This window comes from Nicotiana tabacum, chromosome 17 (assembly GCF_000715075.1).
Source record: "Nicotiana tabacum cultivar K326 chromosome 17, ASM71507v2, whole genome shotgun sequence".
Lineage (NCBI taxonomy): Eukaryota > Viridiplantae > Streptophyta > Magnoliopsida > Solanales > Solanaceae > Nicotiana > Nicotiana tabacum.
The window spans coordinates 25732092-25804180 of record NC_134096.1 but is presented as its reverse complement, the minus strand read 5'-3'; the positions used below and the strand labels follow the sequence as shown (position 1 = coordinate 25804180).

The window sequence follows — 72089 nt, the reverse complement described above, 5'->3', positions numbered from 1 at the left end:
ACTTCTGAGGGGTTCGCATTTGCGAGCTACTCATCGCAAATACGAAGAGTAGTTGGGCCACCTTATGTTCGCATTTGCGATACAAAGTTCGCATTTGCGATGGAGACTGGGAGGGGAAATTCTTCGCATTTGCGATCATGGGGTCGCATTTGCGATCATGGGGTCGCATTTGCGATCATGGGGTCGCATTTGCGATCAGTCCAGTTCGCATTTGTGAACTATTCTTCGCATTTGCGAAGAAAGCAGAATGAGGAGACCTTCGCATTTGTGGGGCTCGCATTTGCGAACCCCATGTCACAAATGCGACACGTGCAACTGATCAAAACTTGACTTAGACGAGATTTTTGGTTCATTCTTCAAATTTTCAAACTCAAGACGCGATTTTCAAAAGAACTTTTCTTCCCCAAAACATTGGTAAGTGATTCTAAACTAGTTTCTTTCAATCTCTCACTACTTTTCCTAAGATTTGAACCTAAAATCTAGATTTTTCATGGTGGAATTTGGAGTTTTTTGGTAGAATTAGGGATTTAAAAAAAATAGGGATTTAGACCTCAAATTAAGGTCGGATTCCAAAACAAATTACATAACCGGGCTCGGGGGTGAATGGATAATCGGGTGTTGGTTCGAATTTTGGGTTTGGACCAAGCGGGCCCGGGTGTTAACTTTTGTTGACTTTTTCAATAATGACCTAAATTGAATCTTTTACAATTGTGGGTGATTCCTAAGGCTAATTTTGAATCGTTTGGTTGGTAATTTGCTAGATATTGTTGGTTCGGAGGCTTGTTTGAAAGGCAAAGCCGTGGTTGAGCTTTAAGTGGTCTTTGGAGCGAGGTAAGTGTTGTGTCTAACCTTGACTTGAGGGAATTAGGAACCCTCACACTATGTGCTATGTGATTCCCATGTGAGCGGCGTATATGCGAGGTGACGAGTTCTTATACGCCGTTGAATTATCTGTTTTTCCTTATTTACCGCTTTTGCTTAATCATTTCCTTTCATGTCTTAACTGTTATATGCTCTAAATGCTTTCCATGCTTAATTGCTACTTGTTATTCAATATCTTCTCCCGTTCATGACGTTAGTTCTTCCATAGTTTCATGATTCCCCAGCTATATGCTTAAATTGACTTACTTGTACCTTCTAATTGTCAATTACTAGATTGGTCTCGCTGTGTAGTACTACTCGTGTAGATTTTCTATATTGTACGAGGTTTCCATTTGGTTCAGTTTGGTATTTGTTGATCGTAAAGGTTATTGTGGTCTGAACTGTTGATTTGACTGCGCATTGAGTACATGGTATTGATATGGTGGGATCGGGATGCACGCCGCAACAAGTGTAATAAGGGTGTATAGATGTGGTGGAATAAGGATAAATTTGTACTATACGGTGGGATCGGGTTGCACGCCGCAACCGATGGAATAAGGGTGGATTGACATGGTGAAATAAAAGTGAATTATGATACTGATATTAACATATGGTGGGATCGGGTTGCGCGCCACAACATATATATATATTATTTACTATTGTTGATATCGTTACGGTGAAATAAGGGAGGACTTTGTGTTGTCTGGTGGGATCGGGTTGCGCGCCACAACAACCTATATGTTTCCTTTTCTTGAGTTGTGTTGGTTTTTTCGGTATTTGTATCTGAATTATTAAAGATTGGTAATTCTGGAGGACACTGGTTTATTCTTAAGGCTGTGGTTATTATTTTCAGTTGCTGTTTAATTATGTTTAGTATTCCCATTTTCTGTCATTATTATATACTGCGTTCAGGTTGTAGTGTAGGTAACCCGCCTTAGCCTCGTCACTACTTCGTCGAGGTTAGGCTCGGCACTTACCAGTATATGGGGTCGGTTGTACTGATACTACACTCTGCACACTGTGCAGAATTTGGAGTCGGTCCCAGCGATGGCTACTAGAGAGCTCGGATTGGACAGCCTGCGGAGACTTGAGGTACAGCTGCTCAGCTCCTGCAGCTCCTGAAGTCCCCGTCTTTATTTTTATTTAGCTGTGTATTTTCATTCAGAAAGCTTTGTATTTATTTCAGGCCCTTGTATGTATTACTCTAGAAGCTCATGCACTTGTGACACCGGGTTTAGGGATTTGTAGAAGATGTTTTTACGATTTTAGCTTCCACATTTATATTTGGATTATTGCAGCTAAATCAGTTCTTCTTCATTAATTAAATTTAAATTGTTAAAAAGGATAAATTGTTCTAACGTTGGCTTGCCTGGCAAGTGAAATGTTAGGCGCCATCACGGTCCCGACAGTTAAAATTTTGGGTCGTGACAGTGTGTGTGTATGTGTTTTTTTAAATTACTTTTATATGGACATTTAGTAGAGTTTGGAGGATCGGTACAGAGACGTCTATACTTACATTCCGGAGGCTATGAAGTTAGGAACAATTTCACTTCTATTATTCTATGTCGTGCGATTTTATTCTATCATTGCTGATTGGACCCTTCTATTCTTTTCTCTCGCAGATGGCAAGAACGCGTACCGCATCTTCAGTTGAGCAGCAGCCAGAGCCCCCAGTGGCAGCTCCTACGAGGGGCAGAGGTCAAGGTCGAGGTCGTGCCAGAGCCGAGGAAGGGGCAGAGCTCAGCCTAGAGCTCGAGCAGCAACACCAGCAGTGGAGCCTCAAGTAGAGTTTGATGAGGAGGTTCCAGCCGAGGCTGTGCCTGTCGGACCATCTCACGTCCCGAAGGGGTTCATCACCACCCCAGTGCTTCAAAATTCTTTGGTCTGTTTGGTGGGCCTTATGGAGAGTGTGGCCCAGGCCGGTACATTTCTTGCGGCACCAGCCGTCTCTCAGGCTGGGGGAGGAGCACAGACTCCCTCTACTCATACTCCGGAGCAGATGGCTCCCCAGTTTTAGACTCCAGCAGTCCAGCCAGTTGGGGTAGTTCAGTCGGGCGTTGCGGCACAGGCCAACGATGGGTCAGCTATGTCTTCTGAGGCGTTATGGAGATTGGACAGGTTTACCAAGCTCTTTTCAGTTCAATTTAGTGGTGCTTCTTCAGAGGATCCCCAAGAGTATCTTGACAGCTGTCATGAGGTGCTACGGAACATGGGTATAATGGAGACCAATGGGGTCGATTTTGCTGCATTTCTCATGACTGGTTCCGCCAAGAAATGGTGGAGAGATTATTTGTTGACCAAACCAGCTGGATCGCCTGCTCTTACTTGGGACCAGTTCTCTCAGCTCTTCCTAGAGAAGTTTGTCCCTATCAGATTGAGAGAGGAGTATCGTCGTCAGTTCGAACGTCTCCAACAGGGCAGCATAACTGTTACCCAGTATGAGACCCGTTTTGTGGATTTGGCCCGTCATGCTCTTCTTCTGCTTCCTACCGAGAGAGAGAGAAAGAGAGTGAGGAGGTTTATTGACGGACATGCTCAGCCTATTAGATTGCAGATGGCTAAGGAGACTGGGAGTGAGATTTCTTTTCAGGCGGCTGCCAATGTCGCCAGGCGAGTCGAGATGGTTCTTGCTCAGGGAGGTCAGGGGTCTGACAAGAGACCACGTCATTCCGGGGGGGTCAGCGGTGCCTCATCTGGAGGCAAGGGAACTTTTGGTAGAGGCCATCCTCCCAGTCCATTTCATTCAGCGCTTTAGGCATCCCACAGTGCTTCAGGGAGTCATGATCCTTATATGCCTAATTCTGGACAGCCAGCCTATAGTGCACCACCAGCTCCTATCAGTGCACCTCCTATTCAGAGTTTTTACCGTGGTCATTCGGCTCGTTCGGGTCAGTCTCAGTTTCCACAGCCACAGTACCAGGATGGATGTTTCAAGTGTGGTGGTTATGGGCATATCAGGAGGACCTGTTCGAGATTATTGGGCCTCCTTCCACAACATCAGGGTTATCGTGCCATGATTCCGGCACCAGTTACTACACCACCTGCTCAGCGAGCCAGATGCAGGGATCAGGCAGCCAGATGAAGAGGCCAAACTGTTAGAGGTGGAGGTCAGGCCGTTAGAGGTGGAGGCCAGCCAGCTAGAGGCTGTCCCAAGGACGTGGTTGAGAGTGGTGTGGCCCAGCCTCGATGATATGATTTTCTAGCTAGGCCTGAGGCTAAATTATCTGACGTTGTTATTATAGGTATTGTTTCAGTTTGCAGTAGAGATTCTTCAGTTCTATTTGATCCGGGTTCTACTTACTCCTATGTGTCATCCTATTTTGCTTCATATTTGGTTGTTCCTCGTGATTCTTTGAGTGCTCCTGTGTATGTGTCCACACCTATGGGAGATGCTATCGTGGTAGATCGTGTTTATCGTTCGTGTGTGGTTACCATTGGGAGTCTTGAGACTAGTGTAGATCTTCTACTTCTCGATATGGTTGATTTTGATGTCATTTTGAGTATAAATTGGCTGTCACCTTATCATGCTATATTGGATTGTCACCTTAGCCTTACCGGGGTTGCCTCGATTAGAGTGGAGAGGGACTCCTGGCCATTCTACCAGCAGGGTTATCTCTTATGTGAAGGCTCGACATATGGTCGAGAAGGGGTGTCTAGCTTATTTGGCTTATGTCCGTGATTCTAGTGCGGAGGTTCCTTCCATGGATTCAGTACCAGTTGTTCGTGAGTTTCTAGAGGTGTTTCCTGTAGATCTGCCGGGATGCCACCCGACAAAGATATTGACTTCTGCATTGATTTGGCCTCGGGCACTCAACCCATTTCTATTCCGCCATACCGTATGACCCCACTAGAGTTGAAAGAATTGAAGGAGCAATTGCAAGATTTGCTTGATAAGGGCTTCATTAGACCTACTATCTCACCCTGGGGTGTGCCTGTGTTGTTCGTGAAGAAGAAGGATGGATCGATGAGGATGTGCATAGATTATCGGCAATTGAACAAAGTCACCATCAAGAATAAGTATCCATTGCCAATGATTGATGACTTATTTGATCAGCTTTAGGGTGCCAAGGTGTTTTCAAAGATTAATTTGAGAACTGGATACCATCAGTTGAGGATTCGGGCATCTGATGTCCCTAAAACAGCCTTTCAGACTCGGTTTGGGCATTATGAGTTTCTAGTGATGTCATTTGGGTTGACAAATGCCCCAACAACATTTATGGATTTGATGAACCGGGTGTTCAAGCCTTATCTGGATTCCTTTGTGATTGTGTTTATTGATGATATCTTAATCTACTCCCACAGTCGAGAGGAGCACGAGCAACATCTTCGGATCATTCTTCAGACTCTAAGAGACAACCAGTTATATTCTAAGTTTTCAAAATGCGAGTTTTGATTGAGCTCAATCGCTTCTTGGGGCACGTTGTGTCGGCAGAGGGTATTCAGGTGGATCCTAAGAAGATTGAGGTAGTTCAGAACTGGCCTAGACCCACTTCAGCTACGGAGATAAGGAGTTTCTTGGGTTTGGCGGGCTATTACCGTCGATTTGTGGAGGGGTTTTCATCTATAGCAGCCCTGTTGACTAGGTTTACCTAGAAGGGTGCCCCGTTTAGATGGTCAGGCGAGTGTGAAGCAAGCTTTCAGAAGCTCAAGACTGCTTTGACTACAACGCCGGTGTTGGTGTTGCCCACATGTTCAGGATCTTATACGATATATTGTGATGCATCCCGTGTTGGGCTCGGTGCGGTATTGATGAAGGAGGCTAGGGTGATTGCATATGCGTCGCGACAGTTGAAGGTTCATGAGAAGAATTACCCTGTCCATGACTTAAAGTTGGCAGCCATTGTTCATGCGCTGAAGATTTGGAGGCACTATCTTTACGGTGTGTCGTGTGAGGTTTTTCACTGATCATCGGAGCCTTCAGTATTTGTTTAAGCAAAAGGATCTCAATTTGAGGCAGAGGAGGTGGTTGGAGCTATTGAAAGACTATGATATCACTATTTTGTACCACCCCGGGAAGGCCAATGTAGTGGCTGACGCCTTGAGTAGAAAGGCAGCCAGTATGGGCAGCCTTGCGCTCATTCCAGTCAGTGAGAGGCCGCTTGCATCAGATGTTCAGACTTTAGCCAACCAGTTTGTGAGGTTGGATATTTTAGAGCCCAGCCGTGTTCTAGCTTGTACAGTCGCTCGGTCTTCTTTGTTGGAGCGCATCAGAGATCGGCAGTATGACGACCCTCATTTGTTGGTCCTTAGGGACATAGTGTGGCACAGTGATGCCAAGCAAGTTATGGTTGGAGATGATGGAGTTTTGAGGATGTAGGGTCATGTTTATGTACCTAATGTGGATGGACTTCATGAGTTGATTCTAGAGGAGGCCCACAGTTCTCGGTATTCTATTCATCCGGGCACCGCCAAGATGTATCAGGACTTGCGGCAACATTATTGGTGGAGGAGGATGAAGAAGGATATAGTTGCATATGTAGCTCGGTGTCTAAATTGTCAGCAAGTAAAGTATGAGCATCAAAGACCTAGTGGTTTGCTTCAGAAGATAGAGATTTCTAAGTGGAAGTGGGAGCGTATCACTATGGATTTCATTGTTGGACTCCTAGAGACTCAGAGGAAGTTTGATGCAATTTGGGTCATTGTGGAAAGGCTGACCAAGTCAGCGCATTTCATTCATGTGGCAGTTACCTATTCTTCAGAGCGGTTGGCAGAGATTTACAACCGCGAGATTGTTCGTCTTCACAGTGTGCCCGTGTCTATCATTTCTGATCGAGGTACGCAGTTCACCTCGCACTTCTGGAGGGCAGTACATCATGAGTTAGACACGAAGGTTAAGTTGAGCACATCATTTCATCCTCAGACGGACGGACAATTCTAGCGCACTATTAAGGTATTGGAGGATATACTCCACGCTTGTGTTATAGACTTCGGAGGTTTGTGGGATCAGTTCATGCCGCTTGCAGAGTTTGCCTACAACAACAGCTATCAGTCGAGCATCCAGATGGCTCCCTATGAGGCATTATATGGTAGACGGTGTCAATCGCCGATTGGATGGTTTGAGCCGGGGGAGGCTCGGTTATTGGGTACAGATTTGGTGCAGAATGCCTTGGATAAGGTCAAGATTATTCAGGATAGACTTCGCACAGCTCAGTCCAGGCAGAAAAGTTATGCCGACCGTAGAGTTCGTGATGTTGCATTCATGGTCGGAGAGCGGGTGTTGCCCCGGGTATCACCCATGAAGGGTGTGATGAGGTTTGGAAAGAAGGGCAAGTTGAGCCCTAGGTACATTGGACCTTTTGAGATTCTTCAGAGAGTGGGTGGGGTGGCTTACAAGCTTGAATTTCCACCCAGTCTATCATCAGTTCATCTGGTATTCCATGTGTCCATGCTCCGGAAGTATCACGATGATCCGTCCCACGTGTTAGATTTCAGCTATATCTAGTTGGAAAAGGATTTGACCTATGAGGAGGAGCCGGTGGCTATTCTAGCCCGGCAGGTTTGTCAGTTGAGATCGAAGAGTTATCCTTCAGCTCGAGTGCAGTGGAGAGGTCAGCCCATCAAGGAAGCTACTTGGGAGTCCGAGTCGGACATATGGAGTAGATATCCCCACCTTTTCACCAGCCTAGGTACTTTTCTATATCCGTTCGAGGACGAACGAGTATTTTAGAAGTGGAGAATGTGATGACCCCATAGGTCATATCATGTTTTAGAACCCAATTATGCGCTTTTAGGCCTTTAAAATCTCATTTTTACCCTCCTCGATTTGCGTGCGCAGTCCCGACATGTTTCAGAAAAGCTTTTATGTTAAAAACTGTGAAAATTATGAAATTTTGCTTTGAAAACCATTTGAGTTGACTTTGATCAACGTTTTGAGCAAACAAACCCGGTTTCATGTTTTGACGGTCCCGGTGGGTCCGTATCGTAATTTGGGACTTGGGCGTATGCCCGAAATCAAATTCGGAAGTCCCTAGCATGAGATATCGGACTTCGTTGAAATTTGAAAGCTAAAGCTTAATTAATTTGAAATGTTTGATCCATAGTTAATTTTTTGGATATTGGGTCCGTATTTTGGTTCTGGAATCCGGTATAGGTCCAATACCATATTTATGACTTGTCTGTCAAATTTTGTGAGAAACAGAGTTGGTTTGACGTGATTCGAATGTCCGGTTGTGAAAATAGAAGTTCAAAGTTTTCTTGAAAATTTCATTTGATTTGATGTTCAATTCGTAGTTCTAAGTGTTATTTTGGCGATTTGATTGCGCGAGCAAGTTCGTATAATATTTTTAGACTTGTGTGCACTTTTGGTTTACAGCCCCGAGGGCTCGGGTGAGTTTCGGATAGGCTACAGTGTGAAAATAGGACTTAGAACATTGCTGGTATTTCCAGTTCCAGTGCAGGCCTTTGGTATCGCATTTGCAATACCAGGCATCGCATTTGCGACCTCTGAGGGTTTCGCATTTGCGAGCTACTCATCGCAAATGCGAAGAGTAGCTGGGCCACCTTATGTTCGCATTTGCGATACAAAGTTTGCATTTGCGATGGAGACTGGGAGGGGGAATTCTTCGCATTTGCGATTAGTCCAGTTCGCATTTGCGAAGAAAGCAGGAATGAGGAGACCTTCGCATTTGCGATAGGTTCTTCGTATTTGCGGGGATCGCATTTGCGAATCCCAGCTCACAAATGCGACACCTGCAACTGATCAAAACTTGACTTAGACGGGATTTTTGGTTCATTCTTCAAATTTTCAAACACAAGAGCCCTAGAGGCGATTTTCCAAAGACATTTTCTTCCCCAAAATATTGGTAAGTGATTCTAAACTAGTTTCTTTCAATCTTTCACTACTTTTCCTAAGATTTCAACCTAAAATCTAGAGTTGTCATGGTGGAATTTGGGAGGGGTTTTTGGTAGAATTAGGGATTTTTGAAAAATAGGGATTTAGACCTCAAATTGAGGTCGGATTCTAAAACAAATTACATAATCGGGCTCGGGGGTGAATGGGTAATCAGGTGTTGGTCCGAATTTTGAGTTTGGACCAAGCGGGCCCGGGTGTTGACTTTTGTTGACTTTTTCAATAATGACCTAAATTGAATCTTTTGCAATCGTGGGTGATTCCTAAGGCTTATTTTGAATTTTTTGGTTGGTAATTTGCTAGATATTGTTGGTTCGGAGGCTTGTTTGAAATGAAAAGTTGTGGTTGAGATTTGAGTGGTCTTTGAAGCGAGGTAAGTGTTGTGTCTAACCTTGACTTGAGGGAATTAGGAACCCTCACATTATGTGCTATGTGATTCCCATGTGAGCGGCGTATATGCGAGGTGACGAGTGCTTATACGCCGCCGAATTATTTGTTTTCCCTGATTTACCGCTTTTCCTTAATCATTTCCTTTCCTGTCTTAACTGTTATATGCTCTAAATACTTTCCATGCTTAATTGCTACTTGTTATTCAATATCTTCTCCTGTTCACGACGTTAGTTTTTCCATAGTTTCATGATTCCCTACTATTTGCTTAAATTGACTTACTTGCACCTTCTAATTGTCAATTACTGGATTGGTCTCACTGTGTAGTACTACTCGTGTAGATTTTCTATACTGTACGAGGTTTTCATTTGGTTCAGTTTGATATTTGTTGATCGTAAAGGTTATTGTGGTCTGGACTGTTAATTTGACTGTGCATTCAGTACATGGTACTGATATAGTGGGATCGGGTTGCACGCCGCAACATGTGTAATAAGGGTGGATGGATGTGGTGGAATAAGGGTGAATTTTTACTATACGATGGGATCGGGTTGTGTCACGCCCCAATTTTCCCTCCGTTGGGTATCGTGATGGCACATAGTCTTAGGGACTAGGTAAGCCTAACATTTATTAAATAACATCATTAATTAAATAAACATCTAACAATCTTTGAAATGGAAACCCACAAAATAAAATTACAATTCCACAAAACCGGTAGTATAAGTCATAAGCTCTACAGAGTGTTTGCTAGAAAACTTCTAAATACAATTGTCCAGAAATAAGAATAAACAGTGCAATATGAAAGCTTGAAGGTGACTCTAAAGTCTGCGAACGCAGCAACAGGTTTACCTTGAGTCTCCACAGCAATGACCCGCATAGCAACTATCGAATAAATACCTGGATCTGCACAAAAATGTGCAGAAGTGTAGAATGAGCACACCACAGCGGTGCCCAGTAAGTATCAAGACTAACCTCGGTGGAGTAGTGCCGAGAAGCAGTCAAGACACCCACTGGTCTAAAAAACAACTGAGCAAGTATGAGTATGGGAACAACAGAAATATGATATCTACATAAAGACTATGCAATATGGCTCATAATACCCTAATGGCAATAAGAAAGGAAACAACAAGTATCAGCGGAATACCATGAAAATGACACAGAAAAGTGAATGGAACACAACCTAAATCTGGAATCACAAATACATCAAGGACAAGTAATAACTCAACAACTACAACCGCTTTTACATCAAGTTTTAGTCAACAACTCCACGAAGTACCGAACCTCGGACAAATCACAACTCACGGGTCTCAATACCTGAACCCTAACACTTGGCATCCTGTGCCCTCATAACATCTCATAACTGCACTGACGACTCATGTTCCAATAGAGCCGTTCTCACATAGAAGGCAAGTAAACAAGGGTGAGCATCTATGCTCAACAATATCAAGAACACCTCTTATCTGATAAGAGTGCTTAACTACGTGTATGCTTGTGCAAGTGTCGTAACATAGTCCACCCCAGCAAATAAGCATAAGGAAGAAGAAGAACGGATAACACGTAGAATATTTTCTCACAACTTTCACAAGATAAAGATCACACAGGTACGTATACCACTACACAAATATCAACAACAAGAATGCCCACAGTCCATAAATCATCACAAATCAATCCCTGACACAACCTACCTTTTCTCGCCACGTGCGTAATAGTAAACACACACACACACACACACACACACACACACACACACACACACACACACACACACACACACACACACACACACACACACACACACACACACACACACACACACACATATATATATATATATATATATATATATATATATATATATATATATATATATATATATATATATATATATATATCACGCCGCATGTGCAAATATCAATAACAATAACCGCACGACAGAAACCTCGTGCAACTCCATAACAACAACCGCATGGTAGAAACCTCGTGCATCACAATAACAACAACCGCACGGCAGAAACCTCGTGCATCACCACAATAAGTACAACATCAACAATGACATTAATACAAAGTACGAAAATCACAAAGAAACGGTAGAACCAATTCACAAGGAATAACCACAGTAAATGATGTTAGGCATAAAGAGAACATCTCAACAAGGGAAAAACTAATATGTAACAAAAATCCCACAATATACATTTCAATAACACGGAAGCTAACACGAGTCAAATAATTCCAAATAAAATAAGTCGACTAAGATGTAAGATATCTAACTTCTTTTAAGGTTGAGAAATTACGAAGGATATTCAATAATTTAATTAAGGATAAGCAGCGAAAAGATAATCATAACCTCAATTAAGGCTAAACAATTATAGGATGAGATAGAAGAGGTAAAATCTTCAGTTAAGTCAAATAAGAGTCAAATAGGCAATAAGAGGAATCCTGAAGCAATTAATTCAAGTTAAAGCATGTAGAGGTGAAACTAGTAAATAGGAACTTAATCATATCAAGAACTACTTCATACTCAGTGAATATAAGGACCTAAGAGCCCTAAAAGGCCAACTTTCCACAAATAGTCCGTGTACGCACTTGTCACCTCGCGCACATGGACTACAATCAACATAGAAGACTCAAATCATAAGGGGTAGTTCCCCCACACGAAGTTAGGCAAGATACTTACCTCAAAGAAGACAGACCGATACTCAAAAATGAACTTCTCGGGTGAAATGACCTCTGGACGGCTCAAATCTAATCAAAATAACTTCAAAGCACAAATAAAACTCATAAGAGACTATTCTGGATCATAAAGTCTCAATCTTTATCAAAATCTAAAAATCGGTCCAAAAGTCGACCCACGGGCCCGTACCTCGGAACCCGAAAATTTTTACAAAACCCGAACACCCATTCCGATATGAGTCCAACCATACAAAAATTATCAAATTCCGATACCATTTCGTCCCTCAAATCATGAATTTTCATTTTGGAAATTTTCTTCAAAAATTACTATTTTTCTCAACTCAAAACATAAAATAAATGATAAAAATAAAGATAAAATAATGCAATATATAAAATTCTAGATGAGGAACACTTACCCAATCGAATTGCTTGAAAAACCCACCAAGAATCGCTCAAAACCGAGCTCTACAAGTCAAAATATGGTGAAAATGGCCTAACTCTCGATTTGGAAAACTTATATTCTGCCCAGATAACTATGCATCGCGATCGCGGAGAAGAGAATTGAAGCTTCCAAGAAAGACCCTTCGCGATCGCGGGGCACTTGATGCGAACGCGAAGAAGAAATAGCCAACAGCCCCCAACTCCTAATTTCTACTACGCGGATGCGAGGCAACATATGCGAACGCAAAGTAGAAGAAAGCATACCTGCGCGATCGCGTGAGGTACTATGCGAACGCAATGAAGAAAAAATGGGGCTGATCAACAGAACACTATGCTGTCGCGACTGGAGCTACGCGATTGCGAAAGAGAGTACCAGACACCAGAAACCAACAATCCAAAAATAGAAGAAATTGACCCGAGGCCCATCCGAAACACACCCGAGGCCACCGGGACCCCGTCTAAACACACAAACAAGTTCCATAACCTAACACGGACTCGCTCGAGGTCTCAAATCACATCGAACAATGCCAAAAATACGAATCGCACCATGAATCGAACTTAAGAACTTTTAAATTTTCCAACTTCGAAAACTCGACCCGGAACCTATCAAACCAACCCGGAATGATGTCAAATTGTACAGGAAAGTCCCAAATAATATAATGGAGCTGTTCCAACTCTCGGAATCGCATTCCTACCCCGATATCAAAAAGTCCACTTCCGGTCCAAATTTCAAAAAAATTGACTTTCGCCATTTCAAGCCTAAATGAGCTACAAACCTCCAAAACACAATCCGGACATGCCCCTAAGTCTAAGATCACCCTACAGAACTAACGGTACCGACAAAACTCCATTCCAGAGTCGTATTCACACAGTTCCGACTACGATCAAAATTCTAAGACTTAAGCTTCCGTTTTGGGGACTAAGTGTCTCAAATCACTCTGAATCATCCAGTAACTGAATTCAACCATGCACACAAGTCAATACACATAATAAGAAGCTTCTCATGGTCTTATGCCGCCGATCGGTACATAAATTCTCAAAATGACCGGCCGGGTCGTTACAATAAGGGTGAATTATGATACTTCGTTGTGTAGGTGACCCGCCTTAGCCTCGTCACTACTTCGTTGAGGTTAGGCACGTCACTTACCAGTACATGGGGTCGGTTGTACTAATACTAGGCTCTGCACATTGTGCAGATTTTGGAGTCGGTCCCAATGGCGGCTACTAGAGAGCTCGGATTGGACAGCCTGCGGAGACTTGAGGTACAACTGCTCAGTGCCCGCAGCTCCTGAAGTCCTCATCTTTATTTTTATTTAGCTGTGTATTTTCAGTCATGCAGTTTTGTATTTATTCCAGACCCTTGTATGTATTACTCTAGAAGCTCGTGTACTTGTGACACCGAATTCAGGGATTTGTACCGAGTATGTAAGGCATGACAGTAGTATATAAAAGACATGAAAGAAACATGGAGTAAAGAACTCAAGTTGTAATTCTGAATAGCTCTGTGAATCATGAAAACTTTATAATGTCATGCATGCGCGTACAAATGTCATACAATGCATAGGTATATGCGTACATAACATCATCAAGCCTCTGAGGGCATCCCATCATATCATCTCAGCCACTTTGGGCGAAATCATCAACGTATATCAGCTGATCAGGTAGTGGTGCGTATAAAATGCCATAACCTTTTCCTACATCCCATATACATATAATATATGCGTATAGAATGTCATCTAGTCATGGGTCAATATATATGTATAAATGAATGCAATGCATAATGAAGTAAGTCAGTAAGATTTCTCGGAATGTCATAAGATCAATATGCCTTTGGATAAACTTTAGCAACTTATGTATTTTTCTGATACCCATGAACATAAGATATAATAATAGGACACATGGGGAATCAAGAATATAGGCACCCCTAGTACTTCTGTGAATAGAGTCATTTATGAAAGTTCTACGTTTGCACGTTTCGTTTTTATCATATGGATCATATCAAAAGGAAAGAATGGAGAGCCTTAACATACCTTAACTCCATTGAGTACTTAATACCTTCCAATCAATTCTTCAAACAACTCAACTCAATCTACCATAGCATAAGGAGATTTAAAATCAGTGTTGAGTAAAGGCTAAGTCCGCAACTTAAACTAGTAGCTCGTTTATGTAAATTTGGGCAGCATCTCCCCTGTAACAAGAGCCTCCTCTAATACCATATACCAAAAACAATAACCATAGAAATCCAGAAATACATAATTATCAATAACAAGACACCATATAACAACAACAAGTCACAACTACTTCACGACGAGCTACAAGCCCAATTAGAATCTGTATACCCCACATCACCCCTTATAGACTTCTTACTTTAACTTACTAGTATCATTAACAAGATAATGAAGTCATTAATTAATGATTCCAGCCTTATAACATATATTTATAACAAAGAAAACAATCCACGACTCCAGTTATCCTTAATTAACAACTTTATTCACTAGTTCATGTCTAGTCCATCCATTTAACTTAATCAGCATCAAGATAACCTAAAGTACATGAAAGAACACAATATAATTAACTCCTGTAGTGGATTCAAGTAGATATCCATGTTATATATAGCTTACGATAGCCCAACACACCCCAATCACTTCATATCCAAAACGACAACTATAGTAACGTCAAACACCCCGAAAATGTTACAAAGAACGACTAATCCACCATTTCGCCATTATGTGGTATTTCTACAAATAATGTATCCTCCAAAACTCCATTAAATAGTAGAAAAATAGATAGCCCAAAGGCCACACGAAACAACCCACAAAACAGTCCACTACAAGTCAAATAACTTGAACTCACGGCTTCCGATCACCATCCCGTGAGTTCTAACTATTAGAAAATGAATTTATCAACCTTTTTTGATATTTAATAGCTTAAATACAGAAAGTAGGAATATTATTAACTATTAAATACATTCCAAAACTCAAACTGCAAAGAAAAAGAGAGTCGATATAGCGATACTTACGTCGTGGGGATTGTTTTAATGTTATCGCTACTTGATTTCATGCCCGGGATGATAACCTTGTTTGAAGACCTTGTAGAGAGATTAAGGGTAAAGTTAGGGGTGTTATTTGGTCTTGATATCTGGAGAAATGGATAAAGAGACGAGATAAGGGATGTAAATAACCCATTTTTTTAAAAGTCAAAAAGGTGCTACTTGGCTCCCTCGCATTGGCCCTTTTTCAGATGCTTATATATTTTTATTCGGACGTCGTATGAACAAACGGTTAAGAGATTTGGAAACTACATTCAAAAACCTTCAATTTTGTATATAATATGTCCCAAAAGACCCCATATAGCACACGAAAGTTATTGCTCAAAAGGCTCCATTACAAGGCAAATCCTTAGTCGGTTTTTCCGCAACTTTAATCCGACTTTTCCCAAAATTTATATTTCATATCCAAAAATCATATATATGTTATATCATGACTTTAAACTCATTTAAATCATGATTAACAAGTCTCATATTCATCTCAACTTACTTAAGACTTCGATAAACCTTTCTTATCCTAGTAGAAGGATTTTCTCCTTTTTGAGCATATATTAGATAATCCTATAATGACAGTGACGTCTGAAGTACGGGGTGTAACAACATGTCCCCTTAGAAAAATTTGTCCCCGAATGATAACTCTTAAAGGCTTGGGTAAATGGGATGTAACATCATTAAATTACTTTATATACTTTCAATGAGGATCTCATTTTCAAGCTTACATCAATTGACTTACGACGTACTTTCACGTACAAAGACATGGGGTGTAACATAATTCCCCTCCTTTGGAACATTCGTCCTCGAATGTTGACTGATGCGCTAATCATTCTCCTAACATATTTCTCTTATGAATAATTTGATATTGTCCTTTGCCATCTAGGCAACTGTTCTATGAATAAATCTAAAGGCCAGGGCATTCCCCCTTTTAGGCCTCTTTCTCATGCCACGACTCATGGTCAGAGTTCTTCCAATCTCGTAACTATTGCTACCTTCTATCATGCTGTTTGTACGACTTTGGCCTTGTATGTGCGTCTATGCGACTCTTCTCTCATTTTTCTCTAGCTTTTAGCCAATCTCTAGGCCTCACTTTGTGAACATATATAGGACTACGACAAGTTGTCCCTCTAGGCATCTATAGGTATACTGAAGTTCTTCACTTGGTACTTTGTTGAATGTACTACTATTGCTATATTTTATTTCCTAGCCTTGGTTATCTGTCCTTATGGCTTTAGTGCATATAGGTAGGTCATACTATGCCATAACACTTACTTCGGTTTATTATTATCGAGGTCTACTACCCAACTCCAGGTTACTCTCTCACTGCTTATCTCATATGTAATAATCTAAATCCTTTAATGCTTCCTCATTACTATTCATCTTAAGAATGACATTACAACCTCCTCTTATACTTTGCAATTTTTATCCATCCATTGTTGATTCACCTTAATGTTGATCTATATCTACCACTGATAACTTGAGACCTCTTACGTAATACATTGTCACTAGGTCTCACGTCTCATCGGGGAACATCAGAAGTGATTTTCCTGATCCACCTAGGGGTGACATTATACTTCAATAACCATATTTCATAGCATCCCGGTGTAATTCATCTTATATGGGTATTCTAATCCCATGAAATTCATGAAATCTTTTTTCTTAAAATCATTACTCATTCAAAAGCCTAAACGTCATCCTCTTATCTATCACCATTACACCCTTATTCTACTACTAGGGCAGTATTTCATCTCCTCTAATTGCTCATATTCTTAGACTCCTCTGAGTTCTTTTAGACTGTACCGAGCTTTCTATAATTTATGGAAACCATCAGCTCTCTTGTTTTGATAGGCTTAATCTCAATGCCTTACCTATTCTCATCACCTTCTCACTCACCTTTTCATAACCTTACTATTGTATACCTAAAACCTTGTCGCTCTATCATACTTTAGTTTGCGACCTACGCATATCTATTTATACTACTCGCAATCTTCCTTTAAATTGCTAGCACCATAGATTTCCTTTCGTGCCTTCTCAGTTATCTTTAAATGTAAGCAATTACTTTTCCTGGTCGTTCTGCCACTTGTTGCATGAATACTTGGCTTATCTTGTTGCCCACGAATACTGGAATTTCCTCTAACTCATATGATCTCAAATATCACCTTTGATTTTTTCTTCCCGTTCATTAGCCACGATGGTGCCACTTTCTTATGAAGTGTATACAATATTGTAGTGACACTATTGTTACGAGACCATTTCTTCTTTATGTCACTATGCTTAGGTTGAAGCCTTCTTCCTTATTTTCTCAGCTAGTCTTTCGGGGTAGTACATAGTGGAGACCCTCTGACTCCTGTAAAGCTACGAGCTTATTACATCGCATACCCGAAGGAATCTTTGATGTTCTTACTCACCTATAATTATCCTTAGTTACATACCTCCACGCCATTGTGCTCGTAGGGTTGATTCTGAACTGAAATTTTGAATGTCTCCCCAGTGGAACTCTCTTTTATTTCTGGAACACTTATACAGTACCTTTAACTACACCAACTCCTATATGAAAATGTTTCAACAATTGCGATCTCGTATCTGCGAGACTGGATTCCCTATGTTAGGGTTCACTATGTTTATCTTGCATGATCTGTTGATTTATTTGTATCCTATTGTCTAGCCATAACTAGACTCTTCCTAAATCTACTACAGACTACTCGTTGGTCCATTCTCATATCTATATTATGCGTAACCCCTTTTGGGTTATGTCCTTTATATTAACTTACCTCTCGTACTGGCTCCTTATGTATCGAGTGTTCATTCCCACTTATTTATCAATATCATCTGGTGCGGAACCCTTACTACCTCTCCCCGACCTCATGTTTGCATAATGTTCTTGAGTCATATCATATCTGTAGGATCTGAATAAATGCAATCTCATTCCTTTCACCTTTTTACCGCATTCTTTCTTTACTATTTTATAGTTACCTCTTCTTCTTTGGTCTCCCTACCTTTTCAAGCCTAGATAAGCGATCCGCGACTTGATTTTCCATTCCTTTCTAATCTTTGACTTCAAAGTCAAATTCTTGTAACCAAAGGAACCACCTAATCAATCTCGGTTTAGCATCCTTCTTCATCATAAGGTAGTGGAGAGCAGCATAATCGGTAAAAACTATCACCTTGGATCCCAACAAATAGGCCCGAAATGTTTCAAAAGCATAGACAATGGCAAACAGTCCTTGCTCAGTCACGGTGTGATTCATCTATGTACCATTGAGTGTCTTGCTTTCATAGTAGACAGTGTGAAGAATCTTGTTATGCCTTTGACCAAATATTGCCCCAATAGCCACACCACTGGCGTCACACATAGGTTCAAATGAAAGAGACCAATCGTGTGTGACAAACATTGGTGTCATGGTGAGACTTTCTTTTAATTACTCGAAAGCTTAGAGGAACTTCTCATAAAACACAAATTTAGCATCGTTTTCAAGGAGCTTGCATATGGGGCAATCTTTGAGAAGTCTTTGATAAATCGCCGATAGAATTCGGCATGCCCCAAAAATCTCTGAACTCCTTTGACCGAAGTGGGAGGAGGAAGCTTGAAAATTACTTCAATTTTTGCTCGATCAACCTCAATTCCTTGCTTGGAGATTTTCTGGCCAAGAATAATACTTCATCCACCATGAAGTGACGTTTTCCCCAATTGAGCATAAGGTTGTTCTCCACACATCTTTTGAGTATTTACCTAAGATTATCAAGGTAATGTACGAAGGAATCACCAACTACAGAGAAGTCATCCATAAATACCTCCAAGAAATCCTCCACCATGTCCGAGAAAATTGACATCATGCACCGTCAAAAGGCAGTTGGGCATTGCATAGCCCAAATGTCAAATGGCTAAAAGTAAAAGTCCCATAAGGAAATGTGAATTTTGTCCTATTTTGGTCCTCCAAGGCTATGTTAATTTGGTTATAGCCGGAGTAAACATCCAAGAATAAATAAAACAACTTTCCCGCTAGTCGATCAAGCATTTGATCAATAAAAAGGCATAGGAAAATATTCTTTACAAGTAGCACTATTGAGCTTCCGGTAGTCCTTGCAAACTCTCCACCAGGTTACCATCCTTGTTGGAATGAGTTTTTTTTTGTCATTTTGAATCATGTTTATGTCTCCCTTATTTAGCACATATTACACCGTACTCACCAAGGACTATTCGCAATGGGGTAAACAACCCTGGTGTCTAACCAATTTATAATTTCCTTCTTCACTACTTCTTGCATGGAGGGTTTCAACCTCCTTTGATGCTCCACACTAGGTTTGCTATCTTCCTCGAGTTGGATTTTATGCTCATAATTACCGACAGGAATCCCTTGGGATATCCGCTATTGTCTAACCAATAGCCCGTCTATGCTCCCTCAAGGTCTCCAATAATTGTTCAACCTATACATCATTTAACAAATAGGAAACAATTGCGGGTAGAGTTTCATTAGAGCCAAGAAATTTATACCTTAGGTGTGGTGGTAGTAGCTTGAGTTCAAGTTGTGGTGGTTCAACATTTGAATGCTTGGCGGAAGGAGTGAATCTATTCTCCAAGTCAAGAGAAAGCTTCTTCGGTGCATAAGTGTAGGAACCCAACCCTTCCAATGCGTTCACCGTATCCACATATCCTTCTATGTACTCACCATCAAAATTATTGCCAATGCCTCACCAAGGCATTCCTCTTCCATCTTTACCTCAATGGCATCTTCTATCACATCAACAAATCAATTACCAAGATACTCTCATATGCATTTGGCAATTTCATGCACGTACTTCTTTGAAAGGTAACTTTGTCGTCATTAACCCGGAATTTAATCTCATTTCTTTCTGAGTCCATAAGTGCTCTCCCAGTTATAAGGAATGGTCACCTAAGATGATAGGGATCTATTTAACGACTGCACAATCAAGAATAATGAAGTCGGTAGGGAGGAGAAACTTCTCCACTTTCATAAACACATCATCCAATATCCCTACCACTCTTCACCGAACTGTCATCCATTTGCAACATCATACTCGTAGGCCTAGGAATTCCCAATCCCACTTGCTTGTAGATAGAAATAGGCATTAAGTTGATGCTAGCCCTATTATCACAAAGTGCTCATGCAAAGTCATGCAATCCAAAAGTATATGGAATAGTGAAAGCCCCTGGATTCTCTTTTTTTTGGATGGCGGTTGTTGAAATGATGGAGCTAATCTAATGGGTGACACTCACTGTTTCATTTTTTATGGTCTTTCTTTTCGAGATCAAATCCTTCAAGTACTTAGCAAAACCGGGCATCTCTTGGAATGCTTCCACAAACGGAATGTTCACCGATAATTGCTTTAAGATGTCATAGAACTTCTCGAATTTATCAACCATTTTGGCTAGTCTTTGAGAAAATGGAGGGGGAGGTCTAGGAATCGGTGCTAGAAGTTTTGGTGCCTCTATTAGTTTTTGCTCAACCTTTTCATGGCTCATATCTTGAACCTTCACCTTCTTCAGAATTATCTCAACCTCAATAACATTTGGGACCTCAACTTGCGCCTCATCTTCTTGTTCAACATCTTCCACTTCGACCATATGTTCACTCTCGCTTTGAAGTAGTTTCCCACTTCGAGTTGTGATGGCCATATAATGAGAGGTTGAACCACTCCTACTACCCTTCAGGTTCGCAATTGTATTACTTGGGAGTGTGCTTTTTTGTTTTGGGGTTTGTTCTCTTGAGAGATCCCTCATTTGCATCTCCAACTTTTGAATAGATACGGTGTGAGAACCCACAAGCTCGATCATATTCTTCATTGGAAGTGTCGGACCTCTCTTTATTTTGCAATACTCTTTCAAGCATGTTCTCCAATTTGGAATCTCTTGAAGAACTCTCCCTCTAATGTTGAGAGTTATAATATTGCCCCTTTGGTGGAACATAGGAGTTTGAACTCCGATTTGCAAAATTGTTGTTGTTGCTCCAATTTTCTTAATTAGAACTATCTTGGTCATTTCGCCATTGTTGGTTACCTTGCCCTTGCGGGTTAGGTATCCATTGGGGTTGTTGTCCCGACCCTTGGTAATTTTGTCTTTGATATCCTCCTTGTGAATTATTCATATAGTTTGCTTCTTCGTATTACTCTGGAGGATAGTTTCGTTGTTGTCTTTCTTGATGTTGATAGTTAGCATTTGACATAGGTTGTACTTCTTACACAATATTCACTTTCTTTGTTTGTCTTTCCGTGAATATTTTTGTCAAAACATTGACATTGGTAGCAAAACCGACAATCAATTGATCTCTTTCTTGATTTTTCTTAACCATGTTGGTCAAAGAAAGGGTACCATATGAGATTCCACTCGTAGTGTCGCCCGAATGTCAAGCTTGGTTATGTTCGGACACCTTGTCAAGGATTTGAGCGACTCTTGCAATTATTTTGTCCATGAACGATCCATTAGCCGCATTGTTGGCTACAGATTGATTCATAGGATCCAACCCGTGTAAAACTTCCCCAACAAAATATTTTCTGGAAACCCATAATTTGGTGGTCTCACCAAATACATCTTGAATCTAGCCCATTCTTCATGTTGTTGTTCCCCCTGTAATTGCTTGAAGAAGAAAATTTTGTCTCGAAGCTTGAATTTCTTTCTTTGTGCGAAAACTTGCACAAGTTTGGCCTAAGTGTGGATAGAGTTAGGAGGTAGATTGTGAATCAATTGCCTTACCTCTCAAGCTAAAGAGTATTTGAACACCCTCAACCTTAGGGCATCATCCGAAACATGATTCTTCTTATGCATTGCATACACACCCAAAATGTTTTTCGGTTGTAGTTGAATCATCGTCAGTAGAATTACGGAAGAATCCCTTCGCCTTTAGCATTTGGATTAGATTATGTTCCACTTTTAAGGTAGTCACGTCAACTCTAGGAGGGACAGTGGCATTTGTATCATCAACATACTCACTCATTTCCGCAAACAAATTCTCCGGCTCACCCATGTTTGCCTAATGACACCAAACAAAATAATCAAAGTGTGATGGAATAGAAAATGACGTAAAATAAAGCACAAACTAGTTAGTAATTTCAAAATCGTATTCCCCGGCAATGGCACCAAAATTTGATACGCTCAAATTACACCTATATAAATGGTTTAAGATGATAGATGTCAAATATAATAACTCAACTAGGTTGGGGTCGAATCCCATAGGGAATAGGTATGAAAAGGTTACTTGAATAGTATAACACTTGACTAAAGCTGTAATTCTACTCCGTTAGTTTGGAAGGAGTTTAATAATTGTGAATTGTTAAGAGAAGCTATTTTGTTAAGATAATTGATTAATTGGATTAAGAAACTAATGTTGTGTCCCCTTTTATGGAATGTAATGCTATCGGTATTAGTATGATATATTTCTAATGGGAGGCCCTTTGATATGAAAATGGTTTCTAAATGACTACCCAATATTTCCCAATAGTTAGGTAGTATTTCCTCTTTATGATTTTCCCAAATATAAAAGAGTTACCATTAAGAGCAACCAATTTATGCCAAGTAAAACTCACTTATTCCTAAGCGATTCTATTAAACAAGATATAAAACCTTGAGTTTTTACTATTCAATTCTACCAAATCCTAACCCACTTTTCCAAGTGAAAGATAAGTAAATTCGCACTAGTTAATGTTTGCAACCATCGACCATAAATGAAGCATTAGAAATGAATACAAATCAACCATCCATTATATATATATATTCAATGGTAAATGCTCATTAACATTACACCCACTTAGGGTCTACAACCTTAGTATTTAAAGTTAGCTACTCATACTAAAATACAAGAATAAAGCTTTAAAGAAAGTCATAAAAGCTTACAATGAAGACAAAGTCTTGGAATCTTTCCAAAAAGCTCCAAAATAAGTGTTGTATTCAATGCTCTCAATGTAGGACCTTTTTCAGACAAGATGTCCTGCAAAACCCCTTGTTATTCTATTTATAATGGCCCAAAAGTCACGGACAAAATGTGACAAAAATAGCTTTTTCATGTTCTTGTCTCTTCAGGTCTTATTTCTTGCAAAACACCAAAACTACATAAAAATGACTTACAATGCTTAAAAAGAAGATCTAAAGTATATGCAATTAGGATCGAAAGTGCCTCGTTTCTAAGCACTCCTAGTCTTACCCCAAAATTATGGGTTATAACGTTCCCGACTTTTCTATTTTCAACAAAACTTATTTTCTTCGATTCATTTAACTTCTAAACTGTCCAACATGTGCTATACATGGTTTAAAACACTTATGAAATCAAGGATGGTCTTTCTCTCCAAGATTACAACAACACACTTCAACGTATGAAAGTACGGAATGTAACATCCTCCTCTCCTTAAGAACATTCGTCCTCAAATATTGGACTTATACGCGTACTATCCTCATGACTTGTTAGACAAATCACTTAGCGCTACTCCAAGAACCTTGCAAGACTATGACATGCTATATTTTTTGAGACATAATTCTTGTACTAGGGTTGATCACTCGGTAACTTATCAAACTTATGGCTATCACTACCTTCTGTCACGTAGTCTATATAGTTCTACCCTTAAGGTTTCCTTATATCTAAATGATTTGCACCTATTTGTGGTATCACTAAGGTCTCTAATTCAACCCAAAACTATTTCTGTATTCATTATCTTACATATACTAGCCTATTCCTTCCAATGCTATCGTATTACAATCCCTCTTGAGGTGAAACGTTCTAGTCTCATTGGGTATTTTGGAACTAAGTTCTGCATAACTAATCCTCAATATACATACAAGTCTTCTCTTAGGTATCTGTTAACAATGGAACGCTTCTAATCCCTTCATGTTACTCGACTAATTTGCAACCAACACTTATATTTACATGAAAGTATAAGCATTATGTTAGCTCTATTCCTCCATTCAAACTTACCATATGATCTTGAAATAGTAATATCTTCATGATTCCATGAAAATGTATACCTTTACTCAACTTCACCAATTAGCTATAGTCTCTTGCTACCACATGTGATTCACCTTAAACAAAGCATTCTATCTTCAACGGTACTTAAAAACCTTACACGTTGAATCCTTACCCATTGAGCCAATGTTTTAATCTCTAAACTATAAACTTAGTAAGTCAAACTATAACACATCCTACCTTCGACGTTATCCTCTTATCGCTTGTTGTTGTTGTGTTGTCCCTACTATCGTTACAATGCTCCACTATCTCCAAGTTCTTCTAGCCTCTAACTTTTCGGGCTTATCCTAAGTTATACCAATCTATCCATTTATTTTGTGCACTTACCCATTCACCTCCCTTCACCCTATTTCTATCCATTTAAAATATTAATCGCATTGACACGCTTTGGCTTAGGGCCTCCAGTTATCGATTCTCCATCTAACTTGATAACATCATAGACCTCATTATGCAGTTCTAAGGGCTCACTGTAGAAATACTAAGTCTTCCGGTCATAATTTAACTTATGCTCACCACGTGAGGCTAATAGGATGACCCAACTCTTAACTATTCGCATAGGGATGGAAATACTTATGATTTACCTTCCTTACTTAACTGACTCATAATATATGGGCGTTATATCTTTTCTATTTCCTCAAGCTAAGGTCTTAGTGCATACTCACGATATGAATTGGCAACTTAGTCATTTCCAGCACACTAATCTACACTTAACTTAGCCAATCACCTATAATCTCATGATTAACCACTAATGATTCACCTTAAGTTAACACTAGTCGCGTAGGGTTCTCAAAATTCCTATTCCCTAACCCGAGATCTCGTTTGTAAACTATATATAACAATATGTATTTTGCTATCGTACATTACTTAGTAAAGAAAATAATAACATACCTACATCCTCATCATGTAGTGACTCTAATCTCTGTTGATCCTCAGTAGGAGGAAATGATGTTGATGATGATGATGTCATAGCACTCCTCTTTACCCTATAATAACAATCTCGCATTCTGTTACCAAGAATCCCGCACCAGTAACATACATTGGTACCTTGACGACACACTCCTGAGTGTGCCTTCCCACACTGCCTATAGTAAGGTCTGGGTGGCCCTGCCATGCTCTGGTCTCTCTGTGGCTGGAGACCTAACACTCATGAATTCTGACTGGATCGCATTGGCAACCTCTGATCATATGCTGGCCCCTGGGCTAGGCTGGCTAATCGTCTGGAGATTTGTAGTACCCTATCACTATAGGATTCGTTGTAATCATTATCTGACCTCGCCCTCTTGATCCGCCCAGTGTCTCTATCCTGGTCAAGCTGACGTTGCTACTCATGCAGCAAAGGCCTAAATTCTAGAGATATCCATCTCTGGGTTCAAGGATGTTACTGTATATTCTCCCACTAAGTATGGCTCTAAACCGTGCACAAATATGTGGATTATATCTCGCATCAAAGCAACTATAGTCGGGGCATATTTAGCTAGCTAGTTGAACCTGAGGCTATATTCTCTTATACTCATATTCCACTACGTAAGGCTAAAAATTGCTCAACTCTAGACTGTTGGATCTCTACTTGCAAGTTATTATCTAAACAGTCCTTAGAAACTCCTCCCATACCGTTGCGAGTGCACTCCGACCTCGGGATTGCTCCCAAGCATCGTACCAGAACACAAATACGTCCCTCAACCTATATGCTGCTAACTCTATTGCCTCGGTCTCCATAACATGTATAATCCTAAAGGTCTTCTGAAGCTCATCTATAAAATTTTGTGGGTCCTCATATGGATCTGATCCTATGAACTCTGGGGGGTTTAGACTAAGCAGCTCTCGTACCCTTGAACTAGTCGATCTATCTGAAGGTCCAGTACCCGAATATGCTCCCATATGCCGTTGTGCCTATACTGCTACTATCTGGGTCTATAGTTGTATTGCCTCCCACAATATCTGCTCCGCTGTACCTAATGGGGTGTTGAGGGTACTGGAGCTCCTCGGGGCTCCTCCGGAATTGGGGATTCGAGAAAACCTGGGATGTCGACGCGTGTTGGGTCTTAGTCTGACTCCCATATACTGGTGGTCTACTACTAGGGCCCTCATCTGTAACCTAATGACCCTTTGTCGTTTTCTTACCTATTGACATTTCTGTAAACACATAATAAAACATAGGTTAGATTCAAACTTCTATGACTTAGCCATCTCTGTACAGTATATATCAATGCAAGTCAGGCTCAACTTCCTATGAATCAGTTGTGTGGTACAATTTGGGAATGAATAAAAGAAAACCAATCCTAAATTCCTTGTAGCTTCCTATTTATAAAATGTGGTGCACAACATATAAACAAGACTCTACTAGACACGACTTTGTAGACTCCGTGGGACACAGACCTTCTCTGATACAATTTTGTCATACCCCAACCTAGGTGAGGTGGACAAGCATCTAATGTCTTATGTATGAGAGTGACTATTTCGTAAAAAACCCGATAAAATTACCACATTTGAAGCACCTACAATCAGAAAATCCCGAACACACATACATATATAAGGACATATCACTTCTACTAAGGTCATCAAATCATATGACAAGCAATAACTATCAACAAAAGGCAATCTTATCATTTCTATAATCTTCTACAACCAATAACTTGCATAGTGCCAAATTGTTTTGTCATGATACAGAATCCTCATAAGGAAGTCACTGTAGCTCATAGACACCTTCTAATAGGATAAAAAGTTACTAACAAACATTTGACACTAGACCTACCAAGGTGCTACCAGTTAAGGCATGTACGAGCTACTAAAGGCATGAGTAGAGAAACCCTTAATGGTGGTCGTTTTGATATATGTATACTTACGAGGGAGCCGTCGTGGTTTATATGCACTTTCGGGCAGAAATAAAGGATTACTACTAAACATATGGAACTCTTGCATCGAGGCAATCTCAAGCAAGGAACATATGCAGCTAGCTAATACGCGGGTAGAACAATTCGCATTAAAGGTTGTTATACTAAGGAGGCCTTTACGAGGGAAATATTATAGATCAATTATACTCTCTGGAAAAAAACATGGGTTGTGAAGATCGATATGAAACACATTCTATCAGGGTGAAATCAATTAAGAACATAGGGATATGTTGAAAACACGAGTATAACATTTCTAAGCATTTCATTTTGGAACCCACTTTTTTGGAGGGGGAACTTACTATAGATTCATGCCAAGGAAGGGATCACAAATAGATTTACATATAGCTAAGTTGATCTTTTCATGGCATTGACTGAACTAGCCTTATCCACAAATCAAGCTACATAAGAAAAATATTACTATTAATGAAGAGAAACATAACAACTAGCTGACTAGTGATACATGATTCTACTGCGTATATCTTCGCCTAACTCCTATCTAATCCTCATAACACCATAAATAACACATAATTACACATACATGAATATATCCAGTGCAAAACCAGTCCCAACACGACACATAACAAAGAAAACAAAACTAACATCAACAATAGAAACATGCTGACTAACTAATGAGCAACGAGCTTGCTTAACTGTCGTTTCTACGGTGATCAGTCAAGCCTATATCCATTCTAACCCTTGAAACATAATTAAAAATACATCAATTCAAATATACCACATCTTCAGCAACTCAACGCAACAAGAACAACCCCAATAACATAGCACAATAATATTCAACAACTAGTTTATGACTTCTAACCGACATCTCGGATGTTCTCAACAATTAAACAAAACTAGAACCTCAACTAACTCATACACGTAAAGAAGATAGAGATTCATACCTTTAATTTCGATAACCAACCTCTAACAAGTATCTTCACAAATCGAAACAAGCCATAACTTGACCATGAAGTGTAGAAATCGAGCTTTTGCTAGATCTACGATCTTTCCGAGGAGAGAATTGGGTTAGAACCCTTTGGATCTTACATAGGAAGGTTTGGAGACTCTTAGAGAGCTCTTAGGGATGTTGGGAATTTATTTTTGTCGAAAAATTAATTAAGAGAAGGTGCCACCGTTTTAAATAGAAAGGTGGAATGTGGGTCCTAAAGGGGCTACCTGTATAATCTCGCGAAAATGCAAATATCTATCTACTTCGATATCATATCGATGAACGATTTAATGTGTTAGAAACTAGAATCATAGACCTTAAATTTGGTCGGTGGATGAACCTGTAACTCCAAGTATATTGGGATAAAATCTCAGTGACATTAGACCCAAATTTCAATAAGCTTACGAACATAAATTACGATAACTTTTGCCGATTTTTATTTTACAACTTGCTTGACTTCAAAACTTAAGGGAAAGGCTATTTAGAGGGTTGTTTTGGGCTTTGAGGTAAGTATCTTGCCTAATCTATTGTGAGGAATAACCCTTAGGATTGAACCTTATTTGTCTAATTGTAATGTATATAAATCAATGTATATGCGAGATGACGAGTGTATATGCGGGTGCTATGTATGAAAAATGATCGGATTAAACTTTATGCTTCTACTATATCTTAATTTAATTGTGTGATGTCTATGATACATGTGTAATCCTTTGTAAGTGTACGTAAGCTTATCACCTAATTAGGCAAGATGGGCATTTGTGAAATCATTGCTAAATTGATATAGCCCTAGTTATGTCTTATATCTTGAGCACACATTCGCACTTTATTATTTTCATGTCCTTATGCACCTGATTGATGAATTGTGAAAATATGTGTCTTGATTTTAATCTTGAATTTGTTGATTATGGCACATATGGATATGTTGAGCGAATTGATTGGGTGTTGGCACGAGGTCTCTTCCGTGTGGATACAATTATTGTGATGATGTTGTGGCATGAGCTCATTTCCATGCGATTATGATGATATTGTTGATGTTGTGGCACGAGGTTTTTGTCGTGCAATTATGATGATAGGTTATTGATATGGAATTGATACCTTGTTGTGCGCTTATTATTATGGAACGAGCCTTTTGTCATGTAGTGTGTGGATATACATCCATTTCCGTAGGGTCGCCCTCTTATGTTTCTCTCTTGATGACATACATGTGGATTACGGTACCTTGATTGATATTGTTGAATCTAATGTGGAGACAAATGATGGGAGTTGAGTGTAAGGGTGCAATCTTGGCCATGCAAGTGAATCTTTTATGCCTTGCTGTGCATTTTTATATGCTTTTCTGTGATTTTAACATGCTATTTCATGCCTATGTTATTGACTAATAATTTAACTGTCGAGATTGATTTACCTATGTTGAGCTGATATATCCTATTTTGTTGAGTTGATGATATTGTATTTGGTTATATTCTATATATATATTGCACAAGTTCTCGATTAGTGAGTATTATATGACTTGAACCTCATCACTACTTCACCGAGGTTAGTTTTGATACTTACTGAGTACATGTTGTCCCGTACTCATACTATGTTTTTGCATATTTTTGTGCAGTTTCAGGTGATGGCAGCAACGGACCTAGGGAGTGATTTCATTTTTGCTGATAGATAGGATTTAGGTAGTGCTGAACGAACGTCGCAGACCCTTGGAGTCCCCTTCATTTACTTTGATGTTGTTGTTTTTACATTCAGACAAAATTGTACTTTTGAGACATCTTTATGTATTCGGTTTAGATTTCATGACTCTATACTACCTGGTTTTGGGAGATTGATTTATGTATCTCTATATGTGTTATTGTGAAGTTTTATTCAACTATTGAAGTTATTCAGACTTATTGTAATTTGTTTCGTCGTTTACATTATATTATGTGATTGCCTTACCTAGTATTGGAGGTTATGTGCCATCACGACCTTTGGTGGGATTTTGAGTCGACAGTTGGTATTAGAGCCCTAGGTTAATAGGTTCAACGAGTCATGAGAAAGTTTAGTAGAGTCTTGTGGATCGGTACAAAGACGTCTGTGCTTATCTTCGAGAGGCTACCAGACTATTAGGAAAAATTATCTTTCTTACATTCTTTATCGTGCGGATTTATTTATCCAGAAGTTTGAACCTTTACTCTTCTATTATCTCAAAGATGGTGAGGACACGTTCAACCTGATCAGTTGAGCAGGCACTAGTGCCCCATGTCAAAGCTGGAGAGGTCGGGGCTGGGGTGGGGCATGCACTGCCGCTAGAGGTTGGGCATGTGCCGTCGCTAGAGGTTCTGCTAGAATAGCAGTTGTGGAGCCACCTATAGCTCCAACTGAGGAGCAGGTGCCCGGTCATATTAAGTAGGTGGGACCAACTCAAGCACTTGAGGCACCTATTACTACACAGGGACTTCATGAGTATGTTTGAGAGCTTGACTCAAGAAGGGTTGATTCCGGTTGCACCAACTACTTCTCATGTTGGGGAGGAGCCTAAATGCCCGTTGCACATATACTAGAGCAAATGGCTCGGGTTTATCAGACTCCGGGTGTCATGTCGGTACAGCCAGTCATTGCAGTTCAGCCCAAGATATGGCTAGTCTTGTCTTCGGAGAAGCAAAAGAGGATGGAGAGGTTTCAGAGACTTCATCCTCCCCATTTCACTGGAGGTCCTACTGAGGATGCATAGGGCTTTTTCGACCAATGTCATCTCATTTTGCGCACTTTGAGTTTGGTGGAGTCTAGCAGAGTCAACTTTACTACTTTTTAGTTATTAGGGTCGGCTTACAGACGGTGGAAGAATTATGAGTCGAGTAGGCTAGTTGGCACAACACCACTCACATGGCCTTAATTTTCAGTTCTTTTCCTGCATCCTCACAGACTCGTAGGGACTAGTTACACAGTGAGTTTTAGAATTTGCGCCACGAGGTATGACTGTTACCTAGTATTCTATGAGGTTTACAGAGTTATCATGCTATGCATCTCTTCTGGTTTCTACTAAGAGGGAGAAGTTCCATAGATTGGTTGAGGGACTTACCTACAACATTAGGTTTGGGATGGCACGAGAGATAAATACTAAGACTACCTTTCATTAGGTTGTGGAGATTGCTAGGAGGCTACATCGTATCTGCAGGATGGAGAGAGAGGATAGGAAGGCTAAGAAGCCTCGTAGTTTTGGAGGATTTAGTGGTTCATACTCTGGGGCCAAGGGTCGACATGGTAGAGGTCATTTCATTCGACCAGTTCAGTCAGCACTGCATGTTTCTCGTGGTGCTCCAGCTCGCCATAGATTTTAGAGCACTCGTACCAGATAGTCATCCTTCAGTGCACCTCTTGCATGGAGTTCTTACAGTGGTTCCAGTGGTTTGGTGCGGACTTAGTCCCAGCAGCCACGTCCATAGAGATCTTGTTAAGAGCATGGTGATATGAGGCATATAATAAGATATTGTCCTAGGCTTCGAATGAGTGTACCTCATAAGGGTACCCAATCTCTCTAGATGTTACACCACCTGCACAACCAACTAGAAGTGGGGGACATGTAGGTACAGGTCGTCCTAGAGGGAGAGGGAATACATGTTGTTATGCTTTCCCTCGTAGTACTGAGGCAACCGCATTGGATGTAGTCATTACAGGTATTATTCAGATCTTTTATAGAGATGCTTCAGTATTATTCGATCCGATTTTTACTTATTCATATATGTCATCCTATTTTGCATCATATTTGGATATGTCTCGTGATTATTCTGATAATTATTTTTATGTATCTAGACCTATTAGGGATTCTATTAAGGTGGATCGTGTCTATCATTCTTGTGTGGTCACTATTGTGGGCTACGAGACGAGGGTTGATCTTTTGTTGCTTAATATGGTGGACTTTGATGTGATTTTGGGTATGGATTGGTTGTCTCTATACCATGCTATCCTTGATTGTCTCACTAAGACCGTGATGTTGGCTATGCCAGGGTTTCCTAGGTTGTAATGGAGGGGTTCCTTGAGTTATAAACCTAGTAGAGTGGTTTCTTTTCTGAAGGCTCAACAAATGGTTGAGAAGTGATGCTTGGCGTACTTAGCTTTTGTTAGAGATTGCTTCCCCAGTTGATTCAGTCCCTGTAGTGAGTAACCCTATCGGACATGCCACATGATAAGGATATTTATATGGCACTAAGCAGTCAGTTTATCTCTATTCCACCGTAAAACATAGCTCTAGCAGAGTTGAAGTAATTAAAGAAATAGTTGCAGGAACTGTTGGATAAAGGTTTGATTAGGTCTAGTGTTTCACCTAGGGGTACGATGATACTATTTGTGAAGAAGAAAGATTGTTCCATGAGGATGTGCATTGACTACAGGCAATTAAAAAAAGTAACCATCAAGAATAAATATCCACTATAGCGCATTGATGATTTATTTTACTAGCTTGAGGGTGCTAGAGTGTTCTCTAAGATTGACTTGAGATAGAGACTCTATCAGTTGAATATCAGGGCTTCGGACATTCCTAAGATGACTTTCAGGACCCATTATGGGCATTATGAGTTCTTGGTAATGTCTCTTAGCTTGACTAATGCCCCAGTAGCATTCATGCATTTGATGAATATTGTGTTCCAACCTTACTTGGATTCATTTATCATTGTATTCATTGATGATATCTTGGTATATTCCCGCAGTAGGGAGGACCACAGGCAGCATTTGAGGACGGTGATTTAGGTTCTAATGGAGAAGAAGTTGTATGCTAAGTTCTCCAAGTGTGAGTTCTGGTTGAATTCAATGGCATTCTTGGGCCACAAGGTGTCTCGTAAAGGGATCAAGGTAGATCCAAAGAAGATTAAAGTTGTTCAAAGTTGGCCCAGACCATCTACGACCACAAAGATCAGGAGTTTCCTGGGTTTGGATGGTTATTTTGTGGAGGTATTATTGTCTATTGCAGCTCCATTGACCAAGTTGACTCAGAAGGGCGCTCCATTCAGATAGTCTGACGAGTGGGTGGAGAGTTTTCACAAGCTCAAGACTGCTTTAACTACAACCCTAGTTTTAGTATTGCCCTTAGGATTAGGGTCGTATACGGTCTATTGTGATTCTTCGCGTGTTGGTCTTGTGTGTGTGTTGATGTAGGACAACAAGGTAATTTCCTATGCATCACGCCAGTTGAATCCATATGAGATGAAGTACCCGGTGCATGATTTGGAATTAACAACCATCGTACACGTGCTCAGGATTTGGAGGTATTACTTATATGGCATGTCTTGTGAGGTGTATACGGATCATCAGAGTCTCCAACATTGTTTAAATAGAAAGACTTGAATTTGAGGTAGCGGAGATGGTTGGATATGTTGAAGGATTATGATATCACTATTATTTATTATCCGAGGGAAGCTAACATAGTAGTCAACGCCTTGAGGAGAAAGGAGGAGAGTATGGGGAATGTAGCAGCCATTCCCCCTATGGAGAGGCCTTTAGCTATAGATGTTCGAGCATTGTCCAATATATTGGTGATTTTGGATATTTCGAAGCCAAGCAGAGTCCTTGCTTATGTTGTTTCACGGTCGTCCTTATTTGAGCGCATTAAGGAGCGCCAGTGTGACGATCCCTATTTGATTGTCCTTAAGGACATAGTGCAACATAGTGATGCTATGGAGGTGACTATTAGTGATGATAGTGTATTGTGGCTTCATGAAGCGCGACCAGCGCTCGACCGAGATATCCTAGTCAAGCAAGCCTACTTGATACCTTCTACCTAACCATACCCATGAATAATGCGAGGATCAATAACAAGAGTTAAACATGATAGGATAAAGTGTGCAACATCAATTTTCATCACTTTTAGAAACCTCATTTCCGATTTCCAAAATGTAACATTTTCATAGTTAAAAGTTGAAACATGTCTGATATTTACAACATTTTTAGTCTGCTGCCCCAATCAAAATACAACCTACACCATGTCTACAGATCCTCTAATGGAAACAAAAGAGTAATATGAAAGTGCCGGTGACAAGGTCCCGGCTATACCTCAAAATATAATGTACAAGGAGCAAAAGACACAAGACCCCGATAGGAAGTGAGGCTCACCGAGTCAGCTGGGGGTGTACTGCTAGCAATGATCAATGCTGCCTGCTGTGGAGCCACCTGCATCCATTAAAGATGCAGTGACCCCGGCAAAAGAGGCATTAGTATATATGGAATAGTACTAGTATGTAAAGCTAAACCCACTCTCAATGAATAGAGCGACAACACAAAAGGAGAGAAACATGAGATCAATGAGAAAACCAAATAATAATAAAATACCAAGTCAAGAGTGAGGTAACTCTTCAAGTAAAAAATCAATGTTTTAGGTTGGGAGATCTTTGGCACCGATACACCATCGTGCTTATAACACAGAGTCCGATCTCTGACAGATCGGGCTAAGCCGTCTCACCCTAAAGTAAGAGGTTTGACATAGAAACGCAACACCACCATGTGCGCGATATGGCGTCCGATCTCTGTGTATCATGCTATTTTTGATTGTCACGCTAAGACCATGACGTTTGCTATTTGGGGTTTTCAAGGTTGGATGAAGGGGCTCTTTGGGTCACATTCCTAGTAGAGTAATTTTTTTTCGAAGGCTCAACAAATGGTTGAAAATGGGTATTTGGCGTATCTGGGTTTTGTGAGAGATGTTAGTGCTGATACTCATACGGTAGATTCAATCCCCGTGGTGAGGGAGTTCCCATATGTGTTTCCAGCAGACCTATCAGGCACGTCACCCGATAGTGATATTGATTTTGGTATTGATCTGGTGCCGGACACTCAAACCATATCTATTTCACCATGTTATATGGCTCCTGCTGAGTTGTAGGAGTTGAAGGAGCAGTTGCGGGAGTTGTTAAATAAGGGTCTCATCAGGCCAAGTGTTTCTCTTTGGGGTGCACTAGTGTTATTTGTGAAGAAGAAAGATGGTTCCATGAGTCCTGGGACCCCGTCCGATCAAATCAACAAGTCCAAGTACCTAATCGAAACTTATCCAAAGACCCAAATCATCACGAATAACATCAAATATCCAAACCGAAGACCAAAATCCATCTCTTAACTTCCAAACCTTCCAACTTCACCTAACACGTTCGAATCATGCCTAAACATTTTGGATTCCAATCAAACTTCACACACAAGTTACAAACTACTAAATGAACCTATTTATGTCCCGAAACTACAATCCAAGTCCAATATCATCAAAGTCAACTCCAGGTCAAACCTATGAATTCTCCAAACGTTCAAATTTTAACTTCTGACAATTAGTGCCAAAACATTCTAGGAATCTCCAAATCTAAATCCGGACATGCGCCTAAGTCCTAAATCACCATACGAGCCTATTGGAATCCTCAAACTACCAAGCTGAAATCGTAAACTCAAAAGTCAAATCTTGGGCAACTCTTAATAACTTAAGCTTCTAAAATGAGACTAAGTGTCCAAAGTCTCTCCCAACTTCTCGAAACCAAATCAACTAATCCCATAAGTCACAAAAACAATAAGCACACATACATAAAGTATCAAATAGGGGGAACGGGGCTCAAATGCACAAATTGACCGAACGGGTCGTTACAATTTATTACGCATATCAGGTATAAAAGGTTCATGATTCTTCATCATTGTCAATTTCTTTATTTATGTTAGAACTATTATAATATAAATATTAAAAATTAAAAAATTAACATGAAAGGTATTATAATTATGTTACATAATTTCAATAATAAAATAATTTATATAAGATAAAATTTTAATGGACTTTAAAGTCCTAAATATTAGGACTTCCTACATAAATCAAATACAAAAATTTATTAGTTAATTTTAAACTCTTAAATATTAAAAATTTAATTAAATAATTATTTTGTGCAATATGAAGTTTGTTTTTAAAGTGAGAAAAAAAAACGAACAAGATTAAGTTGGGTTTCCATCAAACCTTGGACCAAAGGACTCATAATAAGACATATTTAGGGACTATTAATAATCCGAATTATGCATAAGGGACCAATATAAACTTATCCCTACACTTTAGGGACTATTCGGGTTATTTTGTTCAAGTAATATTACTTGTACGGCGCATTTAAACTTGCAAGAGTGTAGAAGCAACAGTACCCTTTTTTGTTTTTCTTCCAAAAGCTCCCAAAAGCTCTACTTTTCTAGAAAGATGAAATGACAAGACTGAGGGGAAAAAGAAGAAGAATCTACAATGCATTCCAGTTTCTTTAACCAATGTAAACTGAAGACGAAAAGCTGGAAACATAGTCTTTCGTCTGCACAAAGAGTTTACCCAAAGGTTCCAGTGTTGGAAATACTTCCATTTTTTTTTTCCGGTTTTGGGGAGAAGAAAGCACAGGAAATATGGGTGACCCATTTGAGGAAGAAGTTGAAGTCCCTCCATTTCTTCTTGAAGCACCCCTGCCATCCTCTGTAGAGGCGATGCTCAGAAAAATCTGCAGCGAGCAGTGTCAAGAACTACCGGACGTTGGCATAAGGAGAAGGCTGGGTTCCATTGGCGAACAAGGCTCACTAGCGATTCTCAGAATCATATCATCTCGGCCCATAAGGAAGACTCTCTCTGCTTTTCTTGTTTATTTGATGGATCGCTACCCGGATTGTCTCTCCTCTAGCCCCATCGCCAGTCCTCAGAAACGCACCTCCCCTTCTCTCCTTCCAACCCCAGGTACTCCCTTTCTCCCAATTTATATGACTTACCAACTTTGGACACTTATATGTTTCTACTTTCATTCTTAACTATGGTCAGAGAGTAAACGTGTACAAGGTGAAAGCTCTACTAAACCAAAGCCTAAGATTGGCTCCTCGCCCTGTGTACAATTTGCAAGCCCTCACAGAGTTGCTCGCCAGTTATCATTTCGCGATGAGCCATCGCCTGAATCTAATTGTCTCTCCTCTAGCCCCTTCGCTAGTCCTCAGAAACGCACCTCCCCTTCTCTCCTTCCAGCCCCAGGTACTCCCTTTCTCCCAATTTATATGACTTACCAACTTTGGACACTTATATGTTTCTACTTTCATTCTTAACTATGGTCAGAGAGTAAACGTGTACAAGGTGAAAGCTCTACTAAACCAAAGCCTAAGATTGGCTCCTTGCCCTGTGTACAATTTGCAAGCCCTCACAGAGTTGTTCCCCAGTTATCATTTCGCGATGAGCCATCGCCTGAATCTAATTGTAGAACACCATCACCGAATATCAGCCAACAGTTGATGATTCTTAGTGAACTTGAATTCCGGAAATTGTTTCTAGTACTGAGCTACATTGGAAGGTTAGTCCAAGTAGCCTAGTCTAACTGGAATAACTTAGTATTCGTATGCGACCTGAATTTCTCTTGTTGGCAGCAAGAAGTTGGAAGATGTTATATCCCCTAAAATTGCTGATGATATTGTAAGAAAGAAAACTCTTCCCATGACTGATTTTGAATCAGAAATTTGGAATGCCTTTGGAAAAGCATGTTATACTGAGTCAGATCGATCAAAGGTACATACCACTCCTCAAAGCTGATTCATTTTTGTAGTTAACACAAGCATATAGTGTATCTCACCTATCTATCTTTGCATTTTCTTCTTCGTTCAACTGCATCCGTTTCTTTCTCTCTTTTTTTCCTGTTGCTAATTGTTAGAGATACACACACGTAAGTTGTACTTGTGGTGAAGGTAGTTCTGAAAGATATGCAATTGTGTTAGTTTATTCCTTCATTGATTTCATGGAATACGATTAGCCTTGGTATGTCTACAACATGTTTTACAAATCTTCTTCTTCATTGCAGTACTTGGACTGGGATTGCGGGAAGACACATCTCTACTATTGCCACATTAAACAGAATGGATATTGTACCTTCAAGGTTCCTATTGTCAATCTGTAGTCACTCTTTCCATGGATTATTTTCTTAGGAAGCCTTACCTCTTGTTAATGGTTTTTCGAAATCCTCTTTTCCATCTAAGTTTTGAGGGAGTACTGCCAGCCTTTGAAGAACTTTTGCATACTGAGCTTAGAAATGAAAAAGAAACTGTTATCTTAAGCAGTATGCCAATTCATTTTCTTTATATATTATTTTCTTGTTAGGATCTTTAATCTTATTTTTACTTATAAAATAGATTTTTTAATATTATACTTTATTTTAAAATTTTTTAAGAGATTTTAGCTTTTTCATTGAACCTCAATTCTGGCTTTAGGATTTCTTTGGTGGAATAGAATTTGATAGAATTTAATTCATGTGCTATCCTTTTGTTCTTAAGCTTATATTTCCTAGTTCCTGGTTTGACATTAATCAAATTAGGCTTTGAATTATCCAGGGTCCATATTTGAACACAACAAGGACTCACTTACAGAGAGCCCTGGGGGACGAAAATGTATTGATCGTCAAATTTGTTGAAGATGCATGTTGTGCCAATATAATTGTTGAGGAAGGCATTCTTGTTGGCTTCAGACGTTACCGGTTTTTTGGTGATATTTTGTGTTCTTTTCCTTGATTTATGACATTTCCTTTTCTTTGTTTATTGTACTTCAATGTTTTAGGGTAGGGTTTGTTGAAATTCTATTTTGGTTCTTTTGGAAAGAGGGAAAGAAGAGAAAAATAACTTGTTGAAAACTTGAAATTGGTTGTTAGCATAAAAGAAAAATTTGCTTATGTAGGAATTTCGAGCAACATAAGGAAAGTTTTCTAATTCTCGAAATTCCAAATTATAATGACATAATCATCAAGAATATTCTACACAATCTAAGTGGTTTTCTCTACTTTCAGTAACTACACAATCATTAAAATATCTTTCACGATATTCTTAATGATTTTCTTGACTGTTGACATGACCTCTCAATCTCAAGGTGGTGAAACAACATTATTTTTTTTGAAAAGATGAGTAAAGAAACTGCTGTTGAAAGTGATTGTTAGCCACATAAAAAGAGGACCTCTTTGAGTTGTATGAAAGAAGGAAAAGTTCCTTGTTCTTGATTATCCAAATTATTTTGGCATAATAATTAAAATATTCTACAAAATATTTGAATGATTCCCTTGATTTATATATAAAGAATATTGTTAATGATTCTACAGAAGTTCTTAATGGATCTCCTGATTTTCAGTACTTCACATCATGCCACCATCATGACCATGATTTCATTATTATTCTTGTTATTTTTACTGTTATTATTGTCATAATTACATGTAAAGATCCAAACACTCTGATGGTTTCTTCTTCTTTTCTGTGAAAGAAATATTCTTCATTGTTTAATCAATATTATTGTCATAATTACTGTTATACCTGATAATTCTAACCTTTGGCTCCTTTCTACTTCTTTTTCTCACAGCATGATTCTTGTGCAGTGTACAAAGATGATAAAGAGAGGAAGAAAACCCCAGCCATAATGAAGACAAAAACAGCTTCTCTGAAGTGCTACTTTGTTAGGTTTGAGTCCATTGAAACTTACAATCATGGAGGATCCTATGTATTTGCTGCCAAAAACAGCTTCTCTGAAGTGCTACTTTGTTAGGTTTGAGTCCATTGAAACTTACAATCATGGAGGATCCTATGTATTTGCTGCCAAAAGAACCAGCGAAGCAAGGTGTCATTTCATGCATGTGCATATGGTTTCTAATATGGCAAAATATGCAGCCAGGTTTGTCCTTGATAGTCATCTTTGATATTAATTGAGCTTTCTTGGTCGAGTAGTAAGATTACACATATGTAGGCTTTCATTAATTCTCTCAAAGACAATTAAGCTTCAAGTGAACCTTGCTTCTGTCACTATTGAAAGAGTTGAAGATATACTTTGTCGGGTATTGTTTCTTCTGTTTTCAATTATTTGTACTTCCTGTTGTGATTTTCTGGCAACTATGTCGAGCAAATACGTTTATCCTTTTATTTTAATTAATTTTAGGATGAAAGTGGTTGTATTATTTGCGATGAAGATGGCGAACCTCGCATACATACTGATGGAACTGGTTTCATATCAGAAGATTTAGCTATGCGGTGTCCCAAAGATTTCTCCAAAGCAGAATATATAAATGATGAAAATTATGAGGTATGCATAAATTTCTTATTTTAGATATACGTTTACTTTCGTATGGCAACTTATTAGAAGAGAAACCCTGAATTTGGAATCTGTACTTAGAGATTTACAGTTTCAATGCGGTATAATGAGCTTCCTGGAGGACTTTTTAAAGAAAAAGGGGAAACCAAAATTTTAGCTTGGACAAAGAGTGGGATTAAAGATGACAAAAGGAAGATTTAAATATAATCTAGATTTTTCATAAGCTACTAAAATTCATTAGGTGCCTTTGTTTTTAGGAGTTTAGGGTATGTGAAGTTTTTATACATGACTAATTTGATTTCAGTGAGATACGGCAATTCAACGTTTTCCTACTTTGAATTTGCAATTCTTGTAGAATAGAAGCTTTGGTGACTTACAAATACCTATATATTTTAGTGGTAAGAATCCTGGCTCATTTTCGTAAGTTCATCCAAAGCATTTTGATTCTTCTTCTCTGCATTAACTCTTAGTTATCTGGAATTTCTGGGTGGAATGTATAGATGGTTTGCTTTTCTTTTCCACTCATTGCCTAGGTGTGATACTTTTGATTAAAATATGTTCAAATGTTCACATTGTATGCCATGTGTAATCACCTTAGTCATACGAAAGAAAACATATATCTAAAGTAAGATCTATGTTTGAACATGGCATAGGATTAATGTTTAAATGTTCACATTGTGTTCTATCGAACCATGATCCTTTTTGGACAAGCTTTCTTTTTAGAACACAATGTGAACACCTAAACATAGATCTTCCAAGAATCAATGCGTAATGACATACCATATACAATATGAGAACATATATAAGTAAATAAAATCAGTTGTATAACATGGGAGGCCACAACTATTAGTAATTTACACATGGCATACCCATAGAGCTCCAATTTGTACCTAATGGTGTACCACCACCCCTATTAGTGAGGAATCGTGCTAAGTGTTTCATAATGGTGGAGGATGTTGTCTTCTTATATGGTTTTGGCCGATCCTCACTTATGAGCTAGCTTTTCGGATTGAGTTACGTCCAAAGTCCATTTCGTTAACATATTCTCAAAGCAAGCAGAGGTCTTGGCATCATATACTAGGTATACACTCATAGAGACTAGACATCATCCCTATCACGTAGGGATGCTAGCATGTAAAATCTACCCTCATGGTAATGTAACACAAAAACTAATTCCATGTCTTGTATGTGTAACTCCCGGTGCTACCTCCTGAAAACTTTGTCACCATCCAAATCCCGTAATCCATGACCGGCACCCGCCAACACAATCTCCGTCAGGTGAACTCATATCCTTTACTACCTACTAATCATTAATACATGCATATGAACACTCCTTTGGCCAACTTAACATTCATATACTTATAACCATAAATAATTAAACTTTAAAGATGGGTCCTTCGCCGAACACATACACAATACATTCGACAAAGGACGAAATCATTTATCTAAGCCAAAAGTACATATACCACTCCCACAGGGACACATGAACTTCTAGATCTTCTAACAGATATAACATGACATCGGGACTCACGCAGCCCGACTATACATGATAGAAAAGACTGTAAATAGCACCCTTGAACTCCTAAGTGGGATCCATCAAGAGATAAGAAGAGGAAAATCTTAGCTTGATGCGCTGCCTAGCAGAATGCCTGCACCTAGGAAAAGTAGACAATAATAGAGATGTGAATACATAAAATACTCAGTAAGTATCATAAATCTCCCTCCAAAAGGTGGGGCAAGTCTTTAAGCAAACATGCATATCATAGTAATTATAGAGAGGTTTGTGTAAGCTATAAGCTGATCAAATTGGCTTGTAAGCTCTTTTTGGTTTATTTATGCGTTTGGTAAACAAACTGGCTTAGAAGCTCAAAATTTCGCCTTTGATCTCTTCCGCCTCTTCTACCACCTTTTCTCTTACCATCTTATGGTGTTGCACCTTCTGTGTGAATTTGCTAACTTCCCGAAAAAGTCTGGTATTCCTTTTATTTTCTTTTAACCAAAGACATCTAGACTTTTGGTTTCATGAAGTCTCTTCTACCTTTGCAATCTTTTTCAGTTCCATCTCAATGTCCCTTCTTTAGCTTTTTTCTTCCTGGTTGAGTTGCTAGTAATCAGCCTCCTCGTTCAATGTCTCCAATTCCGCGAGAATTTCTTTCTTCCTCCTACCTAACCTTCCAAACTCTTCCTTATTCCATTTTGATATCCTTTTAACCTCTACTTCTGCATTAGCACCTGATCAAGACTAGCAATGGCATTATAGCTCTCTCATCATTCCTTTAGTTTCTCCGTGAAACCTTCAACTTGAAACCACATGTTCTTGAATTTGAAGTAATAACTGGTTTGCAACCCAATCTCCACATTCTAGCAGCACATGCTTATGATCTGAGAGCATTTTGGCAAGATTGCTTGATAGCTTTAAAGGCCTCATCTCATTCAACTGATACCAAGAACCTGTTTATCCTTGATACTCGTTGATTATTCTCCCCCCTTCCCATGTCAATATTCCCCCGTGTACCATATCTTGTTTAAAATTGTAAAAGCGTCTCATGGATCTTGAGCTCCTTGTACTACCCCTCCTTTCTTCCATGAATCTAACTACATTAAATCCCCCTCTAACCGCCCATGGTCCCTTCCCATAAACCCCTTATTGCATAACTCCTCCCATGTGTATTACCTTTCATTTTGAGTTTGTGGTCCATACACCCTTGGAAAGTACCACCTGGAATTTTCTACAAAACTTTCAAACATGCAAGATATTGAGAACATCCCCTGCTCTTTACTACTATTCTTGACTCCCTCTTAAGTCTTATTCCATAATTTTATTATCCCCCTTCGTTGCCTTTTGCTTTAGATTCAGCCCAAAATGCCCATATGTTGCCCCATATTTGTCTATCTAAAGAGTTTGTATATTCACCAATTTTCGTCTCCTAAAAACCCAAAATATCCACCTTCCGCTATCTGATTCATTTAACGGGTATATTCCATGTCAAAAGTTTGATCTTCATTGAGTCAGTTTTTCTGCTCTTCCTTCCCCTCCGTCTTCCTTCACTGCAATTCAAGCAACACTGCAGTTGTTGCAAATTTAGTTTGTTCATTTTTATTTTTGGTTGGTTTCTGGCCTTGGATTCATATGTTATACCTTTGTACTCTTCTCTCCTCCATCCTTAACACATATTTAAGATTTCATGTTCAAATCTCTTCATATCCCCCCTCCCCACCACCCCACCCCCCAATTGTTTACTCACTTTCAATAAATTCCTTCTGACCCATGTTGGAACTTCGATGACGAGTGGTGAGTGATACTCTTCCAGTATCGTATTGCTGTTGCCATACCATGGGAGTAGAGGTGCTTCTGAGATGGTCATGGATAATTCACTCTCAGACAGTGAAATTTCTGTATTACATTCCTCCAAGATGGGCTCTGACCCCCCTAAATATGACCCTTCTTGTTCAAAGCTTTCCTCTTCTTTGTCAGAATAGTGGGCAACATTTCTACAGAAGAATCATACGCTTGGACTTGTATCTTAATGTCGATTGGGTCAAAGTAAGATTCAGATGAAAAAGTTTTGGGCTAAATTAAGGAAATACTTGAGTTTATTGCAAGCCCAATCCTCCTTTGCCACAGTTCGCTATCCTTGCCCCTCATTTGGGCATGTATTAGGATTACCTGTCTATTTTGGTTCACTCGCTTATCAATGTTATTTGATGGCCATGATTCTTTGTTTCGGTTCTTATTGAACCCAATATTGTTTCTTCCTTTGGACTGGATAATTCCAAGTGCCGGTTTATTTTTAAAATTTGAAATCTTGCCTTCCACGTGTCCTCTTGCACTTTCTCCAAGCTCTCGGTACGTGTGTGACTCCCCTCCCGTAGTGCCCTGTGATTGTGTTCCTTTCACTGGAGATCACTGCCTTGCCGAGTTCTGCATTAGCGACTTTATTGATGTGTGGTAAAAGGCGTGATGTGTGGTTAGGCGTACGTCATGTTACCCAGGCAAAAGCTTGGTATTTAAGTGAAGGGGTAGAGTGGCCGTTATCCACCAATTTTGAACATGCTTCATTGGTTATCGAGAATTTCTTGGTTAAAAGGAAAAAGGAAACAAAGGAGACCAGACAAAATTATAAAGAAATCTCACTATGACAGGAGTTTTTCCGCTGTTTCTCATGATAATCATGGTTTGGACCACCTTTCACTTCCTTCGAAACTCAAATTGGTTTTGCACGTGATCAGTTCCACTATCTTTTAGTGAAGTTAATTGGAATGTTGTTAAGATGGACAGAGAATGTCTTTACTTTGTAAACTCAAAGGATTGCATTTGTTCAGTTTTACATAAGAAGGATGAAAACCTCATCGGGCCTTTCTCCATTGAAAGGCGCATCGGGAAATCCACATATCAGCTGAACACACCAGCCTGGTGGAAAATCCATCCAGTCTTCCATGTCATTCGCCTCAAGCCAGTTCAGAAATGCATGGAAGGTCATTCAGAAAGACATCTCACAGCACCGAGGGGAACAGACCTCCCAGCCGTCAAGAGCCTGACCAATCATCATCATCCTGCAGGTAAGGCTCCGAGGACGTCACCAACTCAGGTGGGGGAGAATGTCATGGGCTGCTTTCCATCATCGACCCATGACCCCTTGGACGCGCCCCGTGGCGTCCCGGCAAGCCTCCCAATGCCTAGCGCCACGGTCGGCCCCGTGGTCTCGGCAGCGCCAAGTGACAAGCGAGCATGCGCCTCTGTCGCCCCACCGATAATCAATGCCAGCGCCCAGCGGCTGGCCAATGCCATCAGTGCCGCGCGCACCGACAATGCCGCGCGCACAAATCATCATGTTGCCATCAGCGCCGTACACCCATACAGTGCCCCGCGCGCAGACCCAATGCCAAGCACCAGCGCCCAGCCGCTGGCAGATCCAAATAGTGCCGCGCGCGCCCACAACAATGCGCGCGCGGACCCTGCTGCTCAAGACAAAGTTGCTGCCATCGGACTTGCTTCCATAGAAGACTAAGTCCTTTTCATTGTAATTATAGAGTAGTTTTACTTCATTCATTTTCAGTGTGCTTCTACAGCTTTCTTAGGTCAACTCATGTAACTTTGGTTTATTTTTTTTAAGCATTATTAAGGGGGACCAAAGCATTCAAACATTCAAGCATTCAAACAATTCTCTGTACTGGTGTCTCTCCCCCCCGACACCGCATAGCATCTTGTAATAGCTTTCATCATCATCATCAATACAATCATCAGCTTTCATCATCAGTTGCTCATTTTCCGCTGCTCAATTGAACACGACATTGGTTTTCCCGTACGACACTGACAATCTAGTCTAGCGTACGGCGAGGACCTCAGTTGGCGCATAGCAACCGCACTGACATCAGTTGCTTAGCCTTACGTCGCCCTTCCAAAGAACATCAGGAAGGCGCCGCGTAACAGTAATTCAGTTAGTTTTTGAGATCTATTAGAGCTCCGTCAAGTTAGACCAAAAGTATTCCCATTTCGTAAACTTAAAGGACAAAATCTGATCAATGTTATATGAGAAAGACAAAATTAGACCAATCCTTATACTTGAGGGACCATCCGTGTATAAAGCTCTTAGGGTTTGTGCATCATCATTTTCCTTTGCTGATATTTGTTTATTCTTGGGTCGGTATATCTCCTTTAATCATGTATTCTTTATCTTACAGAATTTTGTTGATATTGTTGACCTTGAAGACATGATTGCGGAAAGAAGAGGAAATGGTTCTCTGAATAAGGAACCGGTAACTTATCTTAGAATACTTTATACTTGACTAATCAGAATAAAAGAGTAATTTATAATTGATTTTCCTCAATAAGCTTCACTAACTATTTCATTGTTCTTTCTCCAAGCCTTTGTTGATGCAGTGCCGCCTTTTTAAAAATGGTTGTGCTGTCAAGGGAACTTTTCTTGTTAATAGAAAGGTATTTCTCCATCTGTCAGTTAAGATATGCCATTTGTTTAGTCCTGTGTCTGATCATTTGTTCTCTTTAGCTTTGACATATAACATAAGTCCTAGATTATGCAGCAAAAGAACAAAGGATATCTGACATATGCGCATTCCCATGTACCCCTGAGCGTTCATTTGTTAGATGAATCCTGAAGAGAACCTGATCGAATTACTAGCTCTTCTTTGTTTAGATTCTGATCTCCTAAGCATATCAAATTCAATCTAATTTCCAACTCTAAAAAGCAATCTAAAAAAAGGAAAGAATTATACAAAAAAAAAATGCCCCTGAAAGTTCTATGGAGAGGTTGCCTTAGCTTAAAATTTGACATTTACACAAGAAAAATGCCCCTGAAGTTCTATGGAGAGGTTGCCTTAGCTTAAAACTTGGCATCATCTCTTAAGAGTAGTATTTTATTGAAAGGATAACATAGAAACTTTCTATTCTATAATTGCCTAATTGGTTAACCATCAAAAACTCGAAAAATCTTGTCATGGAAGAGTACCATTTTTTTAATTATTGAAACATGTGATAATCTATGAAAAAGTGAATATGAGTTGATAATTAGCCACATAGGCTTATATTTTGTTGTTTGAATGGTTGGACTATGTGATGTATTTGACATCTATTATGTTGTTTATGCTTTTTTATTTGAAACCCTTGCTTTTTTAAGAGTTACTTTAACTATGTGTTTATCTGAGTACCTTCTACATTAATCAGAATAGATGATTTAAAACTTTCACCATTTAATTTCATTACGAAGGCCTATGTGGGAGGCCTTTTTTATCTGAGTACCATTTTTTTAATTATTGAAATATGTGATAATCTATGAAAAAGTGAATATGAGTTGATAATTAGCCACATAGGCTTATATTTTGTTGTTTGAATGGTTGGACTATGTGATGTATTTGACATCTATTATGTTGTTTATGCCTTTTTATTTGAAACCCTTGCTTTTTTAAGAGTTACTTTAACTATGTGTTTATCTGAGTACCTTCTACATTAATCAGAATAGATGATTTAAAACTTTCACCATTTAATTTCATTACGAAGGCCTATTTGGGAGTGTGTTATGCTAAAGACATAAGTGCTTTTAGCATGATGTCGCACTTCTTCAAGTGTTTGGTAAAACTGTTCTAAATTGATTTTAGTTCGTAAAGTTTGTGGTAAGAAAAGCACTTTTGACTGGGACCAAGTTAGGAGCTCTTCAAATTACTTTAAGGCCTAAAAGTTGGGCACCATTTCAAAAAATGTTTGTTCACTGTCAGTTAAACAATAAAACTTTTATTTAAAGTTAGTTATGTGCAACGGAAATGCTTTTAAAGGTTACTGTACCATACACATGCAGTTGGTTCTTTGCGGATCACTTTGCTGGCTAATTAATAGATTTAGCATTGTAGTTTGAAGTTTTCAGGTAGTGCTTTCAAACAGAGTGCTTTTGTATAAGTACTTACATAAGGCTTTTAAAAAGTAGTCTTTGACACTAGTTAAAACACTTCTATAGAAGCTACTGCATTCCAAATTAGACCTTATTAATTCTTCGTCCAGTAGATCCTTTAGCTAGAAACTTTTCCAGCACTATTAGAAAACTTTTAGAGAAGCTACCGCATTCCAAACTAGATAAGGATTGTCCAAATTTTATTTCTTCGTCCAGTAGATCCTTATTAATTCTTCGTCCAGTAGATCCTTATTAATTTTTCCAAATTTACCTTTTTCTGTTTATAAGGATTGTCCAATTTTACCTTGTTTTAATGGAGAATCACATTTGGCTCATACATTTTCAACTGCAATTCTGTCTTTACCCAGTTATTACAATATTCATTGTGTTCTTTCTCAAATATTCATTGTGTTCTTTGCATTTGCACTAAAATGTTTCAGCTAATATAAACTTTCCAGGCCCCCTTTGTATGTTTGGTTTTTGTGTTGCTATTTAGTCTTTCACAAATTTCCTCACTTTTTCATCACTCTCTTAGATTGGATCTCGAAAAATTCAGATTCGACCCTCAATGGTAAAGGTTGAGACAGACCCAACAATTTCAGCTCTACCAACTTTTAACTCATTGGAGGTAGTTGCAATCAGGTACCTTCTTTATCTCCTGTGCACCGATTTTCAGTTGTGTAAATTGAGTAAAATGTTTGCTCCGAGGCTGTTTCAGAGGATATAATTTGCCAATGGAAAATGAAATAATTTGTTATCTTTTAGTATGTCACTGATTACTGTTAAATTTACCCAAGAGGAGATTAGCATATCCCTCTTTTTATGAAATAAAATCCTCCATTCAGCATTAATGTGATATCTTCATTTCTTCCCTTCTTTGAATTTCTTATTCAAACTCGGTTCCCTTGCTAATCACACCTCTCAAAGTTAATCGGTTCCCTTGTTAATGACACCTCTCAAAGTTAATCCTCAACTTGTCTGTGATAGTCTTATGTTTTCCTCTTCAATAATTTTCTCAATATGCTTCTCTCTTGTTTTCTTTTTGTGTGCGTGTGTATGTGTGTTTATTTAGATATTAAAATAATTCAAGAAAAGTGGCGCAAGGGGGTGCAACCCGTTATGATTATCTTTCTTCGTTGTTCTTTTTACTTTTTCCTCTATGATTCCCGCTCTCTTGAAATTAGAGAAAACGTCAGCTTAAAATTCTATTTGTCTTTTTTTTATTCTTTAAATTTGCCCTGGATTTAAAGAGAGTACCTTTTGAGTCTCGGTTGTTGCTATTTTATGAGGGTGGATGATGATCTTGTTGCCTCTTAATGCTGTAAGCTTGTTTCAGGAAGAAAAAAGATTGCAGGTTATGTAGACCTGGGGTTGCATTATTTCCCCAAAAATATTTTCTTATTCTTTTTCTTTTTCACGCTGGATTTGGGAAAGAGTAAATTTTGCATCTCAGCTTATGCTATTCAGAATTTGTGGAATTAAATGAGGGTGCCTTGCAGCGGCGAAGCCACATGGTAAATATTACGTTTTAGAGGTATATAACATATTGAACACCCTTTGTCGGAAATCTTTTTCACTTCTTTTAAATTTGAACACCCTCGGAGAAATTCCTAGCTTCGCCACTGGTGCCTTGTCACCTCTTAATGCGTTAAGCTTGTGTCACGAAGACACGACCTGTCACAACTTTGCTTTGCAGTATTGTGAAACTGGGATTGAATTGATTCCTGGTCACGAAGTTAACTGCAAAGGTTTTACGACTTTGAGTAGAAGTAGCTGAGTATGTGTCTTCTATGATTAGTAGTGAGGATGTTTTAGCGTCCAGATTTTTTTGCTGAAATTTTTTCAAAAACTTCAAACATGGGCTCTTCAAATTCTACCCGTTATAAATACTCTGTTTCATTTATCGGACTTTTTATGTGTTAATGAAAATCATAGTAGGGGTGTTTCGCATATATGTCTAACTCTCAAATAAATAATTCAAAATACAAGGGATTTATGATAAGATACAGTTTTTGAATTACAAATCTTTCAGCTATGACATTTTCAAACTCTAATTAATACTTGTGAGAAGGTACGGGAGAAAATATGTTATTGATATTGGATGATAAATACAATACAAGAGGTCCCTATTTATAACTATACACTACAAGGAGATATTACTCCTCTTCCAATGTGGGACAAGACTACACTATACATATATGTAAACTAACACTCCCCCTCAAGCCAGTGCATACACATCATATGTACCGAGCTTGTTACACATGTAACTAATACGAGAACCAGTAAGAGACTTAGTGAAAATATCTGCTAGTTGATCATTCGACTTTACAAACTTTGTAACAATATCTCCTGAAAGTATTTTTTCTCTGACAAAGTGACAGTCGATCTCAATGTGTTTAGTCCTCTCATGGAACACCGGATTTGATGCAATATGAAGAGCAGCTTGGTTATCACACACTAGTTCCATCTTGCTGATTTCTCCGAACTTTAACTCCTTGAGCAACTGCTTGACCCAAACTAACTCACACGTCGCCATAGCCATGTCCCGATATTCGGCTTCGGCGCTAGATCGAGCAAGTACATTCTGTTTCTTGCTCTTCCATGAGACCAAATTACCTCCTACTAGAACACAATATCCATACGTAGAACGTCTATCAAAAGGTGATCCTGCCCAATTAGCATTTGTGTACCCAACAATCTGCTTGTGGCCTCGATCCTCGAATAGTAATCCTTTACCTGGAGCTGACTTTATAGACCGAATAATGTGAATAACTGCATCCTAGTGACTATCACAGGGAGAATCCATAAACTGACTTACAACACTCACCGGAAAAGAAATGTCAGGTCTAGTCACTGTGAGGTAATTCAATTTGCCAACCAACCTCCTATATCTCGTAGGGTCTCTAAGAGGCTCCCCCTATCCAGGCAGAAACTTAACATTCGGATCCATAGGAGAGTCAATAGGTCTGCAACCCATCATTCCAGTCTCCTCAAGAATGTCTTAAGGCATACTTCCGCTGTGAAATAACAATACCTGAGCTAGACTGAGCAACCTCAATACCTAGAAAATACTTCAATCTGCCCAAATCGTTGGTCTGGAAGTGCTGAAAGAAATGCTGCTTCAGATTAGTAATACCATCCTGTTCATAACCAGTAATAACAATATCATCAACATAAATCACTAGATAAATACACAGATTAGGAGCAGAATGCCGATAAAACACAGAGTGATCAGCCTCGCTACGAGTCATGCCGAACTCCTGAATAATTGTGCTGAACTTATCAAACCAAGCTCGAGGGGACTGTTTCAAACCATATAGTGACCTGCGCAATCTGCACACACAACCATTAAACTCCCCTCGAGCAACAAAACCATGTGGTTGCTCCATATAAACTTTTTCCTCAAGATCACCGTGGAGAAAAGTATTCTTAATGTCTTACTGATAAAGAGGCCAATGACGTACAACAGCCATGGACAAAAAGAGACAAACAAATGCTACTTTAGCCACGGGAGAGAAAGTATCACTATAATCAAGCCCAAAAATCTGAGTATATTCTTTTGCAACAAGACGAGCCTTAAGCCGATCAACTTGGCCATCCGGGCCGACTTTGACTGCATAAACCCAACGACAACCAACAGTAGACTTACCTGCAGGAAGAGGAACAAGCTCCCAAGTGCTACTCGCATGTAAAGCAGACATCTCGTCAATCATAGCATGTCGCCATCCTGGATGAGATAGTGCCTCACCTGTAGACTTAGGGATATAAATAGTGGACAAAGAAGATATAAAAGCATAATGAGGTGACGACAGACGATGATAACTTAAACCGGCATAGTGAGGATTAGGATTAAGTGTGGATCGTACACCTTTGCGGAGTGCAATTGGTTGACTACGAGGAGACAAGCCCGCAGTAGGTGCAAAATCTGATGTGGGGCGTGAATCACCTGGTCCTGATGTTGGATGTGGATGACGATGATAAGTCAAGAGTGGTGGAGCTGCAAAAGGTTGAATTGGATTATGCGGAGGAACTGGAGCTATAGGTGGTGGTGGTGGAACTGGAGCTGTAGGTGGTGGAGCTGGAGTGACTGAATCTCCAAAAGATGAAACTGGTAGTACCTCAGAAATATCTAAGTGATGACCTGAACCTGTGAAGTATGATTGGGTTTCAAAGAAGGTAACATCAGCGGATATAAGGTACCGCTGGAGGTCAGGAGAGTATCATCGATACCCCTTTTGTGTTCTCGAGAAACCCAGAAATACGCACTTAAGAGCACGAGGAGCTAACTTATCTGTTCCTGGAGTAAGGTTATGAACAAAACAAGTGCTTCCAAAGATACGGGGTGGAAGAGAGAACAAAGGTAAGTGGGGAAACATGACAGAGAATGGAACTTGGTTCTGGATAGCTGAAGATGGCATACGATTAATAAGATAGCAAGATGTAAGAACTGCATCCCCCAAAAACGCAACGGAGCATGAGATTGTATGAGTAGGGTACGAGCAGTTTCAATAAGATGTCTATTCTTTCTTTCAGCTACCCCATTTTGTTGAGATGTGTACGGACAAGATGTTTGATGAATAATCCCATGAGATTTCATAAACTGCTGAAATGGGGAAGACAAATACTCTCGGGCATTATCACTACGAAATGTGCGAATAGAAACCCCAAATTGATTTTGAATTTCAGCGTGGAAGGTCTGGAAAATAGAAAACAGCTCAGATCGATTTTTTATCAAAAATATCCAAGTGCACCTGGAATAATCATCAATGAAACTGACAAAGTAGCGGAATCCCAAGGTGGAACTGACCCGACTAGGACCCCAAACATCTGAATGGACTAAAGTAAAAGGTGACTCTGCTCGATTATCAAGACGCCGAGGGAAATGAGAGCGAGTATGCTTACCGAGCTGACATGACTCGCACTCTAGAGCTGACAAGTGAGATAAACCAGATACCATTTTCTGAAGTTTTGACAAACTGGGATGTCCCAACTGTTTATGTAATAAATCTGGTGAATCAGTAACATGATAAGTTGTAGAAGGAAGACAAGATGTGAGTCCATGTGATTTAGCAAGGATAAGGTAATAAAGTTCGTTTGATTCACGCCCGGTACCAATGATCCGCCCCGTACTGCGTTCCTGTATAAAAACATGGTCATTAAGAAATAAAACAACGCATTTAAGTGATTTGGCTAAGCAACTAACAATTATGAGATTAAAAGGATTATTGAGAACATAAAGGACTGAATCTAAAGTTAAGGAAGTGGGCTTGCTTGACCTATTACAGTTACCATGGTTTGAGAACCATTGGCCATTGTGACTTTTGGAAGAGATTGAGAATACGAAATAGTAGTGAAAAGAGATTTGTTACTAGAAATATGATCTGATGCACCTGAATCAATGACCCAAGACTCAGAGGATGAAGATTGGGAGAAACAAGTCACGCTATTACCTGTTTGAACAACAGACGCTATCTCAGAAGATGTCTGCTTACATGCTTTGTATTGAAGGAATTCAATATAATCTGCTAAAGAAACCATCCGATTATTCAAAGTATCGGTTCACATGTTGCTACAATTTGTAGTAGTAGGGTTAACTTGAAATAGTGAAAATAAGTAACTCCTTTGAGAAAACTGAAGAAATAGCTTAAAAAACACTGCTTACAGGAGGAAAACAGAATACTATTCTGCGCCGGAAATACTGTAGCTCGCCGGAAAATTCCAAAGTTGTCGGAATTTGTTGTAACCGGGATGGATAGACTCGGAATTCCCTTGCGAGCAAGCTGTCCTGAAGAAATGTTTTCAAAAATTGGCCGGAAAGGTGTTCACGCCGGAAAAATATAAAAGTGGTCAGAATTTGATTTGAATTAGATGGGTAGGTTCAGAATTTTGAGGAGAGCACACTGTCCTGAAGAAGCTTCGCCAAAAAATGGCCGGAACCCACGCCGGAAAAGTTGTTGCCGGCGCGTGGAGGGGCGTGGCGGCTTTTCTGCCGGATAAAATTTCAGGGGTTGGTCGTCGGAGGTGATCTACCTCGTGGTGGTGTTGGTTTTAGCACAACACCGATAGAAAGTGACTTTCACTTAGACAAGCCTTAGGTCACCGAAAAAATTGCACGATGAATAAGTTTTTTCTTCCCGGTTAACGCTGGAATGACGCACATCGATCTTTTCTCACTAATGCTCTGATACCATGTGAGAAGGCACGGGAGAATATATGTTATTGATATTGGATGATAAATACAATACAAGAGGTCCCTATTTATAGCTATACACTACAAGGAGATATTACTTCTCTTCCAATGTGGGACAAGACTACACTATACATATCTGTAAACTAACAACACCTAAGGTAAAATCTTGGATAACGTATGCTCGCTTGTCTCTCCAAATGTAAATTAAAAATTTGGACATTTTATCAAGCATGTAGAGTTTATGCAATTTGAGGAAAAACCTTAGCTAAATGTAAATCTCAACTTACATGAACAACAACAAGAACAACAACATACCCAGTGTGATCCCACAAGTGAGATCTGGGGAGGGTGGGGTCTACGCAAACCTTACCCTTACCTCGTTTGAGGTAGAGAGGCTGTTACCGATAGACCTCGACACAAACAACTAATGTTATTTACGTATCTAAACATTAAGAAGTGTTTTATCATGATAAAAGTGTTCCCAGCAAACATCTTGAACTCCCAAGTGTCCTTTAAGATGAAACCAAGTTTATCAAGTCATAATAACAACTTTATGGAGTCATGCGGATGATGTATCATTTACAATAAGAAAAGTGAACGGATGAAATATGTAAACAGATACTTGCATGGTGAACATTCTAACTTCAATTATATTACTCCAGCTATTTGTGTTCTATATGGGATAGGGAGATGGGGTTGGGGATGTTCGTGAACAATAAAAGAGGTTTCTTCTCCTAGATGTAAGTGTTGATTCCAGATCTACTAGCTGTTAGCTCTCTGTGTTTTGTAGTTTGCTGGAACAAAGAATGAAAATTACAGACTCTTGCAGTTAGTTTTGGATGCATCAGGAGATGTGTATCAAAGTTAGAGAATTTTTTGTTAGTTATTCATTGCTAGTGACTGACATTTTTACGTACGTTTCACTTCCTAATACTTAGTTTCTCTCTTTAAGTCATAGACCGAGGAAGACATACCTCTCCAAGCATTTAATTTCTTTGCTGAGCTATGGAGGAGTCGGGAAAGAATTCTTTATGGAGATTTTGGGAAGTGCTTTGGAAGAGACGAAACAAGTGTACTTAAAGAAGCGGGCAGCACTAAAAGGTAATAGCAAAATAAGATACTCCAATTGCATTTGTCTTTTTTTTTCCTTCTAATTCTGTCAAGTCTTATAACATATCCACGGAATCACCCATACTGCGAACTTATATCCTTCTGTCTTCTCGTGTCTTATGATCATACTCCCTCCGCCATAAAAAGGTAGGAGGAAGCAGTGTCCAACTATTTCTTTGACTATCTCTTTCTCATTTAATCTGTGAAACTTTTTTGCTGAGTCATTTCTTTAACTATTCAAATAGTTGCTATCAACTATAGAGAAATGGATGATGATTGTTTAGCTGCAAGGATGATATCATCTGGTGTACCTCTCAATGAACCTCATCTCCATGCTCGCTTATCTAGGCTGGCGAAGATTGAACGATCTAAACTTAGAGGAGGAAAGCTTCCTCTAAGTGACAGCTTTTATCTTATGGGAACAGCTGACCCCACTGGTGTACTGGAAAACAATGAAGTTTGTGTTATTCTGTAAGTATACTGATATTTGAATCATTATCTGTACGTGCTTCTTGAGCTTTTATAAGTTTTTGATGTTCTTTGTATGAGAGATAATGAAACATACCTACAATGGGAACTGTAAGGATGTTTACAATTCGGAGAAGTGGTTGTTTGGAGTTGAAGCCATGGCCTTCGGCTTTACAAACTTGTCTGGACATAGAGTGAAACTACGAGTTCCCCCCCCCCCCTCCTCTTTCCCTTCCAACTGCAGAAATTAAATGAAAAATTATTTTGAGAATCTGTATTTTCGAGGGAATGCATTGGCTTTTTGCAATCTATAGGTGGCTAAACATTTAAAAATAACAAACAAAGAGGTGACTCCACTGTTCCTTGACATAGATAAGGCTTTGCCTGAGGAAATTATGATGGTTACGAGCAAATAAATACTTACTTCACCAATGTGCTTTAGTTTTGTTGCTTCTGTCCATTAGTTCTTTCTCTGTCCTGCCTTCTTCACCTTTTAGATACTTTCGCCATAATGTTTAGCTACTGAAATTCTTTGTTCCTGTTCAGTTTAACCATGATAACTGAGGAGAGATGCTGAAAATGACATTTATCATTATTTTGAACTTACATTAAGCAAGTCTTATTTCAAAGATAATTTAAGCTTTGAAACATGAAGACTGGTTGTAGATTCTGATCTAATATGTTTTAATTTAGTATTCTATATCTTACGTGGAGAATCTCTGCTACTGTTCCCTTTATCAATTTTGCACTGCAAATGCAGAGATAGTGGTCAAGTTTCAGGGCGTGTTTTGGTCTATAGAAATCCTGGTCTTCACTTTGGGGATGTACATGTGATGAAAGCACGATATGTGGAAGAGCTTGTAGATATTGTTGGCGATGCCAAGTATGGTATATTTTTCTCCGCTAAAGGTCCAAGGTCAGCTGCTAGTGAGATCGCCAATGGTGACTTTGATGGTGACATGTATTGGGTTTCCATTAACCGTAAGGTTGGTTTTCAATTCTGGTTTGTCAAGAGTTACTTTCTGGAAAGAAGGGAGAGTACTTATATCTGTTTCATGACTGGTATTGGTTGTTTTCCTAGAATTTATGACTGCCTGTTTTATAAGAATACAGTTGTACAACATTTGATTTTTGAATTTCAGCTGGTAGATTCTTATAGAGCAAGTAAACCATGGACTCGTACGCATTCAACTCCTAAGGCAGTCAGCAAAAAGCCAACTGAATTTTCAGCTGATGAATTGGAATATGAGCTGTTTAGGCAATTCCTGGGAGCAAAGTCTAAAGGGTATGCTTACTAGTCTATATCATTTGTTCTGGTGTTCAATTCAAAATTTTAGCAATCTAAACACCGTAATTGCTGGCTGAGAGCTTTTAAACATGATATCCACTTCAGAGGGATGCTTTAGCAGGAAAAGGTGTGGTTTTTGTGATCCGGCGAGCTGACATGTTTTTGAGGTGTATTCCTTAGGATGGAGTGAGTCAATCTAGGTGATCCATAATGCGAACGGAGGAAAGCACAGCACCAGAATACTATCTTCTAGATGGCCTGCGGAATGTGCAAAACTTATTGTCAATTGCTACATCTTTAACACAATATTCTGTCATGACTGAAGTTGAATATTCTAACAATTCTTGTTACTGATACTTCTAGTCATAGTTAACAAGTCCATATATTACTTGTTCAAAATTGTTTGTAGTTTCTTTGTCCTTGTTCCTGATGTAGTCTCTTTCTACTGTTTTAGTGCCAGTATGTCAGTGGCAGCTGATAGTTGGCTGGCATTTATGGATCGTCTTCTTATGTTGCGAGATGATGATGTGGATGGGATGCATAGCTTGGAAGGGAAGATGCTTCACCTGATTGACATCTACTATGATGCATTAGATGCACCAAAAAGCGGGAAGAAGGTTAGTTTAACTTAAGAATCTGCCTTTTGTCGGTGGCTGATTTTATTCTCTAACTCTTCTATTATGATACCTCAAAACGTTCAAGTTTGAATATAAAAAGTTTTCTAGCCTTCAACCTTTTCAGCTCGGAAAAAAAAGCTCCTTTTGACCATGTGCAAAGTTTTTATCTAACACATTGCATGTTTCTGGCAAGACAGGTCAGCATCCCTCATGATCTGAAGGCAAACAGGTTCCCACACTATATGGAAAGAGGCAACCCCTTCAGCTATCATTCAACTTCTATTCTGGGTCAGATTTATGATTATGTCGACTCATATCCAGATGAAGATTTGTGTATAACAGGTGAAAGCTCCATTGTTGCATGCATAATACTTCGGCTTATGATTCCAATCAGTTTTTATAGTTTAAATAGCTCCATTCTTGCATGTGTAATGTCTGGACTTATGTTTTCCACCAGATTTTATAGTTCCTCTCTTTGTGCTTCATGCAACACAAGCTAACTAGTAAATTGATCGGCTGAATCATACGTTGATGGTTCAATTGAATATCGAAGCAGTTAGAGTGATCATTGTGTTTACTTCTTTGTTGTCTGTAGAGATCTCAAAACTACCTTGTTTTGATGTTGAAATCCCTGACGAATGCACGGCATTGTGGGGAGAAAGATATGAAGAGTACAAAAAGGACATGACAATGGCCATGAACTCTGGCTGTGAAGTGAAAAATTCCGCTTGCAATGAAGTTATAAAGAAGTACAAGAAGGTTAGTTTTTCCTGTATACGGGCATGTTTTGCCCTTCCTTTAATGAAGTCTTATTACTTTATCAAAAGGAAGAGGTTAGTTTTTCCAGAAGAAAGATGGTCGTCGATACATGAAGTGAAGCTTTATTGATCTCTTGCAATGCAGTTGCTCTATGGTGCTCCTGAGTTTGAACAAAGTGTGAGAAAGACCGAAGACATCTTTAACGAGGCCCTTGCATTATATCATGTAACATATGATAATGCCAGGATCACATACAGCATCGAAAAATGTAGTTTTGCCTGGAAAGTAGCTGGTTCTGCTCTCTGCAGGATCCACGCCATGTATCACAAGGAAAATGCCTTTCCAATTTTGCCATCTATTTTACAGGACATATTGTAGACCGACCTGTTGTAACTCTGTAGGATTGAAGTTAACAAATACTAGCATTGTTGCTAGTGTATTATAGAATTTCAAATTGTACAGGCTCGTTAACAATCGGGCATGAAGGAGTGATGTGGCATAGACGAGGATTGCTATTTATCTTTTTTTCAACAATTTTTTCCTCTATTAATATATCCAACTGGTACCTCCTAAACAGTCTTCTCTTAATTACACTAACAGTCACGTCAAAAATAGTGTAACAGTTGCAACACTAAATAAAAGTAACGGCGACACTTTGAAAGGACACAATCCCTACGTTATAGGAAGGTTACAACAATGAACAAATGCAAGAGAAAAAAAGAAGCTTGGAACAAATGCGAAAAAAGAAGAGAAAGAAAGATGAGAAATTAAATGGATCGTGCATTATCATATGTTGGTAAAATAGAACACATGTTCCGGCCCAACGGAGGATATTTTAGTAACGGGCATCTGGAAGTTGCTGTCACTGTAAAGTATGCATTATATATTTCTGCTTATACAAGATTTAGTTATAACTTCTGTTATTTGTGCTTAAAAAGAGATTTGTATACAATAGTTTACTCATTTTTTGAACCTTTCTTTCTAGAATGTGAAATTGCATGCTAAACTACAGAAGCTGCTTTTTATTCTATACTCATTGTAGATTTTAAAGAATCCTCCTATTTCGTTGAAATTGCAGATAATGCTATGTACCTTATGTGAGTTTGAAATAGATTTCCAATTTTAGTTCCTTGTGTAAGGGGAAAACGGTATACGAATGGAAACTTTTTTTTTTAACTACAAAATGTGTATAACAAGAGGAAGGTTAGCTCTCTCCATTTCTATTATGTAATAACAACATCATTTTGGATCTAGAAAAGTGATGAAGCAAGAATAAAAGGACTCTTCAGTTTGTGTGGTTCATTTATTATGCCTTCTTCCATTTGACGCAAAAGTTTGTAAATCAAAAAAAGGGAACACCTCTAATAGAATGTTGAACTCTTCACCGATCATAGGAGACAATGACTCTACTTCCATTGTTCCATTTGAAGTAGTTTAAAGTTTTGTACTTTAAATTTTTTATTCTCCTTTCTTCTTCTTATGCGACTACACGAGAGCTTCATTTTTGTGGGATGTAGTGTTACTTCAGAATTTTAGTATCAAAGTTATAAGCTTTAGTTTTGTTTCTTTTTTACTACAATAACTAAGTTTATGTGTGTTTCAGAGTCTTTGAAATAGTTAAAAAAATTTAACTTAGATATTCTTGATACTCCTTTCTTCTTATGCGACTACAAAAGCTAAGCTTTTTGTTTGTTTTGAGTGTCTCACAATCATTGAAATAATTAAAAATCTTGAACTTTAGAATCTTGATGTATGAAGGATAACATAGCAAAATTGTCCATTCATTGGTCTCAAAGAAAAAGAGAAATGTAAGTCGGTGTAAGCAGGCAGAAGAAGTTTATTATTTCTCTTAATTTCTACCATAGTTCGTGATAGCGCCCAACGTCGCCGCTAGACAAGCCAACGGTGAACTACCCATTTAATTTCTCATTCTAATATTTTTAAAATCTTTGATTTTATTTAATAAGGAAACAAATAGTAAGTGAGCGTAGTAATGTAAAGCATAAACTAAACGTGAAAGTAAGATAGTGAATTAAATAATCGAAACCTATGAGTATCTACTAGAATTTCCAAAACCCGGTGTCACAAGTGCACGAGTATCTAGTAGAATATACAAAACTCTCTAAGAACTACTGTCCGAAACGGAATAAACATAAATGATATAAACATAACAAGAGAAGGCTCCGGGTGCTGCAGAACGGAGCATGGGAAGCATCTCACCACTAGGCCTCTGGCTAATGCAGATGCGTGCCTCGACAAATTCCAGATGCACCTGCCTCAGAACCTGCACAATATGTGCAGAAGTGTAGCGTGAGTACGTAAACAACATGTACCCAGTAAGTATCTAGTCTAACCTCGAAGAAATAGTGACGAGGGGTCGACATCGACACTTACTAGTGGGCAATATACATAATGTACAAGAATATTAAATAGACATGAAATACAACATCAATAATGGAATAAGAGGCAACAATTAAATGATCCTATAACAAAATAACAATTAAAATTTCCAAATATCACATGCAAATCTCAACAAGTAAGGGCCAACATGTATTTATAAATTTCCTAAGTTATGGGAGATATATCAAGTATAATTGGACTCCAAGTGACAACACACACGAGTTATACCGAGGTCGTACAACCCGATCCATAAAAATCATGTACATACACTACCAAGGTCATACATCCCGATCCATGGATGCATCCCATAATATATAAAAATATTGCCGAGGCGTTCGACCAGATTCACAGGAATAAGGAAACTCTTGGGATTACGAATTATGTATTTACAACTCCAAGGTAGTCCCATAAAAGAATATAAAATTCCATCAATAATTAAATATTCCGCCAAATCTCTAAGTAATGAAGTTCGATTTAACATAATCTTTAACCAAATTTTACTTATTAATTCAAGCAATTAAACTAGCAAGTTGAGTTCAAATAATGCAAGTAAAAGCATAATAAAGGCCTATGTCTACCTGAACATAACATGAAATTCAGCTACGCACGGACTCTCATCACTTCGTGCGTACGTATCACCCACAATTAGTAGCAAATAATAATTTAAACACCTATGGGGTTAATTCCCTCTTAAAAGGTTAGGTAGGAGACTTATCTCGTTTCCAAGTCCACTTTCCGGTCCACAAGTCACTCTAAAAGCCTCAAGTCGGTGCCAAACAATCCGAAACTAGCCAAAGGTTGTACAAACTAATAAATAATTGCTCAAAAGTTCATAATTTAACTATTAGAGTAATTATCCAACATAATTTGGAAGATTCCTAAATTTCACCCCCGGGACCACGTGCTTAGATTCCTAAAAGTTTTGTAAATAATTGTTACCCATAACCTCACAAACACAAATATATAATTTTTACCCAATTCTATAATCATTTTCGTGGTCTAATCTCATTTTTATCATAATCTAGGCTTTTCAACAAACTCCTAAAACTTTTTACTTTTTTCATGTTAAAATCTACCCATAATCTATATATTTAAATTACAATGTATAGAAATCACTTACCTTCAATAGCTACGTAAAAAACCCTCTCCAACAAACTCTAAAATCGTCCAACAAATGAACAAAATAGCCAAAATCCCGACTTTAATAAAGTCTCTGCCCAATTGCCCTTTCTTCGCGATCGCGAAGGCAAAGCTTGCCCAAGCCTTGAAACTCTTCTTCGCGAATGCGACAGGGTCCTCACGATCACGAAGGCTAGACCAGCCCAAGCATCGCGAATGCGAAAAGAAATGACCCACAGAACCCTAGCCCTATAACTCTTCTACGCGAATGCGACCAGGCCATCGCGAACACGAAGGCCATAGGTACTGAAGCTTCGCGAATGCGGCCTCGTCTTCACGAACGCGAAGAGCAAAAATACCCAGTCCTCAAATCCTTCATAGCAAACGTGAAGGTCCTTCACCGTCCGCACAGAGGGAAACCAGAACCAGCACACCAACAGTTTTGGACTTAGCTCCGGGCGGTCCGAAATTCACCCCCGGGACCCCGTCCAAATGCAACAATAAGTCCATAACCATAATACGAACCTACTCGAACCCTCGGAACATATAACAACAACAACAACAATTAGCTCTGAACACGCCGAATCATACTTAGACTACTCGGAATCACTCCAAATATTGCGTACAAGTCATAAATCACCATACAGAACTATTCCCGAGCTCGGAATCCCAAACAGAACTCGATAACACCAAAGTCTACTCCAAACCAAATTTAAAGAACTAGAAAACCTTATTTGAAAGCGCCGAAACGCTCCCGGATCACCCGAAACCAGATCCGAACACACGCCTAAGTCCAAAATCATTGTACAAACCTATTGGAACCATCAAATTCCGGTTCTGAGGCCGTTTACTCAAAATATTGACTCAAGTCAAACTTGGCCATCTTAGGCCACTATTAAGGAACCGAGTGTTTCGATTTCAACATGAACCCTTCCAAACCTAAACCAACCATCCCCACAAGTCATATATGTCACGCCCCGACCTCAGGGAGCGCGGCCGGTACTCAACCGAGATAACCCAATTAAGCAAGCCTACTAGATGCTTTCTATCCGACCTTACCCATGAATAGAGTGAAGATGTATTCCATTAATTAAACAATGAGAGGATTTCATGAACAACACCAATTCCATTACCATTGGTTACTACATTTATAGTTCCCAAAAATACATTACACATTCATAGTTTGAAGCGGAACATGTGACACAAATAGAACATTTCTAGTTTGACTTTTTCAAAACCAAGATACAACACACACTAGGTCTACAGAGCCTCTAATGGATACAAAAGAGTGGAATGATGGTGTCGGCAACAAGGCCCCGACTATACCTCAAAACACTATACATAAGGAACAAAAGATACAAGACCCCGAGGTGAAGTGGGGCTCACCTTGTAAGCTGAGAATAGGGTATACTGCTATCACTGATCGATGTCGCCTGCCGTGGAACCACCTGCATCCATTAAAGATGCAGCTCCCCCAAAAAAGAGATGTTAGTACATATGGAATAGTACTAGTATGTAAGACTAAACACCCTCTCAATAGAACAAGTAGTAGTACAATGAGAAAGAAACATGGAATCAATGAGAGCCTCAAACAATATTAACGTGTTAAGTTAAGAGAAAGGTAAACTTCAGGTACATTTCAATAATTTTATGTTGGGAGTTCTTTAGTACCGATCTACGCACTTAGCCCAACCCACTAGGTAAGCTAATTAACAACAATCCTATTCAATGATATTTAATGAGAAAAATAAATGATAAAATATCTAAACCTTTATACACTTCCCAAGGACTGGTAGTACAAATCATGAGCTTCTAAGATTTAGAGTTTACAAATCTAGTATGAAATAAATACACCATCTGTTTGAAATATACATGAACAGATTAATAATTCTAAAGCTACCAAGAACAAGAGAGAGCTATGACCCGAATGCAGGTACATCTTCAATGCCAGCTCCCGCCATACACAGCAACATCAGCATCCAAAATCTACACGCAAGGTGCAGAAATGTAGTATGAGTACAACCGACCCCATGTACTCAATAAGTAACAAACCTAACCTTAAATTGAAAGCAATGACGAGCTTGGAAAATGATCAGATTCCAACACCAATAACGAACAACAACTCATAACAATATGATAAAAGTAGTATAAAAAACAACTCAAAGATATGATGCTCAGCTTGTCCACAGTTACTGGAAAAAAACATGCTTTTCAAGTACAACTGTAAAACCCAAATCTTACACCGAAATCACCAAAATATGAGTATATTAGAAAACTATAATTTTTCCCAAAAACTTTCAACAACAGATACAATATTTCAATCTCTGATGGCATGAGAAAAGTACGTCTCTATGCCTGCATGTCAATGTGCATGTGAAGTCATGCATGTCACAATACCATGTAGCATAAGGAAATGCATATCTATGCCTGTATGTCAAATATACATGTCAATGCAATGCATAACAGTGATGGACTCATGTACTCACACTCTCAGAGTACTGAATCTCAATATTTCGCACTCCTACTCATCATGCTCAATCCCTCAGCACATTCAGTGATCTGAGTCAAAGTCAGGCTCCATTCCTCGGCTTCTAACTAATGCGCACATCCATGTAGACAGCTTCTTCTCAGCCTTCTTGGGTTACACCCCACACTTATCTTTCTCACTCACCGCAACTTTCTCTTTCGAGCCCTTCACTTTCCATTCAATACTTGCAACTAGTTTTTCTTTTTGCACCCCTTTTCTACATCCATCTTAAACGTCACAGTTTACTCACCCACTCTAAGCATGAGTTTTCTCTCATGTATATCCAATATCGCTCTACACATTGCTAAGAATGGTCTTCCTAGAATAAGGGGGACCTCCTTGTTTTCCTCCATTTTCACCACTATAAAATTCACAGAAAATATGAATTTATCCACCCGAACTAACACATCTTCTAATATCCTCTTGGGTATCAGAGTCGTTTGGTCTACCAGTTGTAAGCATATTGGTGCAGACCTTATCTCTCCTATCTCTTCCTCTAGTTTCCTATAAATAGATAGAGGCATTAGATTAATTGAGGCACCAGAATCACATAAAAACTTATCAAAAGTAATAGAGCATAAAGAGCAAGGTATAGTAAAACTCCCTAGATCTCCACACTTTTGTGGGAGTTTATTTTACAATATCGCGCTGCAATGCTCTATGAGCTTGACCACTGAGGTCTCTTCTATCTTCCTCTTCTTTGTAAGGATATCCTTCAAAAATTTAGCATAAGAAGGCATTTGTGAGAGCACTTCTGTGAATGGTAAGTTCACGTGAAGTTGTTTCAGCATATCCAGAAATCTCTCAAATTTCTTGTCCAGCTTTTCTCTATATATCTTTTGGAGGAAAAGTAAAGCAGGCATATGCTGGCTCTCCTCAGGTTCCTCCCTTCTCGAAGTTTCTCCCTTCTTAATTTTCTCAGCTTTCATCTGGCCCTTCTTATTTTTATCAACATCATTCTTCAGCTGCTCCCCACTTTCTTTTTCAAGTTTTACATTATTTTAGATCGGGGTGAGATCATTCAACACTTGCTCACTTCTCAAGGTTACAACATTCACTATTTCTTTAAGATTTCTCTCAGTATCAGTATGGAGAGTTCCTAGAGCCCTCTCAGATAATATTGTTGCAAGTTTCTGAACCTGTCTCTCAATCTTTTGAAAAGATGTACCTAGTTCTTTGATAGCTGCTCCATGGGCGTCCAACCTCTCATCTGTCTTGATAATGAAGGCCTTTATTAGATCCTCTAGACCAGGATGAATGGGATGTTGAGGTTGATATTGCTGCCTTAGTTGATTTTGGAATGTTGGAGCTCCTTATCCTTGGGGTCTAGAGTTATTTTGTTGCCATACATTTGCGGTACCTCCGGGTGAAGTCCATGAAAAACCAGGGTGCCTCTGTCTCATTGCATTAGAATTGCAGTTTCCCACAATATTCACTTCCTCAATTGAGGCTTGACACTCATGAGTAGGGTGTCCTCTTCCACATATATCACACGCTGCATGATGCTCACTTTGTATCAATACTAAGGTTAGCTTTCTTATTTCTTTAGCCATAGCATCAAGCTGTACCTGCACAAATATGTTAGCATCAACTTGGTGAACACCAGTTGATCTTCTTCTTTCAGCACTCTCAAAGTTCCACTGATTTCCATCTTCAGACAACTCATCAAGAATTGTTACTATCTCCTCTGGAGTCTTCTTCATCAAAGGGCTTCCAGTTGCATTGCTTAATGTTCTACGTGAGGTCGGTGTCAATCCATCCCAAAAGTCCTGGAGTTGCATCCAGAGTTCAATTCAACTATGTTGATATTTTTAACAATCTCCTTAATCCTCTCCCATGCTTCAAAAACAGTTTCAGTCTATTTCTGGCAAAAGTTATGGATTTCTCTTCTAAACATGGTCGTCTTAGCTGAGGAGAAATATTTATCAAGGAATTTTCTGGTCATCTCCTCCAATATTCTAATCGATCCAGTAGGCAAGCTTTGAAGACACTACTTTGCATCATCTTTGAGTGTGAAGGGGAATGCCCTTAAGTACACAACATCTCATGACACACCATTATATTGAAAGGTGTTCATAATCTCCTCGAAGTCCATTAGATGTGTATTTGGATCTTCATTCATCTTCCCTCTGAAGACACAACAATTCTGAAGGGTTTGAAGCAACCCTTGCTTCAATTTGAAATAGTTAGCTGCAATTGGAAGTGGTCTCACACGTGATAAGCCTTGATTGTATACCGGTATAGCATAATCGCCCAGTGATCTCCCAAGAATAGCCAAGTGTTGATTTTGAGCAATTCTCCAACCCCTCTCTTCTTCATAGATAAACTGTGCTTCTCTGAAAGCTGCTTCCTCAGCATCCCGTGTAGCTTTTTCTCGTTGTTGGGATGCCTCTCTTTCAACCAAATCTACATTATCATCACTATTTCCAGCCATAGGTTCCTTGGTTGAGGATCCCCCAACCTTTTCTAACGCCTCGGTGAGATTTCTTTCCTTCCTCAGTTGTCACAGTTGTTTTTCTATCTCGGGCTCGTATGGTAGAACCTCTATTGCAAAAGCTCGAGTCATGCACCAATCTAAAATGTAACATGTGCACAGTCAAAGAACACCAAACGTAGAAAGGGAAAAATAATATAAAATAAAAAAAAAACTTCTTAAATTAGCACTACAAACTATTTCAAGCACTATTAATTTCCAATCCCCGACAACGATGCCAAATTTTGAAGAACACGTGCACAAGGATTTCATCATGCTTGCTAGATTTGTCCATTCTTAGTGACAGTAGAGCTAGATTTTGATGAGCTCGAAACACACACATAAATTATGCTCGCTAGTCAAATATAGTATAGTATAATATCGTATCCACATGGATTGGATTTAAACAGTATTTTTGTAGTTTCTAGCTTGATCGCTTTTCAAGATGATCAACAATTGAGATTTATATGATTTATAACTAAAATTAACTAAGACTCTAGAGCTATTGACTAATGACAATTTGAACAAAGAAGGTTATCTGTTATGGAAAATAGGGGTTGATAGGATAGGTGCAAGATAATTATTTGGGATCTAACTCTAGATAATTCACTTATAATGTTTAAGTGAGTCTCTCGAATTTACTCAATTATTAGTTCAAACGTTAGGCAAAAACTCCTCTCTCGATTAAGTCTTAACCTCACAAGATGAATCAATTTAAGCACGTGAAGATATGCAAGAATGCGTAGTGGATTGGTCTTTAGGAGAACCTCTCTCGATTATCCTCCTAACTAGGTTTAATCAATGATTCAACTAGCCTCTCTAGATTACTAAGAAGAATTAAAGAACTCAACCAACAATATAATGCAAGGATATCACAAGTTATGCCTCTCTCGATTACATGAATTAGTGAATATAGATGCAACAATTAAATCATCCAAAATGATTCAATACATAAAACTAGAGTTATAATCCACAAACAATCATCAATACACCAAATCCATCAAACCCTAAATGGAACTACTCCATAGATATGGAGCAATTCATCACAAATAAAATTAAAGTATAGGAAAACATAAATTCGATCCAAACTCAGGCCTTGAGTGAAGAAGGAATGATGAAATACTTGTGCTTTTGCTCCTCCAACTCCTCCTTAGCTTACTTATGTCTAAAGTATGTCAAAAGTCCAGAAAATAACATTTTCCCATGTATTTATACCAAGTAGGATCGAGCCCAGACAAAACCACCTTCTCCTAGCCGAAATAGGATTTTCACTTTGTAAAAATTGCACAGGTGCGCTGCATGGGGCGACGCTCCATGCGGGGCATTAGTGGGGAAATCCAGAGAGCTGATTGTTTCACTTTGGAAGAATTTTTCACTTGCGCCTCGCGCCTCGCTATGCATGGAGCGGGGCGGTAGTGCAGTTTTCTCAGAGTAATTTTGTTTTCTCATTTTTTGACATCCAATCTTGGTCCTCGACCCTCGAACACAATCCCGGCTTAATCCCTTGGGCTTTTACTTAGACTTCAAAGCTCCAAATAGCTCGGATTATCTCCACAATATCTACATAGCTCGGAATCACTCATACAAGGCATAAAATACACAATAAGTGCAAAACACTATCAATTAAAGCTCAAACACGAATAAAGTGCAGTGAATTAGAGTGCAATAAGTGTCTAAAACATGAGATTATAGCCTCCCATCAACACCCCACACTTAACCCATTGCTCGTCCTCGAGCAATCAAACTACACTTCACATAGACACGGCCTTTTTAAACAACTCTCATAACTCATCACACCAAGAATATTTAAAACAGATTAAGCACAATACTGTAACATCCTACCCTCAAGATTTGACTCAAAAGCACCATGCATTATTTATAACCTGCTCACTTACTCTAACACAGAGGTCAACGACATTACCTTTCCTTCATGAATCAATTGCACTCACACAACAATAGCGAGTAGTTCCACACACAATGAAATTTAAGAATAATTAGGAACTCAAGATAGAAAGAATTCACTCACTCTTAGAAACAACATTCATATTCCACAAAAGACGTACCATAGGCTTGCCCATAGTGTACTACTCTACTAATTGAGCTCACTCAGTCAAGGATCAAATAAGACTTTAATCAGTTGTAATGTAGGCTGTAGGAAATGTAGGACTTTTTGATAAAAGAGTGACTACACCTCCCTAAGAACTTTAATACATACAGTTAACCATTCAAAACCCCACACTTATGTCAAACCATAACTCCACATTCACATCAATATACATTAACTCCCTACTTCTTTAAGCACAATTACATCAAGAGTCACCACTATCAAGGAATAGTTTTTCCACAACAATACACTTATTTTTTTTTCTTTTTCAAAACATTGCACATTTATCCTTATTTCAATAGTTCCACTAAAAAGCCAAACCAAACCACCCCACACTTCACTTTTACAAAGTTCATAATGAATTCAAGTGCTCACGAGAGGTACAAGGTTCAAATAGATGGTCAATTCAAATAAATGGTTAGGGCTTGTAATGTTGTTGCCAAAGAAATAGGATTACATGCTCAAAGGGGTTAACTACGGTACATAACAATCAGGTGGGCAAAAGCATATATCTAGCTCAACAAAGAAACGCCTATATCCCTTCCAAGACTGAATAAAACTACCATTTCGTTTTGCAAACACACGGGACAAGTTCTAGACATCAAATGCAATGCACAAAATAACATAAAACCTCACACACACATGGCACATAACTCACTCAAGATTGGACTATCAAGACACTCTAGTCAAAGCAGTTAAGCAAAGTTAAGATCATACAACTTAAGGTGCTTATGCAAGAGTCAAAAACTAAGCCTAAGCGTCACAACTAAAGCACTAACTATTCTCAAGGTATAATAAAGTTAAGAGATATTGCCTTCAATTCAATTCATAGTATACGGTTTCCTACTCCTAAAAAATAAAAACTAACTACACCCGGTTCAAACAAAACCCTTGGAAAAGAATCACGACACAAAGAAAAACCAAGGGGAAATTATTACACTACCTACAAAAGAAAATCTTTTTGTCTTTTTCCTTCCGACTTTAATCCCTCAAGAAACTTGTTGATGATATCCATCGTCAGGAAAAATCAAAATTTTTAAAAATATTTAAAATATTTATATTTTTTCTTCAAATTTCTTTCTATCTCTAACTACTAAAACAAAGAAAATTAAAACTAATATACATACATACATAAAACATGTACCCCACCCACACTTTAAGTTGTGGCATGTCCCAATGACACACACTTAAAAAGCATAAGGTAAAGGAAACTTCCTAAAACATCTAGTCGGGATATGAGTCAAAGTCAGGCTCCATTCATCGCCTTCGAATTAATGTGCACATCCATGCAGACAACTTCTTCTCAGCCTTCTTGGGGTATACCCCACACTTATCTTTCTCACTCACCGCAGCTTTCTCTTTCGAGCCCTTCACTTTCCATTCAACACTTGCAGCTGGTTTTCCTTTTTGCACCCCTTTTCTACATCCATCTTAAACGTTAAGGTTTCCTCACTCACTCTAAGCATGAGTTTTCTCTCATGTATATCCAATATCGCTCTACCCGTTGCTAAGAATGGTTTTCCTAGAATAAGGGGACCTCCTTGTTTTCCTCCATTTTCAACACTATAAAATCTACAAGAAATACGAACTTATCCACCCGAACAAACACATCTTCCACTATCCCCTCGGGTATCAGAGTCGTTTGGTCTTCCAGTTGCAAGGATATTGGTCAGACCTTATCTCTCCAATATCTTCCTTTAGTTTCCTATAAATAGATAGAGGCATTAGATTAATTGAGGCACCAGAATCACATAAAGACTTATCAAAAGTAATAGAGCCTAAAGAGCAAGGTATAGTAAAACTCCCTGGATCTCCACACTTTTGTGGGAGTTTATTTTCCAATATTGCGTTGCAATGCTCTATGAGCATGACCACTGAGGTCTCTTCAATTTTCCTCTTCTTTGTAAGGATCTCCTTCAAATATTTAGCATAAGAAGGCATTTGTGAGAGCACTTCTTTGAATGGTAAGTTCACATGAATTGTTTCAGCATATCCAGAAATCTCTCAAATTGCTTGTCTAGCTTTTCTCTATATAGCTTTTGGGGGAAAGGTAAAGCAGGCATATGCTAGCTCTCCTCAGGTTCCTCCCTTATCAAAGTTTCTCCCTTCGTATTTTTCTCTGCTTTTATCTGGCCCTTCTTGTTTTTATCAACATCATTCTTCAGCTGCTCCCCACTTTCTTTTTCAAGTTTCACATCATTTTGGATCGGGGTGGGATCTTTCAACACTTGCCCACTTCTCAAGGTTACAACATTTACTGTTTCTTTAGGATTTCTCGCAGTATCAGTAGGGAGATTTCCTGGAGCCCTCTCAGATAATATTGTTGCAAGTTGCTCAACCTGTTTCTCTAGCTTTCGAAAAGATGTACCCAGTTCTTTGATAGCTACTCCATGGGCGTCAGGCCTCTCATCTGTCTTGATAATGAAGGCCTTTATTAGATCCTCTAGACCAGGCTGAATGGGCTGTTGAGGCTGATATTGCTGCCACAACTAATTTTGGAATGTTGGAGAACCTTGTTCTTGGGGTCTAGAGTTATTTTGTTGCCATACATTTGCGGTACCCCCGGGTGAAGTCCATGAAAAACTGGGGTGTCTCTTTCTCATTGCATTAAAATTGTAGTTTCCCACAGCATTCACTTCCTCAATTGAGGCTTGACACTCATGAATAGGGTGTCCTCTTCCACACATATCACACGCTGCATGAGGCTAACTTTGTATCAAGACTAAGGTTACCTTCCTTATTTCTTTAGCCATAGCATCAAGCTGTACCTACACAAATGTGTTAGCATCAACTTGGTGAACACCAGTTGATCTTATTCTTTCAGCACTCTAAAAGAGCCACTGATTTGCATCTTCAGACAACTCATCAAGAATTGTAACTATCTTCTCTGGAGTCTTCTTCATCAAAGGGCCTCCAGCTGGATTGCTAAATGTTCTACGTGACCATCCCAAAAGTCATGGAGTTGCATCCAGAATTCAATTCTATTATGTTGACATTTTCTAACAATCTCCTTAAACCTCTCCCATGCTTCAAAAACAGTTTCAGTCTCTTTCTGGCAAAAGTTATGGATTTCTCTTCTAAACTTGGCCGTCTTAGCTGGGGAGAAATATTTATCAAGGAATTTTCTGGTCATCTCCTCCAATAATCTTATTGATCCAGTGGGCAAGCTTCGAAGACACTACTTTGCATCATCTTTGAGTGTGAAGGGGAATGCCCTTAAGTACACAACATCTTGTTGTTGGGCTGCCTCTCTTGCAACCAAATCTACATTATCATCACCATTTCCAGCCATAGTTTCCTTTGTTGAGCATTGCCCAACCTTTTCTAACGTCTCAGTGAGATTTCTTTCCTTCTTTGGTTGTCGCAGTTATTTTTCTATCTCGGGCTCGTATGGTAGCACCTCTATTGTAAAAGAGCGAGTCATGCACCAATCTAACCTGTAACATGTGCACAGTCAAAGAACACTAAATGTAAAAAGGGAAATATAATATGAAATAAAAAGAAAAATTCCTGAATTAGCAGTACAAACTATTTCAAAAACTA

The 72089-nt window shown here is 39.1% G+C and overlaps 1 protein-coding gene and 1 non-coding gene across 2 annotated transcripts; both read left to right on the top strand.

Moving 5' to 3' along the window:
• The first annotated feature begins 36150 nt into the window (after nt 1–36150).
• Nucleotides 36151–58497, top strand: LOC107828996 (putative RNA-dependent RNA polymerase 5). The gene is made up of 21 exons (XM_075234120.1): nt 36151–36734; nt 36816–37019; nt 37101–37332; nt 37406–37544; nt 37834–37908; nt 38360–38510; nt 39385–39466; nt 39552–39677; nt 39750–39837; nt 39939–40082; nt 45774–45848; nt 45958–46029; nt 48027–48133; nt 54634–54782; nt 55037–55262; nt 56020–56245; nt 56402–56544; nt 57002–57164; nt 57362–57506; nt 57760–57923; nt 58068–58497. The coding sequence occupies exons 1-21, from the start codon at nt 36413–36415 to the stop codon at nt 58299–58301; spliced, it is 3267 nt and encodes a 1088-aa protein (XP_075090221.1). The 5' UTR covers nt 36151–36412; the 3' UTR covers nt 58302–58497.
• Nucleotides 58498–71524: 13027 nt separating this feature from the next.
• On the top strand, nt 71525–71631 carry LOC142172336 (small nucleolar RNA R71). The gene has a single exon (XR_012701697.1). It is a non-coding gene; the product is annotated as a small nucleolar RNA R71 (small nucleolar RNA).
• Nucleotides 71632–72089: the final 458 nt, after the last annotated feature.

What these genes read in the sequence shown, in the direction of transcription:
- LOC107828996 (XM_075234120.1), top strand. Translation starts at nt 36,413, where the DNA reads ATGGGTGACCCATTTGAGGAAGAAGTTGAAGTCCCTCCATTTCTTCTT. An exon ending in AATGAAGTTTGTGTTATTCT is followed by an intron (nt 55,263 to 56,019) that starts GTAAGTATACTG and finishes CTGCAAATGCAG; the next exon opens with AGATAGTGGTCAAGTTTCAG. An exon ending in CACCAAAAAGCGGGAAGAAG is followed by an intron (nt 57,165 to 57,361) that starts GTTAGTTTAACT and finishes CTGGCAAGACAG; the next exon opens with GTCAGCATCCCTCATGATCT.